This window comes from Acipenser ruthenus, chromosome 35 (genome assembly GCF_902713425.1).
Source record: "Acipenser ruthenus chromosome 35, fAciRut3.2 maternal haplotype, whole genome shotgun sequence".
NCBI lineage: Eukaryota > Metazoa > Chordata > Actinopteri > Acipenseriformes > Acipenseridae > Acipenser > Acipenser ruthenus.
In genome coordinates this window covers 9,996,493-10,051,185 of record NC_081223.1, presented here as the reverse complement: position 1 = coordinate 10,051,185, position 54,693 = coordinate 9,996,493, and the positions used below count along the sequence as shown (strand labels likewise).

At 39.8% G+C, this 54,693-nt stretch overlaps 2 protein-coding genes and 1 long non-coding RNA gene across 4 annotated transcripts; 1 reads left to right on the top strand and 2 right to left on the bottom strand.

Annotated features, from left to right (window-relative positions):
- Window positions 1-252: 252 nt before the first annotated feature.
- On the bottom strand, window positions 253-18,275 carry LOC117965146 (protein rapunzel-like). Its single transcript, XM_059007365.1, has 2 exons — window positions 18,141-18,275; window positions 253-4,858 (listed from the first exon to the last, which is right to left on the bottom strand). The coding sequence occupies exon 2, from the start codon at window positions 4,780-4,782 to the stop codon at window positions 3,604-3,606; it is 1,179 nt and encodes a 392-aa protein (XP_058863348.1). The 5' UTR covers window positions 4,783-4,858; window positions 18,141-18,275; the 3' UTR covers window positions 253-3,603.
- Window positions 18,276-18,553: 278 nt separating this feature from the next.
- LOC117395159 (uncharacterized) lies at window positions 18,554-40,541 on the top strand. Its single transcript, XR_009310203.1, has 3 exons — window positions 18,554-18,748; window positions 36,548-36,651; window positions 38,841-40,541. It is a non-coding gene; the product is annotated as an uncharacterized LOC117395159 (long non-coding RNA).
- Window positions 28,462-43,285, bottom strand: LOC117395158 (protein rapunzel-like). Of its 2 annotated transcripts, XM_059007366.1 has the most exons (3): window positions 43,244-43,285; window positions 36,531-36,628; window positions 28,462-32,626 (listed from the first exon to the last, which is right to left on the bottom strand). In XM_059007366.1, exon 3 carries the CDS (start codon window positions 32,564-32,566, stop codon window positions 31,889-31,891), a length of 678 nt encoding a protein of 225 aa, XP_058863349.1. In that variant the 5' UTR covers window positions 32,567-32,626; window positions 36,531-36,628; window positions 43,244-43,285; the 3' UTR covers window positions 28,462-31,888. The 2 variants fall into 2 exon arrangements, with proteins under 2 accessions (XP_058863349.1, XP_058863350.1); XM_059007367.1 differs by lacking the exons at window positions 36,531-36,628; window positions 43,244-43,285 and adding an exon at window positions 35,001-35,403.
- Between the last annotated feature and the right edge of the window lie 11,408 nt (window positions 43,286-54,693).

Below are 54,693 nucleotides of genomic sequence, written 5' to 3'. Positions count from 1 at the left end.
AGTAACTTTAAAACTGCTGCTTATGTATTGTGTATACTGTTATTTAAATCTGTTATTTAAACGGTCTGACTGTGGCAGTTGTATGTGTGACACGCTATACAAATGTATTGTGGTTTGTTCTTTTTTCTGCTATGTACTGTACAGTGCTTCGCAATAAATGTAGTAAATAAAAACAAATAAATTACAATGGTGTGCAGCAGCAATGCAACATACAAATGGGGATAAAATGAAATTAAAAGGACGCTTATCATCCAGGTTTTTATACTGGATTTATTTATGCACTGGTTTGAAGTACAACACATCTAGTTTCTTTAAGCAGTCATATATCTTCATATAATATAACATGTTTCAAACAACTTCTAGAAACGTACACCTGTAGTGCAAATAATGCAGGCTTAAGATTGATGCATTTCACAAGACACAGATACAACAGCTACATGCTACATCCCGTCACACTGATCACGCTAATCTCAGTGTTAAAATGAATATGAAAGTTCAATATTTGTCCCATACTAATACTGACTAGCAGAAGCTATTCATGGGATAAACCACAGCTGGATTGCATTTGTCTACAGCACTACAGAATTGAAGTGTTACAGAACTCTCTGCAGAAACAAGAGACGTATTATATCACGTCGCTCTGTCCCGTGCTGTCTGCACTGCAGCGCGATATTTTTTAAAGATATCAACGACTTATTTGAAACTTTTAATCACACATCATGCGTTATAAATCAGTCCATTTCGCAACATTTACTGGAGAGCGTTCGACAGGAGAAAGGGCCGCTGTGTATCCAGATCACACTCCCTCCTGCAACAAGGCTGGTTTTCTGTTCCCACAATACATCGCTCATTTCAACCACAAGCACTGCTGCTGGACTGAGGGATGAACTAGATACACTGCGATGTTTACAAAAAAAAAAAAATTCTCCTGGAAAAAGTTCAACAAAGGTTTTCCTTAGTTGATTTACCTAAGATGTGTTCATAAAAATATCAAAACAACCAGGAATATGCTGAAAAATACGGTCAATTGACGTTAAAACAAAGTCGTGTAAGACGAATTTCCTAATACCACAGTCCCGGCCAAATTCAGCAGTCACTTATAGTACATTTCTTGTCATAAAAATGTTCTTCTAGTGTGAATTAACTAGAGAAGAAACATTTCAATAAACAAAGCACCCTAATTTGAACAGCTGAGTGTAAAGGATATTTGGAAATGTATTAACTTGCTTCCACATTAGCGCCTCTGTACTGTGTTTTAGCTACTGATCCGATGAGGTGATTCAAGCGACTGACCTGCTTAGTATGTGGATTCTGTTGCTGTTTGTAGTTAGAATCAAAATAGCGATTGTAAGTACATTTGAATGCTTGTTTGCTGATGTAACTACATCAGCTGGTTGAAGTAATTCATTTTCTAAAGTGCTCAGAGCTGTGGTAGATTGAAGTGAATTTTGATAGCATGTAAACTGGACCAGCTCTAGACCTGCAGGACAGTATAAATTGGCAAACAGTGTCTTAGAAGGCCAGCCATTCTAAGCGCCAGCCAGTCAAAGGGCCACACGTCCAAGGGCAGTCTGAGCTGTGGCAGTCTAAGGGCCACACGTCCAAGGGCAGTCTGAGCTGTGGCAGCCTCCAATGGCTACTAGAGACCTCATTCCTAACGTCTGGATCCCCTGGACAAAGCATGCTCACTCTTTCTCCTCTCCTGGAATGAACACTGGTAAGTACCTGCTGCAGATACTGTTACTAACTCCTTCTCCCCCTACACTGCCTGCTTCAAATAAGAAAATCTCCTTTTTCAATGGTCATTCTCTGACCAACAAATCTCTGCTCCTCAATGAACTTATAACTGATGCCAATCTTGATCTTCTCTGTCTAGCTGAAACCTGGCATTCTGTAAACGACATGTCAACCATTCTGAAAAACCATGGATATGTGGTTGATGCAATCCAGGGTGATTCCACAGTGCTGTAAAAGTCAAGTTGTTGCTTATACCATTGGGATATCGGTTGGTAAAATTGACCATCAAGCAGCAATACAGAAACAGACATTACCCAATGCATTATTACATGACTGGGTGGGTTCTTGCTAATATTTAGTTATTTTCACTAAATCTGCCTTTACTTGAGCTTGTCTGTAGAATCCTAAGTGCCGAGACTAAACAGCCTTCCTCATTCAATTCAGATCATGTGACCTTGGGACTTTTCAACTCTGCCAGCCCCACCGACTCTACATATGATTAGAGTCATAGAAGACCATATGATTTGAAAAGAATAAGGATGGCTGTTCAGTCCCAGCATATAGGATCCTCCAGACGAGCTTAAAGCCAGATAAAGAATTAGAGAAAAGGACAGCAACTCAATATTGAAGCACAGAACCCAGTCATAAACGTCATAGAATAGTAAGAGGGATGAAAACAGCAATTACATTACATCAGCAATTATATTACATTGCATCTTTCACAAAATTTAATTCAATCACAAACACATTATTTTAACATATGGTGGTGGTCAATGATTATGAACATTGAAAGTTCAGACTACTGCCTACTACTTTCTGTCCATGTGATGGCCAAAGGAGGGTCCGGTCTGTAATTTGACCTCCCGACACTAGAGGGCGCTGAGCCAGATGGAGGTTTCCCTTACCAGGATCCGCTGGACCGCGATCTCTATCACACTTGGAGGCAGTCATCTTGGTGAGGGAAGACGACGCAAGTCCACAGGTCCCTCCCACTCTAGTCTTATCGGGATTGGTGTTTGGCTGACTACAGGGGCGGGGCTCTGGGTACGAAAGGGAAGCGCGCTGTCTCACAACAAAGGATTTTGGTGTTGCAAGACAGCGGGAGACAAATTAATGTTTAGTTGTGTGTGTGTGTTCTTATTTCTCTTCTGCGCCCCCTCAGACTAAGCACAGACAGGGGTGTCTGGGATGACAAGGAGACTAGAGGGACGGGACGATTGTAATGACAGAGGACGTAAACAGAGGTCATGGAATATAATTTACCATTTCATTTGGTTTTGGTGCGTTTGAGCACACCTGCCCTCCCTCAGCCCATTTGGGCTTAATTGAAAAAAGAAAAGAAGTAAAAAAACAACCCTGGTTGTTTTGTTTAAAACTGTTTGGACTTCAGCTTGTTTCTCTGCACCACACCATTCCACAGTCCCCTATAAAAGTTTTCCACTGTAAATTTGCTCAATAATTTTGCAAGTTTCCCATGTTTATACTATGCATTAGTTTACGATGGTTTGCCATGTTTTTTAATATTCCATATGTGGGCAGCAGTGTGGAGTAGTGGTTAGGGCTCTGGACTCTTGACCGGAGGGTCGTGGGTTCAATCCCAGGTGGGGGACACTGCTGCTGCTGTACTTTACCTAGATTGCTCTAGTAAAAACCCAATAATATGTAAAAAATAAATGTAATTGTATGTCAAATAATGTGATATCTTGTAACAATTGTAAGTCGCTCTGGATAAGGGCGTCTGCTAAGAAATAAATAATAATAAAATAATAATGTGCGTTTTACAATGCTTTTACAATGGAAAACTTGTATGAGGGGTATTATTACAGGAAGAATTGCTGTGAAGGCTGAGATCATAGAAGTGAGTAATTATTCTGAATGGACACACAGAGAGACATTTTTGTGTTTTTCCCAATAATGACACTCATCTGGAAAATTCCATGATGCCCATATCTCCTTATAGCGGCTAACAGCATGCACCACGCACCCAGGCACGTCATTAGAAAGATGTTCGGCTACATTCATGGCATCATCTTTCTTGTACTGTCCTTCCACTAACTGACGGATGTGATCTTTCTCAACAGGTAGAGGATTGCTACTGTAGGACACAACCACATTACTGTTGTTGACTTGCAACAAATCAAAGCAGTGTTTTCCAGTCACACAGTGATAGTTGTCGCCCGCTCTCCAGTTGCTGAAGCTGCTGCCTGAATGCTTGTAAACGCGGACCGACCATTTCACCCAGTCGTATTTCCTCTTTAAAAAACCGTGGATCTCTTTGGCGGTTTCTTGGTTGTCCATCATGTTCTTTTCCTTTATCAGTTTCTCAGTGTCGACTTGAGCCTGCTCCGCAAAACCGTCAATGCATTCGTCTATCAGTGATTTCATTTTGGTTTCCACTTCCAGCATTTTCCCATTCCATTCTTCGATCAGCGATTCATCGTCTCCGTCAGTTACGGCTGCGTGTCCGAGCAAAGCGATCAGGCCGATGCAGAAGAGCTCTTTGAGACGCATGAAAAGATCTTCTAGAACGCGGCGATTTTTCCCTTCGTAATTCAGGGCAATCTCCAGAACGGACTCACCAAAGACGTTGTGGCCCATCACAGCATCATAGAGCAGAAGGAGGTTCATCTCACCCCCCGTCCGGCTGAAGTGGTCAAGAAACAGCTTCTTCTTGACCTCCTTAAACTGCGGTTTAGCGTTTAGGATATCCATATACTTCCGGAACTGGTTTTGTAGATTTTCCTCCACTTCAAAGTATTTGCTATCCACTAAACTCTTTTTAATCTCTTGATTAATGACCTCTACCTCATCAGATATTACATCTAATTTATTGCGCACGACTTGAAACTGTTCTTTTACATAGTGGACCTCTTTACTTTCCACTTTATCCAAGGCCAGTCTTAGGACTGGTGCCGCCACCTCACAGATAGGAAATATCTCTCCCACGGCGCTGGCTACAACCTCGGCTCCTTTCTCAAACATTTCCATCGCCGTTTCGATCACTTCTTTTTTTTCTGCCACTATTCTTTCCAGTGGGTTTGGCATCTTTCCTTTGGAAGTGCTGGCGTCTTGTGTGTTAGATGTTAGGAGTGTGTGGAAGGCAAACAGCGTCTTGGATTTCCTGTAAAACAATAAACACACATTTAGGACTTGAAAACCGAGTGTAGTACCAGACAATAAGTTTGCTATAATGTTTCAAAACTGCACACGTGAGAGCTGTGTAGCTAATGGACATGGGATTATTTTGTAAGCTACAATTTAATGGGTTTGAAAAGATTGCAACCTGAATATCGATCTTTTTAAAAAAAATATCTTTACTGCTCTTCAGTCACTTAGTTTTTAGTTGCATGGCTCTAGGAAATCCGTGGTCGTCAATACAGCTCTTTTAATCCAAAGCATTGGGCCACTCTGGTCTTGCTGATTTAAAGAGTGGTGACTGGAATTCAATACTGCCTGGATAATGTACTGTGATAAAGTGGTGGAATGCCATTAAAATAACAGGCAGTCGAAATTAAAAATTAGAACAGCTAAATGGACAACAGATCCACTAATGATGCAGGATGTCATACAACATGGGAACTGACTGACCCACTTACTTCTATTGCAAGTCCAACGCCATATACTGTACCACTCATGTGACTAGTTATTCTTATGAAAATATAGTATCTGGATATTTTTCATTGCAACACAAATACGTTCTATTGCCAAGAGCACTGCATATCATTTAAATAAAACATTGCTATTCACAAAATACATTAAGATTGAAGTAAACCTTGATCTACATTTTCATGAGGATATTTTAAAATTTACAAAACATTGGGTCTGTCCTTATAAATGTTTCCCATAGTAAAAGTTTAATAAAGCACCGAAAAGTCCAGAAAGGATATTAAAAAAAATGGCAATCTATTTGATTAGCAATTCTCCATAAGTCTTCTAAATCTGATGTTCCTGCTATCCTGATATAATAATGTTAATACCACATTTCATACATGATAAGTGGAAAAGCGTTTCTCCAGAGACAATAGAATATAAGAACATAAGAAAGTTTACAAACGAGAGGAGGCCATTCAGCCCATCTTGCTCGTTTGGTTGTTAGTAGCTTATTGATTCCAGAATCTCATCAAGCAGCTTCTTGAAGGATCCCAGGGTGTCGGCTTCAACAACATTACTGGATTCAGCACACGGCTACTGTAGGAAACAGCGATTGTATCGATGAAATCATATGGACTAACGGTCCAGACAATTTCTTCACATTCTAAGACTGAAGCGATTTACCAATTTGACATAAAAGCCTCAGCATTTAAGCAGTCACTACTATTTTAATTAACATGCTGTTTCCTTCACATAGCAGCGAGCCTCATAAACAATGGCATTATTCAGGGTACAACTAATTACACACAAAGGCATCATTTACACATAACAATGTGAGCTTTATGAGAATCCTGTGGTCTCCACATGTTGATGGAATCACCACATACATAGTCATTTTCCAGCTTGTGGGCAGGACCAGTTCATAAGCTTTCATGGAAATTCAGTGCAGTTTGAATGCCTTGTTCCTAGTGCTTTGTGTGTTAATGCAGTGCTCTGGTTTCATATACAAGTCCAAGAAATTAAATGATAAATGCAAATTAAATAATAAGTGTGTAAGTATATGTCTATGCTCCCATGACTTTTTTCATTCAGTATTTAGCCTTTGAGGAAACTCCCCTGATTCTAAGATAATCATTGGAGGGGACTTCAATGTAGTTCTAGATCCTAATAATATCAATCCATCTAAATCCACAGAGACCATTACAGGTTATAGGAAAGCATATGGCATGAGAGATATATGGCATTTATATTATCCTAATGAGATTTTATTTTTCTCCATACCATATATCATATTCTTGCATTGATTTTTTTTTTTTTTTAGCTAATCACAATCTAGTTTCTAACATACCAAACTCTGTAATACATCCCATCTCCGATCATGCTCCTGTCAGTTTAATTTAATCACTGAATATGGATCAATACAAGATGGAGATCCAATACCTCCCTTCAGACTGACTCTGAATTCAAAGCTTTCTTTTTCAAAGCTCAGCCTTTCCGCTGTTTAATCACAGCCCTGATTGTTCATCTTCTCTGCTATGGGAGACTGCCTAAGTAATACTGAGGGGCAAGATTATCGCTTCCTCATCCACAAGGAACAAAAAAAGAAGACATAAAACTCAACATTTCAGAAAAATAATAAAGTATTCAGAAATCGCTGTTCCTCTTCTCCTACCAATGACATTCACAGGCGTTTACTACAGACCAAGACTGGACTTAACAACTGGATATCATCCAAAACGGTTTTATGCTCTAGTATTAGACAAAAACAATTTGAACTTGGAGAGAAATCAGGTTGTTTATTAGCTAATCGGCCTAAACATAAATGGGGAAAATCAGCAATGTCCGCTATTAAAGATCAATCTGACAACATTATTGCAATGAAACATTCAAGCCATTTCATTCTAATCGGTATGAACCTGAATCTGATCCTGACATAACCCAAATAAATATGTTTTCAGATAACTTAAAAATATAAATCTAGACAACCTACTTACAAGTAAAGCGTTGCAGAAATCTTGTTTGCCATGCCTTGTGGAAAACCCCCCTGGCCGGGACGGATACCCAATTAAAATTTATTAGCACTTCTCTTATCTCTCCTGTCTGTTTTTTTGAAATGGTTAATCATTTATAACATTCTAATTTACTGACAGTCTATGAACACAGCCTCATTCTCTCTTCTGTTGAAAATTAAAAAATACCCTTCACTTTGTGCCAATTACCATCCATCATTAATAAACACTGATATTAAAACAGAAAGTAAACTATCGCATCAAACTGGGTTCATGAAAAACCCCAGATAATACAAGATGACATTTTAATATCATATATCTGGCTAGTAAAAGTGAGAATCCTACTATGGTAGTCTCCTTAGATAGAGGAAATGCTTTTCATAGGGTAATTTGTCTTTTATATTTGTGGTCCTAAATGTGGATTTGGGAAATATGTTTTTGAATGGATTAAGGTTTTATAGTTCCCCCGAGCCTTGGTGATTACTAATGGAATAACTTGCCAGCCCAGCCCTTTAGCTGTTCTGAGTTACTACAACCCCTTCCCATTGCCATACGCCAGGATACCCTCATTTCAGGAGTGTCTTCTAGAAACACACACCATAAAAGAAGTATGCTGTAAGATTATTTTTAATCATTATTAAAGTGTATACTGCACAATAAAGGGTTTATATACAACCCATAAGAGTGGAGGGTTTTTCGATCAATGTCTGTCTTTTCTTATTCTTGTGTGTCAGGAGTGCAGTTTTGACTGTCGATTCCGGATTTACTGTCAGGGGCATATGATAAGCAGAGACAGAATCCCACAGCATCCCATAACATCATGAAAACTTATCGTGGAAGAACAAAAACAACTGGAGCCATACCGCCCTGTCTTCTATTCCCATGGCATCTGGTTTTATCTGCTTAATAATTACATATTTCTGAGATCCATGTATGTAGAAATTAATTAAACTGCTTAGTAATAGCCATATATAGAAATTGTTTGTATTTCAAATGCTGCTGCACATGTCTTGTGACGTGAGCTCTCTCCAGTATAAATGATCACACAACCCAGTGTCTGGGGCTCAGGTCTACTAGTCCATCAGATCATTTATATATTTTATTGGAAACATAAGAAACTCATGATTAAATTATCTACACCCCAAAATTCCAAGTCCAAAGGTGGTTTAGCAGCGCCTGACTTTTTAAAATATTGCTTTCCAGTTGCAAAATTTAGCAACATGGCTGGATGCTCAAGGTGGTGCTACCTGGTAGATCTGGGAGATTCAGAATGTTGTTCATTACATGTTAGTGACCTGCTTTATGTAAGTGAAGAGATTCAAAAACACCCTTGTTTCAGTCACCCATGTATCTCTGTTACAATTAAAGCATGGGTAAGAGCTTGTACAATTACTAAGCTCAGCCTGCACCCCTCTCAATGCTCTCCCATTTGGCACAATCCTGATTTTCTGATAGCAGGTAAACCGTTTGAGTTTATTTCCTGGAGGCAAAATGGCATTTCCCATTTAAACCACCTTTCTGAGGATGGGAAGTTTCTGCAGGAAAAATGTCATAAAAACACCTACTTTCAGTATCTTCAAACGAGACAGTCCTTAAAAAGTCAACTATGCATATTATTTTTTTAAAGAGGAGGCAATTATACCAATATATATATTGAGCATTTAGTGTGAGTGAGGTTATCAAGCAAGAAACTCCCTATCCCCAATTGTACTGCTTTCCTAGAAAAAGGAGAACATTGCAGGGTACCATTTTACAAGCTATTAATCACAAAACCACCACATAAACACACTGATGTGAAGCCCCGGACTGAGTGGTGTTCAGGTCATAAGGTGCCCTGCAGAGCTCTGAGAAGCTCGAATTACAGTACCAGTGACTAACTGAAGCTGGTGACGTCTCTGCTTTCCCTTACTAATCTATGTTTAAAATGACACTTCATTTGAATTAAGCCTAGTTGTATTGAGTGGCAGAAGCCACATAAAGTGATGCCATAAGTGTATCACCTGCTCATTCTTAATTGAATGGCAGACAGCCTGGCAATTTGTAATTCACAGCTCCATCGCCAATACATTCTTATATGCCTAGTGTGCTTAATTTGAGCTTTAGGGCATTTTGAAGGGGTTGTTGTACCTAGTGTTTTTTTTACACATCTATTAAGGGTTTTATGGTAATTATTTTCTCACAGGTCCCTATATTAACAGCTTTACTGTAATGGTGTAGGAGCCATTTTGAAGTTAGGCTGTCCTTTGTTTGTTTTGCCATCTCTGTATATATCTGTTTAAAAAATAAAGTATATTGTTAGCTAGAGATCTCTCTTCTGGATTCAGCCATGCCAACTTCTTTCGCTCGTCTTGCAACATTTTTGTTTTTCATTGTTGTGGTTGACCAAACTACAAAAAAACCCGGACATTCGTGTGACCGGAACGGACCGGGTGAGATTGAACTAATACACTTTTCTTTACTAACTGGGATTACAGTTTTTGAATGGCCATTCTTGTTTTTTATATCATTTTTTGGCTTTGGGGAATTTTTCTGTTTTGAGAACTGCTGCTTCATGTTTTTTTTTCTCTTTAGGGATTTGTTAAATGTGAGAGACTTTTCCAAGAGCTACGGTGGAGAAATGTACTGCAAACAGGGTTTCGAGACTGTGCTTGTTCAGTCAGTCGCCAACTTTATATGTTTGAATATTTCGTTATAATGCATTTTTGTTTGTGCAGACCTTATTTCTCTATTGTTGCCATCCATTTAACTTTTCATGTGTTGCCCCAACATTTCATTTTACAGTGTGGTGGATACCTAATACTACCCTTCCCTGCCTTTTTCTGGTTTTTGTTTTCCATTAAGTTTTGTTTATCTGTTCCATTTTCATACGTTTAGCCTAATACCTTAATTGTGTTTTCTGGCAACAAAATATATATTTGTTTTGTACAAACTCACTTTACTTGGTTATCTCTGTTTTGACCCTTTTAAATTTCTTACTTCGCTGTAGCTTAGATTTTTCTGTTTCAGTTGCACATTTTATTCTTTATTGCATTGGACAGATATACCCTATAAGTTTAGCTTTATGTTAAAAACTAAATCGCTACAGAATTGGTGGGATGTACGGGGACAAGAGAGAGGTTTACCAAGGAGTGTTTAGTTGTAAGCCAGGATTATTTTAGAGTGGACCATTGTTCTTCATTGTAATTTACGTTTTCACACATGTCTCTTGAACTGTCGACTTTCAGAGAGCAGTGCCTAGCGATGAAATATCAAATGTATCCCCTGGTGCATAAGTTACTAGCAGAAAGCCAAGAGAACCAGTTAGTGAATTACTTACACTGTTAAGTGTATGTTAGTGAGCCAGTCCCTGATAAGGCTGAGTCTGAAGAGGCAGGAGAGCAGTTACTGGCTAATCAGCAAGCATCAGAAGAGCCGTCTAGCACTTTGGCTCAGATTACAGAGAAGATTAAAACATTAGAGGAAGTGTTTAACTTGGCTCAGCGTAGTCGTATCAATAGAGAGCCAATATATTGATGACCGGCTCCAGGGGTTGAATCTGTTGTCACCCAGCTGGACAAAGAAGTGTTTGACCGTCTCCATCGATGGGGCAAATATTGGGAAAATGAAATGAAGAAGTTAGAGAGAAGAGCTAGCACACCCAAAGTGTCTATTAGACCCCCTCGACAGCAACAACATAGATCCATCTAACATATCGCTGCATATTCCGGAGGTCTCTCATAGAGGGGTGTGACAGAAATACAATGATTCTTGGTTGTAAATCTCCCTCCCGACCTGTGAGGGCGCTAAGCAGCGAGAACAGAGTTCCTTGGACGGGCTGGTCTGACAGTTCTTTCCCAGGGTTCAAGGGAAGTCGGCCAGCCAGGAAGGGGGCGAGACTCCGTTGCAATAACGCATTGACCCGAAAGGGAAACGACGTGGCAGCTGCAGACTGGAGAGGCGGTTGTACTCGTTTACCAAGGGGTCATGTGTGTTTGTTTTTGTTGTCTGTTAGTAATTGTCTTGTTTGTGAATCACCAGACGGCTAACACGTCTCTGGAGCTGTCGCCTTGGGCCAGCACAAAGCCGGAACAACACTTCACCGCTGTCATGAAATAAACTTGTATCACCCACCACGAGCACTACTGCACGCACCCAGGACTGGTGACCGTGTTTGTATTATTGTGGGGGTGGATATTATTGTTTATTATTTGGGACTGCAATCCTATTGTTACTTACCCCGTGCAGTACACATTGTTGTGTATTGCTGGGGGGTTATTGTGTGGTCGCCAGACCTGGATGCAATTAATAAAATCCTTTCCAAACCGGATTACAATCATCTCTGTCTGCTTCTTTCACGCACTGCATCACTCCTGCACCTGTTGCCACTCAGCCACTTTGTCACAAGGGGCCATTGCTCCTAAACTACCTAACAAAATAAATTTTCCTGAGTTTGGAGGTGACAATGAGGGTGCAAAATGTTCATAAATCCGTAATGGAAATCCCCAGTCAACCAGGACTTACTTTGCTGGTTGTGAAGATTGGGGTGAGAAATGTACATATCCCTCATTACTGGACAATGGCTGCACATTTACTTTAATAGGGAACCAGCTCTGGCAGTAAATTCGGAAGCCAAGGGACACGGTGAAGCCATGTGATGAGCAAGCACATCTCACATATGACTTTCATGGAGAAATTTGGGTTCTAGACACTTACATAATGTCAGGCCAGTACCTGGCCTTTCCTCTGATACTGGGCCTTGACTTTTTAGAAAAAAATACCCAGATTGATATGAAAGGAAAAAATACGGGGTCAATGAGAGAATGAACCTCCGTATGCAGCACACAACTGGGCATGACCCCTGTCTGTACACACTCCATCTACACCACAGGCGAGATGGCAGTGAGGTGGAGAGCTTACCGAGTGTCACCTCAAAAGAAGGCACTGATACAGGAACACCTTCATCAGATGGCTGAGGATGGGGTGATTGAACCATCTTTGTCGGATTGGTCTGCCCCTGTAGTACTCATTCAGAAACGAGACAGATCTACCGTTTCTGCGTGAACTACACAAACCCAGATTGATGCTTACCTAATGCCTTAAGTTCAGGATATCCTGGAGTCACTTAATGGAGCAGCTGTGTTTGCCACACCATTTTGACTATTCCAGTTCATGCTGTTCGGACTCAAAAACGCAGCTGCAACTTTCCAGCAGTTAATGGAGCAGGTGCTGGGTGACTTGAGAGGTCGATGCTGTTTTGTCTATATAGACGACATCATCATTTATTCTCCCAGTGAAGACCAGCATTTAGAGGACCTCAAGCTGGCGTTTCAAAAACTACATCAAGCCGAACTCACCTTAAACTTGACAAAGTGCCATTTTTTTTAAAAACAACTTTGATGTTGCTGGGACATGTAGTGGCTAAGAGAGGAGTGGCAGCAAATCCAGACACGTTACAAGCCATCCAGGACTATCCAACACCTACCAACCTTAAGAGGTTCAGCGCTTCCTTGGGCTGGCAGGGTGGTATCATAAATTCATAAAATCGTTTTTCATTTTTACCGTACTGTACAGGAAGGGCAGTGTTAATGTTGTCCCTGACGCTCTGTCTCGTGCTCTGGTCACATCTGATGCAGCTGCAGCAGTGTGTGTATGCAAGAGAAATAACTACAGCTCAGACTTTCCAACTTCACAGTCAAAAGATCCCACGGTAACCAGTATCCTCAATGATTTAAAGATAGTCTCCCGTTGGACCCAACAGAATCCTCTTTGTCCGTCTACAGGGGCTGGTCTATCGCAAGGTACCCATACGTGATGAGGGGTACAGGTTTCAGTTAGTGGTTCCAGCAGCACGTTTGCATTCTTTTTTGATTTGCTTCCATAACAATCCTTTTAGGTGGGCACCTAGGTCAGCTTAAGACTTTGCTCAGAATCTTGGCGGTCGCCTGGTGGCCAACCATCCGTAAAGCAAGTAAACAAATGTTGCATATGTCAGAAATACAAGCCATCTAACAGCAAACCAGCTGGATTACTGCAATCCACTTCAGTCCAGGAGCCAGGAGAGAAGTTGGGCATTGATTAGACGGGTCCTTTTCCCCCAAAGTAAAAAAGGCAACATCTACCTTTTTAGTGGTGATTGACTACTACTCCAAATGGGTTGAAATGTTCCTTCAGCATAGTGAAACACAGGGTATCTCCAAAATACTTATCCAGGAGATTTTTACTCGATGGGGTACTCCTTGATACCTAGTGTCTGACCGAGGTCCCCAGTTCACCAGCCGGCTGATTTGAGGAAGATTTATCTCCAGCTGAACTGGCAGTCGGACGCACCCTTAAGGGCCCTCTGGACTGGTACTCCCTGTTAGAACTACAGCAAAACTTCACCAAAGAAGTTAAATAACGTGTAAGCATAGCCCAGACCCGTCAGGCTAGAAATGGCAATTCTCACAGGAGAGACGTTCCGTTGCAAGAAGGTGAGTTAGTTTGGGTCCGAGCACACTCATTGTCGGATCCCACAGCAAGCTTCTCTGCTAAACTTCCACCAAAATGGTCAGGACCAGCTGTCATTATTAAAGTTGGGTGCTGTCAACTATAGAGTACAGTGTGCGGACTAGCAGCAAAAGATCGACACAGATCACATTGTGAATCTTAAGCCATATTTTGGAGCATAAAGTGATCCCAAAAGTGTATCACCTACTCATTCTTAGGCAGACAGCCTGGCCAGGCAATCGTTTCCTTTCTAGTTTTCACAGCTCCATCTCCAATACATTCTTATATGCCTAGTTTGCTTAATTAGAGCTTTAGGACATTTTGAAGGGGTTGTTGTACCTAGTGTTTTTTTTACGCATCTATTAAGGGTTTTATGGTAATTCTTTTCTCAAAGGTCCCTATATTAACAGCTTTACCATAAAAATAGGGGAGCCATTTTGAAGTTAGGCTGTCCTTTGTTTGTTTTGCCATCTCTGTATATATCTGTTCCTTTTTATTAAGATAGAGTTTAAAAAATAAAGTATATTGTTGGCTAGAGATCTCTCTTCTGGATTCAGCCGTGCCAACTTCTTCCGCTCGTCCTGCAAGATCTTTGTTTTTTCATTGTTGTGGTTGACCATTTTGTATTTTTTACAAACTACAAAGAAACCTGGACATTCGTGTGACCGGACCGGTCTGGGTGAGATTGAACTAATTCACTTTTCTTTACTAACTGCGATTACAGTTTTTGAAAGGTCATTTGTTAAATGTGAGAGACTATTGGTGGAGAAATTTGTTGCAAACAGGGTTTAGAGACTGTGCTTGGTCAGTCAGTCGCCAACTTTATATGTTTGAATATTTCGTTATAATGCATTTTTGTTTGTGCAGGCCTTGTTTCTCTATTGTTGCCATCCATTTAACTTTTCATGTGTTGCCCCAACATTTCATTTTACAGTTCGGTGGATACCTAATACTACCCTTCCATGCCCTTTTCTGGTTTGTTTTCCATTAGGTTTTATTTATCTGTTCCTTTTTCATCCATATTTGTTTTGAACAATGCAATAAACTCACTTGGTTATCACTGTTTTGACTTTAAATTTCTTATCTCGCTGCAGTTTAGGTTTTCAGTTTCAGTTGCACATTTTATTGGACAGTCATAACATAAGTTTAGCTTTATGGTAAAAACGAAATAGCTACAAAATGAACCAAGGACTGTCCTGAAAACATCAGAACCACAATTGTATTTTCTTTAAATAACCCATCCTTGCATACAGAGCCCTGGTGCAAGACGGTGAAGTAGACTAGCTCCCCTTCCCCCAAAAAAGACACAACCTAAATAAAAACCTTTTGAAAAAAGAAACATCAGCAGCAAAATCTGAATTGGTCGAAAACTTTTTTTTTAACAAAAACATATTCTAACGTTATTTTAAGATGTATATCCAAACATTTTAATAAATCAATTATGTAACAAGATTAATACATTTGAAAAAATGTGCATCTCAAAACCTCGCCCACAGTACAAATGCATTCATTGCAACTCATAAGCGAAAACATGATTCTATGAACACTTGACAAATTAATTAATTTTTTTTTTTTTTAAATACTGAATTTTGACCATCCGTTGGTTAAGGTGGAATTTCATGAGGCAGACAGACTCCGACACGTTCAGCTTGTTCGATGTGAAACAGGAAGAAGGTGTTAGCCTTTTCGTGAAATCATTTAGTTCCATTTCTGTTCAAGCATCAGGCTGATCGTGATTTAGGGATGCTGTTTGTGCATTGTGATGACATTTTTAGACAAAGTTTCAAGCAGTAGTTACATGATATGTAATAAACTATAACATTAAAATTATGTGTTAAGTAAATAAAAAAAGAATCTTGCTCTACAGTACAGACCATCGTAAATCGAGGCTACCTTCATTGTATTTTGCCAGTATTGCATGTACAGTTGTAATGTATCTATTAGAATGCAGTGAATTAGCAGTACATGGCTTGACTTTTGCAATATCATTCTGTAGTTTCTTTGATTACATGATAAATAAAACATCCAAATTATGTTAATCTATATATATATATATATATCTATATATATATCTATATATATATATATATATATATATATATATATAGATATATATATATATAGATATAAATTTTATTTATTGTCTCAATCAAAAAAAGAATGTAGGTGATGCAAAACTTTTGTCCATAGCTGTACCTGCAGGGCTCCACCATGTTTCACCGTGTGTAACTGCTCCTCGAGCAGACCGGGCTGTTGGACCGAACAAGCAGAACCCGCTCCAGACAGGAAGGTGGAACGGTTTCGCTAAATCAGGGTGTCTAGTTCTAGTCGGTCTATTTTGGGCTCACAAAATTATACCTTTAGTATCACATCTCGCATCGGAGCAATCACATGGCCTTAACACTGACGTATTGCCACAGCGCTCGCTCCACGTCCTGCCCCCAGATAGACAATCTGTCAGCTGTGATTTGCAAATTTGTGTTTTGATTGACAGCCCGCCAATACCACCTTGCTATGTGTTTTTTTTTTTTTGTAATCCCAGCAGTGTTGTCAGACATACGATAATTATCGTATTTATACGATAATTTGGACCATTGTACGACAGATAATTGTGAAAGTTTCCAAAATGTACGATAATTCAAGAAAATAAATTCATATTCGATATTTTTTTTTAATCTGTCATTGGGAGGAGACAGGAGACGACAATAATGAACCATTTTCATCGCCTCAGTGATTGGCTGTCGCTCCAGCAGGTTGTCAGTGATTCGTTGGTTGTCTTTGTGTGGTCGATTGTGGGCGGAGGCATGTTTAAACGTGAACGTGACTGTGCTTCTAAAGCTGTGTCTGACGGTTGGACATTATTTTCTCCATTATTTTAAGACATAATTTGACGTTTTAAAGGGTAATCATAATCAGTGAGGAGAACTCGGAGAGTGAGGTGGATTCTCCAGGCTGTATTTAGGCGCTAGTAATATTATTATAATATTGACACCCAGCTTGACTGGTGAATGCAACATAAATAAAGAGTTTACAGAGAGATATTCTGTCTGGGAGCAAGAAAGAGGGGCAGCACATTCTCTTTAGCTCCGATCTTTCTTGTATCGTCTCCCAAACGTATACTGCTGCTGCAAACATGTTGACGCCCATTTAGCAAACTTTTCTTTCCTAAAGATCTCAAAATACTTCATTTAGACCACTCCACAATCATTTGAGCTAACTACATTTAGGCACTATACAAATACTGTATGCTTATACATGCATTCCATTGCACAATATTACTTTATCATATATAAACTCAAGGTTAACATCTAATTACCGCAATATGATCACATATTAAGGATGAAAAAACATTCACGTGTTCTTTCATTTTTGGGATGTATGATAATTTTTTGTGAAATACAGTAATTTTGAAGCTCCAGTACGATATTTGCATTTTTCAGATCTGTCAACACTGAAACCCAGTGAAGTAGACGACTCCTATGTCAAGTCATTAAAGTGGGCTCAGAAAAAAATGAAATGGACTCAGGGCTGGCCCCCCCAAAGGCTGGACCGCCCCCCCCCTAACCGCCCCAGCCCCCCCACCCCCGATGCTGGCCCTGCTTGCATGAGTCCTATTGCCAACCGAATAGAAAAACGAAAATTGGGTCACCTTTTCTAAGCCCAGCAAAATTAAACAACTAACAACAACATAAACAGCAAAGAGAAAGGTTCCCACAAAAAACAGCTATTATTAATTCCGTGTATAACTCTATTTAAAAGGTTACGCCAGGTAAAAATGGCACTGTTTAGGTACTTCTGGTTGCCAGGGTTACAGGCCAATTTAACTGCGCAGTCACGGGAGCTGCCTTTCCCAACGACCTTGCCGAACAAGGGCGCGTACGTGCCTCTACTACGCAAATATTATTCAAAAACATATTTTAAAAAAGAGAAGACCTTATTTACAAATCTGTTCACGTTCACGACCCTACTGTAATAATGTAAGTAGGTTGTTATTAACGATATGATATGAAATATCTCGCATAAGTTTTCCATAACTATGGAATTGCGGATTTAGGAGTTAATAGACTCAACACAAGCCTAGTATAAATGGTCATACGTAGTTACATTTGCCCCTAACTCACTGTGAACTGTAAGGGGTAACCACACATAGGATGTTTTTAATACTTCAGTATCCTAATGGACATAGTGAGAATTATTCATTGTATAGCTATGACATTAATACAATACAAAAGGACCTCGGTATTTGGACTAAAACGAAAATAACCACCAAGTTTAACCAAACCCAGTGCAATCTAATTAAATGAATACATTAAAAAAGGAACAAAAAATCATCCTCACCTTAATTCAGTGGCAGGTGTAGCTTACTGAAATAGAAAATTCACCGCAGCAAAATCTGCAATACCCCCAAACCGTGCTGATGATGTGGTCAAAAGACACACCTTTAAACTAGTCACGTTTTTATGGCACCACCATAAAGTTACTGAATCTACCAGCTGACATGTAATTAGAAAAAAAAAAACAAGACAGCAGTCCGCCACTGCACCTTTCTAATGAAACCCGCAATCTTCCCCTGATGATGGTCTAATTTGGAAGCAGCTGGTGAAGTTGCGCATCTGCAACCTTACCAAACAGAGCCAGAGCGCTCTACAGTCAGGATCGTCGCAGGAGTCAATGCGGTCAGTGCGTAGGCACAGGACCGCTCCGAGAGTGAACAAGGCAGTCTACACACGCAGAAGCAGCTGTGGTCTATCATTCAACGCGAGGGGTAGGGGGAGAGACGGTCGATTTCTTTACTTCTTAAAGTTTCCCTCAGTGGTCCACGTTTAAAACGACAAAGAAAGACACAAGGGGAGTGATATATGGAGGTCTGTCCAGCAACCTTGCTCAAATTCAGATTGCAACGCGGAGAACTTCGCGTAAACACGATGGGGAGATTTCATTCTAAGGTAAGCAATGTTCGATGCGATTTATCATTTCAAGGTTAAAGTTTTATGGCGAATAAAGAATATTGTATTGTAATTTATTTCTATTTCTAGCTAAATGTTCGTGTTTAAACATTGATTTTTACAATGGTTTGACTGAACCACAAGATAAAGTGTGTAAAGATGGATTTTTTTTTAAAATAAATTTATTTCAAAAAATAGGAGGGAAAACCGAATTCCAACCGCCCCCCCCCGAAAAAAATTACAAATAAAATAAATAATGATGCCACACAGAGAACTCAACCCTGAACATGTTTAAGCCGATAAGACCTGAACACATTGTTCTGTTTTGAAAACAATTGAAGTCAACAGAAGCCTCTTTGTTTCAGTATAACTGTAGCGCCGTTCAGTGCTGCCACACTTGCAGTCCATCAAAAACAAACATATACTGACTCATGAAGCCCCAGGTTTCAGGAATCGATTGTCCTAATAATAATAATAATAATAATAATAATAATAATAATAATAATAATAATAATATTTAGTAGTAGTGTTTTGTTTTTTTATTAGCATCAGCTTTAACAGTCACATTTATACTTAGTCGTTGTAGTGGCTATTTAGTCGAATTCAGATAAAGATTCAGAGAAAGAAAATAATTTCAAAGGAGAATTATCAAATTGGTAAATGAATGTAATAATTTCAAAGGAGAATTATCAAATTGATAAATGAATGTAACTTGATAAATGAATGTAGGTGGCTGTGTGGTCCAGTGGTTAAAGAAAAGGGCTTGTAACCAGGAGGTCCCTGGTTCAAATCCCACCTCAGCCACTGTCTCATTGAGCAAGTCACTTAACCTCCTTGTGCTCCATCTTTCGGGTGGACGTAGTTGTAAGTGACTCTGCAGCTGATGCATAGTTCACACACCCTAGTCTCTGTAAGTCGCCTTGGATAAAGGCATCTGTTATATAAACAAATAATAATGCTAACCGCAGACAAAGTCTGATAACTGGCACGTGGCCGGTGTAATGTTATTTTCAGGTACTCGCTAAAAAGTGGTATGCATCGCACTGCGCTTGCGAAAGCAGAGAAGCACCCATTCAAATCTGGTACGTTATGCTGTTTTCTTTTATATCTTTTAAAATTGAATGTCGTTTATCATATTTTTCCACCATTAAGAAAATAGTATGCAAATATGTATCATATTAATACACTGGATCGTGTACATTTTTTTTTTACTTGTTCAATTTTGTGGTGGACTTCTCATTTTGTCTTGTTCGTCGTGATTTGTTTTTTCGTTTTAGAGAAATTGATTGTCTGTTTCCGGTTTAAGTATGCAAAAAAAAAAAAGTATAATTAATGGTAAATGTACCTCTCTTTGACAATAGGAAAACATCCATCAGATCGCAATTGATTGCACATGTACCAAAATCTGACAGCGTACCACTTTCAACATGACAGTGTATCACTTTTTGACATTGCATGAGTCAAGTTTTGGTACACGTACCACATTCTGACGATGTACCACTTTCTAACACTACACTGGTACTGCACTGCAAATTACAACCAAAGCTTATGCACCCCACAATTAAGTATTGGCAAATGCATATATGGGTGTCTTTATACAGTAACTTAAGCTCACTGCCCACCAGCGACCCCTGTAGTCTGGCCAGGCACCTGCGGTTTTGCCTGTAAGCTGCCCAGAGCTGTGTTGTCCTCCGACGCTGTAGCTCTGAGGTGGCTGCATGTTGAGTCTGCAGTGTGAAAAGAAGCGGTCGGCTGACGGCACACGCTTCGGAGGACAGCGTGTGTTTGTCTTCGCCCTCCCGAGTCAGCGTGGGGGTGGTAGTGGTGAGCTGAGCCTAAAAATAATTGGCGTCTACTAAATTAAAAAAAGAATTAGCAGTGCCACTTTTTAAAATGAAGAAATAAGATGTCGTTGTGGTTACACTACCAATATATTTATTGTGAAGGTCTTTTTTATTTTATTTGTTTTACTAAGTTGATACCATAGTGAAAACCTTTCGTTTTACAATATAATTGCTATGATCATTTTAAAATGGACCACAGTTCCTACCTGTATCCATTGGTCCTTGCCATTTTATAAGCACCAAATATACCTACAATAAAAACACCAGTATAATTTTCCCCCCACAATCTAAGCCTCCTTAACTGCTCCACAATCTAATTTAAATACATCCAACCACCTTCACGCTCCAGAGAAAAGCAAATTGAACTGGGCACAGGCCAATCACCAATGAATTCAGTGCAACTAAAGGAGAGTGCTCTGTCCAAAGGGATTGGTGTGTGATCTAACATGGGGTTCTGCCTGTAATGCGTTGTGGTTGGGGAATTAAACACTCGGTCAAGACTAGGAGATGGAACCAAAAAAAAAAAAGGAAGGAAAGGGGACCTTTTTGAGTGCCGAACACTGACACGTTTGGTGGGAAAGTAAATGAAAATTAAAAGTTAAACAACTCAAATAAAAACATAAATATATAGATCTTGGCTGTTGTTCAGGATTTTGCCTTTTTCTTTTTTTGATGGATCTGAGTTCAGGAGCTGCTCTTCAGTTCTCGTTGCCTGCCATAGACATATGTAACACAGGCTAGATCAGCCACCGTGTCTTTATAGAAGTAAGAGCCAGCGCCATCTAGTGGTCTGCCACTTTGGAACAAGTTTCCTTTTAAAAAAGGTACAGGAACAGTTAAAAAAAAACGAAGAGAATGTAATTACAAATACTTACATACTTATATACTTAAGTGCAGTTCAGAAACTGCATTAGTTTTGCTTCAGTGGATCAATGCATTTCTCGGTCAGGTCCATAAATCACAACTTCAGTAAAAACTCAATAAATCAATATGTGACCTGTGGTGAGAGAATAAACCACCTGCTACCTGACACATAATAGATTTTCTTTTTTCAATTAGGCTTTTCTTTGTCCTATTTCACAGTCTCTGAGTCAGTAGTCAGCTGTGAAATTGATTCTTGAGCTTACGGTTTGAAAGTTGCAAAGCTTTTGGAAAACTAAAAAAGGCTTTGAAATGAATCCTGGGGATGATTCAGAGCTTCCTGAATGCAGTGGGCTTTCTGTAAATCTAGACAAGCACTGTGATTGGATTTCTTTGCACTGTTATTGGTTTCAGAGTATGTATAACACATTTCATTCAAGAACCATTCAGTGAACTACAATGAGCTGTGCTGTGATCTTGTTATTATTATTTGTTTATTTAGCAGACGCCTTTATCCAAGGCGACTTACAGAGACTAGGGTGTGTGAACTATGCATCAGCTGCAGAGTCACTTACAACTACGTCTCACCCGAAAGACGGAGCACAAGGAGGTTCAGTGACTTGCTCAGGGTCACACAGTGAGTCAGTGGGTGAGGTGGGATTTGAACCGGGGACCTCCTGGTTACAAGCCTGTTTCTTTAACCACTGGACCACACAGCCTCCTGTATCACAATACAAATGACACATGTCTGTTACGACATATCAAGTAAAGAAAGTGTCCTGATTCATCGATACACTTAATCACCTGTAATCGGAAGGGCCTGTCTGTCTGTCTTGTGCACATGTCACACTTATCTATACATTTGTACATACATTCAGAGTACATTCTTTGGGTCTAGGTGTCTGTAATCTGATTGAGATGAAATTTGGTTCCTGGGAGTACGCTCTGATTGGCTGAAATACCCTCAACAGTCTCTAATTTGGTTTATATCTTCGTGGCTGTGGTATGTACATAAATGACATACCTTGTTTGCATGGAATATTTGTCAGATATCCAAAGACAAGTTGCAGATCTTTTGACTTAATCCAATCACAAGGGCATTTACAGCACTCAAACAATTAAAGTTTCTCCATCGCCCATAACTATTGCTAATCAAATCTTAAACTTGTTTTAAATGTATTAGTACTGCAATGTAACAATGGGACTTGACATTGATAATATTAACATGCTTTCAACCCTATCAGCAAGCAGAGCTCAGTCTGTGAATTACAGCATGTAAGGAACAGTGGGCTAGTGGCTGTAGTATTCAGTTTGGCTGCTAATTTGAAAGAGCTACTGGTCTGAAATATCTACTAATGTATTCACTTGTGTATCGGTTTTGGTAACCCCATCCTGGTGACTCTAATAGAGAATCATGTCTAACATCTAATTACAGCTGGTACACCAGAGTGTAATGATCCTGCTTGCAGGGGGAGTCTGTGTAACAGCACAGTGCTTTACTACCCATTCTCCACGCTGGCCCTGAATGAGCCTGCTTGCAGAGAGAGGGGAGGGCAAAGTTTGCAGAAATATGATTCTTAAATATATAGGTGAGCCCACTGATAAATGCTTATGTTCAGTGCAAAAAAAGCATGTTTTAAAATCAGCTGAATGCTGCCGTCTTAGAACTATGTGCGTGACTGATCAACAATCTGATCTAGAGGGGATAGGTCCAAACAAGTCTGGAGAGACTGGGGGAAGCACAGGACACACAGTGTGTAGATAAGGTCTCTTTGTGTCTATAGTCCCTGTTACTCATACTGTAGCTTGTTCCTTTTCAACGTTTATTTTTCAGGGGCTCATAAAATATTGTAATAAATAACTCACTTTTTAGAGGAACTTACTTGTTTGTGTTCCGTATTGAAATACCATGAAACCTGTTAATTGTGCAACCGGTTACAAGACTGAGGAGGTCTGTTCAGTGCTGGCACTTAGGATTCTCCAGACAAGCTTAAAGAGTAAGTAGCTGGGTTCTGAAAATATAGCGTTACACGTCCCCACGTGCTGCTACAACTGTTTAAATAACATACCTGTAATTTTTATTTCCATTGTTAACATCCTGACAACATTTTACACTTCTAACTTTAAAGTCTGTTGCAAAGCTCTTTATAACATGTCCGCTCTAGTGCACTAATAGTGCAAAGAAAAGCCAGAGCACTTGTTATGGTTTTTTTTTGTTAATTGCTCTTCCTGCAGTGATTTAGAGCAGGGTTTCTCAACCCTGGTCCTGGGGACCCCCTGTGTTTGCTGGTTTTCATTGCAACTGAGCTCTCAAATAACTAGACCCTTAATTGAAATGATTCTTTGCATAATTCGACCTTTTTAATTGTTTTCGGCTCTTAAACAGTTGCAAAGTTCAAGTTACTTATAAAATGTTAAAGCTAATATGTTATGCCACGTGTAAATTAAAAAATGGGAAAGTTAAAATGAAGTAAACTTGCATTTTTTTCTTCTAAAAAAGGTCAAATAAAAAATAATATGCAATTGTTGTAGGTCTAGCTATGGTGACTGTGTGGCACTCTGAAAGCATAGGTAAGGATTGTAAAGCACAGAGAGGTATGATAAAGCATATTAAAAAACAAACTATGGTAAATGCAGAGTATAGCTGTGGGAAAAGCATGGGAAAATGACCGTGGGAAACTTTTACAAGGACACAACATCTGTTGAGAGATTTGTTCAGGGATCACATTTCTGGCGTCTCTTCACACTGAAACAGTGCAGTTTGTTCATGCAGTTTTGTACTCACTATTACTTCAGTAATTTAGGGTTCGAAACTTGCTCAAGCCCTGCTGTACCCTCATTTAAGAATATTATTGACATTATATTGGGCAGCAGTGTGGAGTAGTGGTTAGGGCTCTGGACTCTTGACCGGAGGGTCATGGGTTCAATCCCCGGTCAGGGACACTGCTGTTGTACCCTTGAGCAAGGTACTTTACCTAGATTGCTCCAGTAAAAACCCAACTGTATAAATGGGTAATTGTATGTAAAAATAATGTGTTATCTTGTAACAATTGTAAGTCGCCCTGGATAAGGGCGTCTGCTAAGAAATAAATAATAATAATTATATTGTGATTAACCATTTAATTGCTACTTTCATTGTTCTACACTGTTACTGTAGTGGTTCATATTCATCATGGCCATCAACTTTCTCACCGCACAGATGGCTCTGATTTTGAATGTACAGCCATGGCAGGGGATGAATGGTACTGACAAACCTATTTTATTAGCTCACTTTAAACTTTTAAATTTCATATCCACAGATGTTATATAATGGTCTTCAACATTTTAAATCTCTGTTTGGAAAGGTCAGCTGGTCCTATTAGAAAACAAAAATAATACAATCTGTGTTATTAATGGAGGACAGCTTCAGCTCTCTAGATAGCCTCACCGAGTTTTAAATCCATTTCTCAAGAACGGTGCTGTAGGACATGCTGATGTTATGCAGGTTTCATTGCAGGGAAATGTTGATTATATTGTGTGGTAGTGACACCTTGTGGTAGGATGAAGAACAGCATGACACGATTCCTTTCTTTAATTTACAATGCAATACAACAGAACGATTAGAGGGGGACATTTATTGCCAGTTTTACCGAATTACCCTTAATAGCTTCAAAACCCATGCTCTTATTTCTTTAGTGCCCCTTACCTATTTTGGTGTTTGCCATCATTCTGAGTGGGTCTGCTTGCAATTACTCAAACACTGTGCTGTTTTTGTTAAAGTACTTATGGCTCACGAGCTACTCTTTAGTTCTAGTTGCCTGTCAGACATATGCATTGCAGGCTGGATCAGCCAGTGTGTTTATATTAGTAAGCCCTGGCACAGCAAAACAAAAGGAAACGATCCAAAGTGGCAGATCTAGCCTGTGAAAGCACCTTAACTCAGAAAAAAGCACAGTATTTTAATTAGAACCAGTGATTGCAAATACCATGAAAAGTTAGGGAGACAGTAAACAAACCTCCCTGTTATTTGAAGCTATAAAAGGTTTTTACCCAACATGGAAATAACTTGAGCATTATACTGTGCTTTAGCGACACCTCGTGGCAGCATAAGCAATAGCCTGACACTGTTCCTGCTTACTGTGATTAATATATCTTCTGTGTGATGATTAATGAAATCAGATTATACCATCGGTTGTCATTTTTTTTTTAAACTGTACCCCGTCTCAGGGTTTCAGCTCAAGTACCCCTTTATAATTTTCACTCTTCTGACTGGTACCACAGTTACCTTTTTTCCCCGTTTACATAATTTATGTCACAACAGTTTGGGACTGACAAACTGCTGGTTTAGGACAGAATACCAAACAGTAATTTGAGATGCATTTGGAAATCTTTTTGGAAACACGCGTATTCGTTTTCTGTTCGGCAAAGTTATTTAAATAATCCAGAATGATCTGTAATTATTATTTATTTCTTAACAGACGCCCTTATCCAGGGCGACTTACAATTGTTACAATATATCACATTATTTTTACACACAATTACCCATTTATACAGTTGGGTTTTTACTGGAGCAATCTAGGTAAAGTACCTTGCTCAAGGGTACAGCAGCAGTGTCCCCCCACCTGGGATTGAACCCACGACCCTCTGGTCAAGAGTCCAGAGCCCTAACCACTATTCCACACTGCAATAACCTCAAGGCAAAACAATAATGACTAACAATGATAAACTTTTTATTAAAGCCAGTGATTTAAAGAGACCTGTGTAACACTCTGTCGCTTTGCACTTGGACTCTGTAGACTCTTTTGTGTTTCTTCCTTTGTTTTTCTTTTGCAAGTGAGAAATGCATCAATGTTTGGCTCGAAATGATACACAGGATAATCTGGATGTGCTCTATCAAACACCAGAAACAATGCAACCGCCGCTAATGCTGTTAATAAAATGCAGCCGTACCTAATGAGCAGAGCTCTCCATAGGCAGAATCACCAGACGCCTGCTTCGCCCTCCCTAATATCAGAGTAGAAATTCACTCAATCTAATTCATGCATGCGTACAGGTGGATGATCCTTTTGAAACCATGCTAACCTTTGAGCTGCTAAACAAAAATGGAATATTTATGCACAGCGCTTTAGAGATAATATATAATACCGTTCAAAAAATAAATTCAAGATCATTATTTTACTTTCATTTTTATTTTGCCATTTCTGAGTCGTCCTGCGTCCCCCCCTATGACCCTTAGAAGTACCCCCTGGAGTGCGTGTACCCCCGGTTCAAAACCCCGGCTCTAGTGTACAGCAGTGTTTTGTCAGAAAAACAAAAGGTAACTTGCTGGAAGTGGCAGATCACTAGATGACAAAAAGACAATTACATTTGGGTACAATAAGCGAGATTGTGGGATACTGCAGCTTTACTTGGTGTCGTCTTTTTGGCACTTTTAATGCTCTCAACAAGACGATTAAAATTCTGCAGTAGCTTAATTGTACCACACGAGGGCGCAAGTTGCAGTTTTTTTCTTCAAAGTGCAGCTAGACTGAGAAATTGTAAGGGAGTTTAAGGTGATTTTAGTTTTTTTCCATATTTGTTTTAATTTTAAAGATGATGTAGCTTCAAATTAAATATGTGTGTGTGTATACATATATATGGGGCAGCAGTGTGAAGTAGTGGTTAGGGCTCTGGACTCTTGACCGGAGGGTCGTGGGTTCAATCCCAGGTGGTGGGACACTGCTGCTGTACCCTTGAGCAAGGTACTTTACCTAGATTGCTCCAGTAAAAACCCAACTGTATAAATGGGTAATTGTATGTAAAAATAATGTGATGTCTTGTAACAATGTAACAATATAAGTCGCCCTGGATAAGCGCGTCTGCTAAGAAATAAAATTATATATACATAAGTTTGAGTTTATGTATGATAAAGTAATATTGCGTAAAGTAATGCATGTATAAGCATATTTGTATAATGCCTAAATGTACTTATCTAAATTGATTGTGGAGTGGTCTAAGTGAAGTATTTTGAGATCTCTATGATATAGGCTATACATAATAGGAAAGAAAAGTTTGCTAAATGGGAGTCAACATGTTTGCAGCAGCAGTATACGTTTGGGAGACGATACAAGAAAGATCGGAGCTAAAGAGAATGTGCTGCCCCTCTTTCTTGCTCCCAGATAGAATATCTCTCTGTAAACTCTTTATTTATGTTGCATTCACCAGTCAAGCTGGGTGTCAATATTATAATAATATTACTAGCGCCTAAATACACCCTGGATAATCCACCTCACTCTCCGAGTTCTCCTCACTGATCAGGATTCCATTCATTAAACTTCCAAATATGTCATAAAATAATGGAGAAAATAATGTCCAACGGTCAGACGCAGCTTTAGAAGCACAGTCACACTCACGTTTAAACATGCCTCCGCCCATCAGCCCAGTTCAGCCCTGCAGAATTCAGAATTTTCTGTTGGGTTTTGATCCCATTTGTTATAATTGGGGTTCATAAGGGGGCCCCATGCTTCACTACCATACAGAAGAATTGGCTGAATGACAAAAAATGGTATCGATTGGTAAAGCCGAGTTTTTGGGTTTTTTTTATGGCCTAGATAGCCCTGCGTGCCTTGTCTTTTAATGCAGTTCTAGCCAGGTGAAAACTCCCCGACGCATTGATTTCCAGACCCAGGTAGTTGAAACTGCTGCTATGCTCTAAGGTGGTGTTGCACAGAGTGAAGTGGTACCTGTTTCCCTGAGATCTGGCTTTCTTCTGGAATACCATCTCTGGTCTTGTCCAGGTTTACTGTCAGTGCCCATTTCTGACAGTGCTGCTCAGTGGAGACTGAAGTTGATGAGAAGCAATTACCCTCTGCTTTACGAATTAAAACAGTGTGCTGCTTTTTAACTAGTTTTAAAAATGAAAAGTTACTGTAACAAGTTACATAAAGTAACTTGTAACTAACGGATTACTGTTTTAAGGTTACGTCTCCAACACTGCCTAGGACGTTTTTAAATATGCTGCCCAGGGAACAGCAAAAATCACAAAATAACTCAATGTTTTAAATGTTTTATTTACTGGTATTTTGACCATCCTTTATAGTAAGCCAAGAAAACCACGGTATACAATATAGTTTGATTGTTACATTATACAATACACTCATTCAACATGAAGAACACAAATAAAATGGAATATAAATCAAAATTATACCAAATATAAGGTTTTCAAAATCAGGATCCCAGGTGGTCTATTGCACAGGGCAGAGAGGAGTTAGATGTTACACGCGTTGAATTTTGCAGTTGTGAGAAACATGCAGACATAGGTTTAAACTTAGCGATTACATAGTCACATAATAGTAAGTGTACAGTGAAGGCCAATTCATGTCATAATCACTGTTTTTTCCATATGCAATTACATGCAGTACACACACACATACATTTCAATACAAACACATTGCAGTCAATTATAAAAAAAGTGATGGATGTTTTCTTATTAGGGGTAGAACGACCTCCAATTTACAGATAGCTGAATAAGCAGACTAGTCTCTACTTAAAAAAAAAAAAAAAAAAAAAGAAGAATTCCTGTATTTGATAACGTCTGGTCGCCTGTACTATTTAGTGATGCCTCTGCTATTCTGATGGCTTTTCCGATTGGAAACAAACATTCCTAATACGCTCAAACATTTAAACGCGTTTAATCCTGAAGTTTAGGAAATTAAATAGAAACTAAAAAAAAAATAAAACAGAGAGAGCCCTTTAAAGAATCAATTGGTTCAATAAGAAAGGGCTACATTTTACAATGAGTTTCTTTAAAATAATAACCAACAAACACTTTTACAAGTGCCAGGAATTTATTAGTGTTTATTAAACAAAAACGAAATCTAAAAAAAGTTGACAATTTTTTCGGGGAAACTTTGGGGACTGGACGGCTAAGCAGCTCCTGTGCTTCTTTGGGGCAGTTTGTCAGTCCCACTGCAGCCTTGTATTGCACTCAAAGTATTCACTGCATTATAGGATCTACCAGAGGTCCGCATTTCTTTGGTATGCATTATATTCACATGCTTGGTGTAAAAATGGTAAAACACAAAGCTGTTGTAGAAGTAGGACCAAAATTAAATCAAAGTTTACGACATATCTTATAACAGCTATGGCAGGGCCATCATTTTGATTTAATCCAGGCTTTAGGACAGAAGGTTACAGCCACCCAGGCCTAGATTAAATCACAAGACATGCAAACCGCGGAGTAGGACTGTGCCAGCGATGACCTCAAGAATTGGATAAATATCGAACCCAATAGCCTGGAATCAGCTCTACTGTTTATTTAGTAGAAAGCTGCTGTGATTACATGCTAGAAACCCCCTCCGGGTCTCGTAGATGAGCGGGCAGTTTGACGAAGAAAGTTTCACAGAAGGAGGCTCAAAAGAAAAAAATAATCAAAGTTTACATTCATTGCATTGAAGTGTGAAATCAATAACGTTTAAACCAATTATCACGGTGAGCTAGTGTTTTAGTTTTCAGATAGTGATCAAGCAACATGGGTGGTATAAATGTGTTTAATCAAATTGTTATATAGAAAGTATGTGAGCCTTGAATTGGAGGGTTGAGGCAAGTTTGTTATGTGTTTCTCATGCTACTATAGCATAGTCCTATTACTTAGATACCAGCATCTCCACCCAGTTTATCATAATACGTTGAAATGTGTTAAGTGACGTAACCTGTTGTACAACTAACTGAAAGGGGAGTGAAATATTATGGGATTGTGTGCACTTCTCATAAATAAGGTCAGGGAGATTCAATATAGTCCTGCCCATGAGAAAGTCATCTTCATCTTCAGAATATAATGTGTATATAGGATTATTAAGAATACAGAAAAGATAAATATGCAAAAGGATTTATACGATAGGAATGTTGCCTACAAGTGACGACCAAAAATGAAACATTGACCAAGTTGTCTAACGTTTAATGGAACTACCATAGGGGGTATATATGCAGCACGTGTCTAGTGTCTTATTTTCCATGTGTATCAGGATCCTATGTTGGCCTCCAATTTTCCTAATTTTAAGGTCTTCTTTTCCATCCATTTTTTTAATACAAGCGCCATTTTGGAAAGAATATTTACCATGTCTCTAAATACTAAACTACGTACAAAGTTGTTTATAGATGGTGCTCACAGTTAAACATAGGATTCAATAATTAAAAATCCAAAATGATCCACACGCTGCTATTTGAAGAGTGGCGATAAAAAAAACACTGCAAAATCGAAATTATGTGAAAGAACAAACAAACAGTCAAAACAGTTAATATAGTGCAAAAGGTGCTATACAAGTGCTGTGTAGGATTCGACACACATGGGAAAAATAAGACAGTTCTGCAAACGTACCCACTATGGCAGATCCATTAAAGGTGAAACAACTTCCACATGAAATATTGTATTTGTGGTCGTCACTTGTAAGCCTAATTACCACCTTATAGACCCTTGTCCTTCAGTAATACTCAACGAAACTTGTAAAATTAAATGACCATAAGACTCAGTGTTTCTTTTAGTATTACTTAATATACTGTTGAGTGTTTATGGTTGTGGATAAATGTGTAAAAAAAAACAGCATAGCTAAACTGGCCCTCTAGCTCTTGTCATCATATATAAGGAAGATTGGGACAGGCTTTCAGGATGGATAGTTCTCTTACCCACGTGTCTCGTTCATCATTGAGAATTATTTTTAAAAAAAAGCTCAGCAAGTTTCGTAGCCACAAGCCCAGCTGCTGAAGACCATGTCAAGTAAGTTCAGGGATTTTTGGCTCATCAATTCAGACTACAGGTGATAGAATGAGGCAAACACCCTTGTGGGATACTGAACAAAGGCTGGTTGGTCTTCATGTGCTGGGCTTGTAGCCAAGAACCTTGCTGACCTTTTTTAAAAATAAATCTCAATATAAAAACAGAAGAAAATTATGGAACGAGAGGAGGTCATTCGGCTCATCTATGCTCACCCGGTTCCTTGTAGCTGACTGATCTTCATTTCTTAAAGTAGCTCAATAATTCAGCATCAAAAACATTGCTCTGTCCAAAGTCCACTTTATTGCCAGCTGTGTCCTCTGGTCCTGGTTTCGACACTTAAAATATTGGTTAGGGCTTGTCAACCCCTTTTTAAGATTTTTTTTATTATTTTTTGTTCCAGGCTAAATAGATTCAGTTTGTTCATCTGTGAAGCTCCTTCCTTTAAGTCCTGGGATGAGTCTGGTTGCTGTTTGTTGGAATCTCTCCAGTGCCACAATGTCTTTTTGGTACTGCGGTGACCAGAATAGGACACAGTAACCAGACAAGAACTGGAATGACACGTGGGTAAAAAAAGAATGCGTTCTGAAATCCCTTTCCAGTCTACCTTTAAAAGCGTGAAGGTAAATCCTGAACCCTTCATACAAATACCAGGTAAAGCTGGGAAAGGCAGACAGGTAGCACATTTAGCAGTTTCTTCAAAGGACTTTAATGGCATTCGCTGAGAACTCGGGCCATTTCTTTCTGCACATTCTCCATATTCTTTCCCCATTCTTCACTCATGGTTTCTTCATCATCTTCGATAATGGCTGTATAGCCCATAAGAGCGATGAGGCCGATGCAGAAGAGATAGGTCAGGCGAGTGCATAAGGTTTCCATTACTTGGCGGTTTCCGTTGGAATTCTCCATGTAAACTTTCAGAATGGGCTTACTAAAAACCTTGCTCTTTCCAATCACCCCATCATACAAAGTATGCAAATTGGAATCTCCTCCGTAACTCTCAAAGTTTCCTTCAAACTTATCCTTCAGCCGTTCTTTGGAGCCCTGATCAGCCTCGACGACAGCTTTAAAATCCTGAAACTGCTTTTCGATTTTGAAAGCGATCTGGGAGTACTGGTTGTCCAGCGTTACTTTTTGGATCCCTTTCAGGGTTTTTTGGTTTTCTCGGGAGATTTTATCCAAACCCGCATGGATGCTTTTGAACTCCTTCTTCAAAGTCTGGATTTCCTCATCGTCGATATTGTGTAGGACAATGCGTACAATGGAACCGGCCAAGCCGAATATTGGATTGATCACTGTAGCGGCTGATGAAATGGTTTCCACACATTTCAGCGCCATTATCAAGCCGCTCTTGATTTTGTTTTTGTCTTCGGTAATGTCAGCCATGGTTTCTTCGAGGAAAATATCTTTGGAATGAGCTTGTCAAGGCAGCAACTCCAATGGACTCTGAAAATGAAACAAAAGGACAGATTGGTAACAGATAAGAAAGAAAAATATGTAGCCCTTTCTCCTTTTTAAACACTTTATTATCCCCTGCTGGGAATATAGTTGTACAGTTTATCACACTTCACATTTTTTCATATATCTGGAGAAGCGTTTATCCATGAAACCTGGTATAGCAGTGTGTTCTGGCAAGGTGGATAATCACACAGTGACTGAAGTTAAAAATATTTGTATATATAAAATAAAATAATTTATCAGATTATAGCCAAACTCAATCCAAGACGTCTATAGGAATCTCAGAGTACATGATAATAGTTTGATGAAGATTGGTGCAAAACCAAGGCAGTCATTGTGTGACAGACAGACAGACAGGCATAAGGGTCCTGCTTTTTTAACAGGGACCCTAACGAGCAAGTAAATATAGGACTGTTTTTAGATACAACATGCACAGCCATTTAGTTTACGTGCATTTTGGTTTCAAGAGTATGTATGTCACTCCACAATGACTTGTAATTCCTGTTTTAATCTGTGTTGGGATCACACTTTGGATCATGGTTTAGTAAACATGTGATCTCACTTGTGTCTGTCTGTCTGTACATCTGCATGTCACACATTGCATGAATGTGGTTAACTTCTTATCAAATTGTCATGTTATCAAATTAATCTTATTAATCTTTACTATTCTGTCCATACTATTAATATGCTTAAACTTTTTCATCATACTGATAGCTGCCATTGAATTCACAGCTGTGGTGCAGGATGGATGTTACAGGTACACTCAACGCCAGTGGAGTCAGTTCCAAGCACACCTAGAAAGACCCTGATCGTTTTAGTTCTCTTCTCAAAAACGTAGGTGAGGGATTGGCATCCCTTCATCACAGCATATAAACAATCAACAGCTGCATTGCTGAACCTGAACACATCCACCCCACCCAGAACACGGAGGAGCACAGCTTGAGTCTATTGTCTTTAACCTGAAGATCCTGCCTTGGGATACAAAACAGGTTGTCTAGATTGTATTCTCAGATTTGAGATCTTAAGTGTCTATGATCAGAGCGTTACTGGTACAATGTGTTAGTGGGGTGGGGATTCCTTGCACAACAGGATAAAGAAACAAAACACGCACATCTTTGGTTTTGAAATGTCTTACTAAAGCTTTACATTCAAATCAGAGCTATCTAAAGACCAGAGCAAAACGCAGAAACAAGTAAGCCTTTAAATATTTCTGTTCCCTTGATATTCTGTGAGGAATCATTCAAGGTGGTTCTTGAAATGACTCAAACGCTGTGTTTTTTTGTTTTTTTTGAGAAGTCTGAGTTCAGGAGCTGGTCTTGAGTTATAGTTGCCTTCCATAGAGAATCAGGGACGTTTATTGCCCCCTTTATCCCACTCAAATCCCTTACTTATGAAATCTCGGTATCCCTAAATAGAACATTTTAAATGCAAAGTATTTTTTATGAACTCACAAGTGCAATGGTACCCAAGTAAAGTACCTTGCTCAAGGGTACAGCAGCAGTGTCCCCCACCTGAGATTGAACCCACGACCCTCCGGTCAAGAGTCCAAAGCCCTAACCACTACTCCACACTGCTAGGTAAAATATCTGTGTCACTGACACAGCCAGTGTTTAAAACAATGCAAGCCAGCAGCCGCAAGCCTACATACGACTAGTATTCTGTTGACTTAAGAAGTGCAAACAGTAAGCTTTCGACATATCTGAATAGAGGGTTAAAATAACAGTTAGAAACCCAGCCCCCTTAGCAAAGATAATTCAAGGTAAACAGGAAACACCATGAACGTTCGTAGCACTGTAGTTATCCAACGAATGAGGATAGTGGATAACCCACGAGCATGGGAGGGTTGTTTATCCTCATGAGTGAAATAATCACAGCACTGTGAGCGTTCTGTATTCTGTTTATATAACAAGTACAATATATGGAAACGTATGCGTAGTTAAACCTGTATTTAACAGCGGAGTGACCTACTGCACAAAACCCAATACAGTTAAAGATGTTGTTTTTTCCTTCAACCAGGTTTTAAAAACTAGCCATCATGCAGTATGACGAGTTGCCACTGACTGTTTTCAGTGACAGGAACTAAAGCAAACTGAAAAAAAAGAATGAAAGCCACTTATTTTCTGAGCTGTAAAAGCTGGATTTCTTTTTAAATTTGTACAGTTAGGCCGTGGTAAATCAAATTTTAGGTTTTAATTTCATGCCCTTTGTTTTAAGTCTTGCTTAGTAATTTTCAACTCCCTTATTATCCAATATTGTTACAAAATGTCAAGTTGCAAGCCATGTGGTACAAAACCAATTCTTATCACATTACTATCATGGACCACAAAACAGTATTGTGAAATATCTAAACAAAGTCACTTACCTGTTGTGCACAGGGAGGGGAATGCTAGGCTGCCAGTCTCTGCAGCAGCATACTGAAACTGCCAAACCCTTCCCAAGGCTTTGGGGCCTATTATTTATCTATTTTTTAAAATCTATTTATAAGGCAGCAGCAAGCTTTTGTATTTCATGTTTTTTGTCAAAACACTGTTACTGACAAATAAACATGTCTGAGCACCCAAACATGCCTGCTGAAAGTGTTTATTTAGTATTTGTGTGTAAATAAAATGTTCATATCTGTGTCCAGGCCCAGAGGCCTACAGTGTATTCCAGCCTAAAAACATTCTGGTTTATAAAAAACCAAGTAATATTTGGCTTGCACGGTATTTTGTGAGAATTTCATAAAATTATGTTTCTCAGTGTTTTTGAATTATCATTATTTATTTCTTAGCAGATACCCTTAGCCAGGGCGACTTACAATTGTTACAAGATATCACATTCTTTTTTACATACAATTCCCCATTTATACAGTTGGGTTTTTTACTGGAGCAATCTAGGTAAAGTACCTTGCTCAAGGGTACAGCAGCAGCGTCCCCCACCTGGGATTGAACTCACGACCCTCCAGTCAAGAGTCCAGAGCCCTAACCACTACTCCACACTGCTGCCCTTTCAGCATCTCTGTGCAACTTATTTGTTTTTGTAGATCTGCCACCAATTCAGCTGGTCATTGTCTTGGTAAATTGATTTGGATTTGTTTTTTAGAGTAATGCAGTGTGAGAAAATATAAGCTTTTGAGAAATCCACATTCAAAATGGAAGGCAAATCTGAATTACTAGTAGTAAGGACTACCCTTACAAAAAATGAAAGCCTGACACAACATGCTGCTGGGATACATACATGCCAATAGTCCCTATATGATCGGGACAGTCCTGATTTCCTCGGAAATGTCCCGATGCATAGGAAGAAAGTCCCGATATTTATCCTTGGAAATTCTTCACAGCTCTAGGGCATTCGCTCTCGCGCCCGTCCTGTTTTATTTATTTTTTTTCTCTTTAGCGGCTGGGTACCCTCGTACTAGGGTTGCAAACTGTCCAGTTTTCGACCAACATCTGGTTTTAAGGGAGTTTGTACAGCGTCCAGTCAGAACCGCTGACCGGACACCAAAAGCCTGGTTCTTGCGAATCTTGCTTACTCGTTGTTCATTGCCGTTTGGGTATGTCCATTCTCGCTGAGCCAGTCCTTTCAAAGCTCCACTGTGCAAACGTGTTGTTTTTTTTTCACTATCGAGCCGTTAAGTTCGAGAACTACACTGAAATATATTCTGCATTATTTTGCCACTTACTGCTTAGCGGGATACGATTTGCTGAGCATCTATATTTAAAAAAAATTACGCACAGCCACCCTTAGATATTATTTTAATCCCAGTTTATAATCCAGAAAAAAAACAAGATTAATTATTAACAGTCCACAGCATTGCCAGCAATGCCAACACAATGACTTTACAGATTTGGGGTTTATACACTTTTATTTTGGTGGAATACCAATTGCTGGGTACATAATGACATCAGTTTACCTTATTTGTCTCTGCAGGGGTCCTCTTGAATGCAGAGAAAGAAGTCTCGGTCAAAGGCCTCTACAATGTTCTTCAGGAGATTGGAGACCAAACTTCACCTGGAAAAGGACGGTAAGACAAGGTACTGTCAATACAAATAACACTGGAGTGTGCTGTGTAAGCAGCCCTGTGAGGGGAGCTTGTATGACTTTACAGTAAGAAAGCATTTCAGCGGACCACTCCTCTGGCAATGACGCCCGTCACGTTGACCTGTGGCATAAAATAGCGGCCATATTGTGGTGACTTTTTGTTTTCTGGATGAAAAAGACCTGACTTCATATCTGCAGAGTGAATGTGTCCCCGGAGAGGGTCTGTGTGGGGTTTACTTTAACTCATTTCCAAAAGTTTCATCTCTCTCTCACTCTGTCACACCCACAGATTACACTACTCTCAATAATTTGTGCTAAAGAATGTCCGTGCCAAGTTTCATCACAGTCGAATAAGCAGCTCTCTAGATATTGTTTCTAGTCGAATCGTTTGTTATTGCATTTATTATGTTTCTTTATGTATTTCTTTACGTATAAAAGAAAGAAATCAAAGTGGAACTCAGTAGAATAAATTTTTAAAATAACAACATTTCAACAAGAATGACAAATTCATACTTGCCACAGTATACATGTATGGGACACATACTGTTGGGGTTTGGGGCAACTCGTTTATACTAGTCCCAATGAGTTACAAAACATGAAGCTATGAGTCATTTAAAAGGGTTGTAATGTTAGGTTTACCTGCCTGGGTATTGCATTAACTGACCACCGTTCACTGCCTGTGTTTACCTGCCTGGTTATTACAATGGAGAAACCCTTCTAAAAGTCTCCCATAGTAAAAGTATAGTATGTGTAATAAAAGAACAGCATTAAAGCCGACATTAAGCAATGGATGTCAAAAACTATTTATTGTTAAACTCTTGACAAAACAGAGGTAATGCTATTACAATTTTATATGGTAGGTAGAATGTGTCTTGTGGTATGTTTAGAGCTTTTAGTTTTTTTTTAGAAAACTAAAATGAATCTCCTTTCGTTTGGAGTGTAACCTGGCTTATACAGAACAGGGCAAGAGAGACTGCAGGAGACTCAGCAGGTAAGAACTGAGGAATAGCTATCTGTTGCTAGGCGACCTGAAAGGAAACTGAAAACAGGAAGTCAGTATGTCACCAAGAAGCAGATCAGGAAGAGACTCCTCAAGAATGATAAAACACAGGAAGGAATCCTGAGAAAAAACAAACTAATATAGTGGCTACTGTAATAGAACAGGATGTCCCTTTTGTTGTGTAGAGACCAGGCCTGTTTTCTGAAAACAATTTAAATAGTGCAGAACTAGCAAAATGCTCCTCAGAACAATAAACGCGGTGTAACGATAAATCGTGACACTTTGTTCATGATATATTGTATCTAGGGTTACCACCTGTCCAGGTTTGACCCGGACAGTCCGGGAACTGGCATCTGTGTCCGGGTGGCAGGAATTAACAAGCCCGGACGCCCTAATGTCCGGTTTTAAGTGAAACGCATGAGAAACACCAACCTTCCTTTAATATTTTCTTTGTCAGACATTAGTTGCTTAAACAATTTCCACTATCTTATTAGAAATGTACTGTTTAGGTCTAATCTGCACATTCTACTTTGTCTCCAGTATTTGAATAATGCTGGGGAGAGACAGCGAACATATCCACGTGATGTAAACAATCCAGTACAGTATTGAGCTGATGCGAGATTCAGGACTCGCGGGATCCTTCACACTGAACTTGAAAATCCAAGATTTTTAAGAATATTAAGAAATTACAATGATTTTGTAGTGGCATTAATGTGTTAAAATACAACAAATACATGCCCAGCTCGGACACTATAATATCCTTTATGTACATGTATAAGAACATGCTATCGTTAATGGCAGTAATGTATTATGATGTTTATACTGATGTATTTTAAAATGAAATTTATAAAATGCATATGGAATTGTTTAATAAAAGCACACAGGAGTCCTAGAATGAAGAATATAACTTGTATAACTATATAAATATAATATATTCTTGCATACATTTAATGCATTTTTCATAAATTATTTGTTATAGTAAAGATTAATCTAGGCAAATAAAAATATATAGTGTATTTCATTCAGGCTTTACAGTAAAGGCGTAGGCAGGAAAATCTCACACTTTCATAGTGAACTTTTTCTTATACATAAAAACAATTAATATTGTATTAGAGATAATAAAAACTATTTATTCTATGGCTTTGGGCAGTTGCAAAATGTCTTTGTTCTGTTTTATTGCAGAAGTGATGATGAGGATTCTTCACAAATACTGGCATTTCCAGCACAGCAGAGTGCAGCAGCACAGAGTCATTTGGATGATGCTTCTGAATTGCAACCTGCTGCGGCAACCAGTAATGATGATACTGCCTCTCGGCATCTCTTTTAAGCAATCTGCCTGACTGCAGGAATCAAAATCAGTACAGGTATTTTAAATCAGCGTATACGTTTCCAGTTGTTGCCAGAAAGAAACTGGGATGCGCACTATGCAAATACATAGTATCACTTGGTGTTCAGAGAAAGAGCGCCATGAAGTACACTCTTATCAAAGGAATGCAGGAATGTGAAATCACTGCGTATGGGGAAAGTAAAGAGAAACAACAAACTTGCTTAAGGAAAAAAAAATACATGATCACAAAGAATCCAGTGGTCACAAAGAGGCAGCTAAACTCCTTGAAAAGAAAGCTGAAGGTGCATTTGAGGCTGGTTTACTGAAGGCACAGGAACATTTCCTCAACCAAATGCGTGTTTCGCACAGCATACTATATTGCAAAAAACCCCAGGCCTTTCACAGGTCATCCAGATCTGCTGGGCTTGCAAAAATTAAATGGTGTAAATACAGGAAGAGTTCTGCAATCACATGTCAGTTGTTCAGACATTACTGATTTAATTGCAAAGGAAATGAAGGATGCTTTAATATGTAATATAATATCTACTCAACCTCCAATGCCCATACTTATTGATGGGGTACATCATTGAGCAAGAAATCTTCTCTCTGTTTATCTGAAGTGTTCAGTTGAAAATTCAGAACCTACCACATTTTTTCTAAGACCTACTTGAACTTAGTTCTACAATTTCCGATGTCATCACTTCTGCATGGCTTGACTGCTACATAAGCATGGCCTTGATGACAACCTGCTAAAGCAATGCTTATAGGATTTTGCTCAGATGGAGCATCACTGATGGTGTTTGGTGTTTTTGTGAAGCTGAAACACAATTGTCCTCGTTTAAATGGGTGGCATTGCCTTAACCACAGGCTGGAACTCTAGGGGATCATGGACAAACTTTATACTCTTTAGAGACAGTAGCTGGGTAGCTTCATCTTTTAGGACCGTAGAGGCAGTCTGGAACTTCACTTCAGCACTCCACTCTCATTTCTGCCGCGCTAGTCAAGATGATTCAAGAGAGTCATGAGAAAGAGCCGTGTTTGGTGGGCTTGCCAAAAAGCGCTTCATCAGAATTCCTCGTGAATTTGGGATTGAGGCTTGATGGATTAGAACAACGGTGGGCAACCTCAGAGGACGCCGCGGTCCGGCCCTCAAACCACTCCAAGGGCCGCAAGACCCCCTTTACCACAATTACAAGGCAAAATGAAACATTTTAATTTAAAGAGCTTTACATTATATAAACAATAAGAATGTAATAAAGGATTGAACATCAATACAAAAGAAAAAGCATTTAAAGTCATAAATATACTACTTAATGCGACTTCTGGGTGATCATATTTTGCACCAGCTTTTTGAAGTTAGGAGTAAGGCAGGTGCAGGCACATCACAACTCAGCAGCGAGGTTTCCACCTTTTGCGTTTGTTGTTTTTGATGTTTCCCATCACAGAGGATGTCTGTTCGCATGTGTAGGTTGAACGAAAAATTGATAACAGCTTTGCAGCTCAAAGGAGGTGAACAATATAATCGGTTTGAAAATTAAAAGAATGATAAATAAGAATCAGAAAATGTGTGCGACTGTCCAACACAAACATGGATCTCTTTCTAACAAAGTGGTTATTCTGAGTTTCCTAGACTGACCAGACTAGCACACAGAGAGATGCAGGTGTAGTGTAGGTGCTTCCTGCCCCTGTGCCACTCAGCGTACTGTCATTACAGGCTTCCTGTGCCACTCAGCACACTGTCATTACAGTGCCAGTGGTAAGCCACACTATTTTGAGCTGCTCTCTTATTCCACCTTCTTTCCTGCGCATTTAACCTCAAAACACTCGCACCCATGCTAACAAGAGCTGCAATCCTGACTGCCCTGCGGGGTGGAGAATGTTTGTAAAGAAACAGGTTTCCTTTGAGATTTCTTTTTTGACAGCCTCTACTTCAATCCATGAGTTTTTATACAAGTTATTTTATCTGACATCACAAATATAGCTATGACCAAAAGTTTTGCATCACCTACAATTTTAGGATTGAGACATAATTTTATATTATATATGAACATAATTTAGATTAGGAGGCTGTGTGGTCCAGTGGTTAAAGAAAAGGGCTTGTAACCAGAAGGTTCTCGGTTCAAATCCCACCTCAGCCACTGACTCATTGTGTGACCCTGAGCAAGTCACTTCACCTCCTTGTGCTCCGTCTTTCGGGTGAGACGTAGTTGTAAGTGACTCTGCAGCTGATGCATAGTTCACACACCCGAGTCTCTGTAAGTCGCCTTGGATAAAGGCATCTGCTAAATAAACAAATAGTAGATAATTTATTTACCGTCATGTATTGCAAAGTCTACAGGAAATGTTTTCAATTTTTGTCAGTTTTTTGCTAAGTATATAGAAATCTACAAAGCGGTATGTAATTCAGTATGTTAAGGTAACATTATTCAGCAAAATGTGTTAATCCTATAGGGTGATGCAAAACTTTTGGCCATAGCTGTACATTCTATTGCTAAGCATACCGTTATAAACGTTTCCCACAGTAAAAGCACAGCAAAATGTAATAAAGCACAGTGAAAGTATGGTAAAGCATAGGGAAGCATTGTAAAGCACAGAGAGGTATGGTAAAGCATAGGGGAGCATTGTAAAGCACAGAGAGGTCTGGTAAAGCATAGGGAAGCATTGTAAAGCACAGAGAGGTCTGGTAAAGCATAGGGAAGCATTGTAAAGCACAGAGAGGTATGGTAAAGCATAGGGGAGCATTGTAAAGCACAGAGAGGTCTGGTAAAGCATAGGGAAGCATTGTAAAGCACAGAGAGGTATGGTAAAGCATAGGGGAGCATTGTAAAGCACAGAGAGGTCTGGTAAAGCATAGGGAAGCATTGTAAAGCACAGAGAGGTCTGGTAAAGCATAGGGAAGCATTGTAAAGCACAGAGAGGTCTGGTAAAGCATAGGGAAGCATTGTAAAGCACAGAGAGGTATGGGAAAGTATATTATCAAGCATGGCCAACCAGGGTAAACTATGGCAAATCCATAGTAAAGCATAGTAAAGCATGGGGGTAAACTGCAAAAATACCATGGTAAACCTTTATAAGGGTACTGCGTATCATTTAAACAAAACAGTGATGCTCACAAAATATTTAAGATGGATGAACATTTTGACTTAGATATTTGACTTTTTCAGAAAGAGTAATTTAGTGCTAATTTTATTTTCTTACAAAACACTGTGTCTTAAGATTGCACTTCTCTACCCCAGCTTGTCTGAAGGGACAAGGTCCGCAATAGAACCAGATCATTGTGCATCCAAATTTCTTTCTCTTCCACTTGCCAGCATCTCATCAGTCTCTGCCAGTCTCTCCCTAATTTGAATACCCCAAACCCATGCAAATGTCACAGAGGTATACGCTTGTTTGTGTGTGTGTGTGTGTGTGAAAACACACCTTGTTATTCCTTATTAAGCATTCCCTACTAATATTCCACATGCTTCCACTTGATTTATACTTTTACCTTTGTGCTCGTTTTGGATAAAACCATTTGAGATACTGACTTCATATTTTCAATATTACGGAAAACCCTCGGATAAAATCTTACTCCTAACTTTGACCTGTGACCAACTATGGTTTTCCTAATCATGTGCTATTATAGTTTTCCAATTATACACATTTTAAAACTATTCAGAGTATTCTGTCGGGTGTTGGGTTCGTTCACAAGACTCCCCAATCTCTAGTTTTTACTTTTAAAAGTTGCTCACAGCTCCTATAGTTCCCATAATCACCAAACCACATACAAAAGAATTAAACACTTGGGCCCTGTAGGGCATTCATGCCAATAACAATGATTTCAGATCACAAAGTGACCGTTTATGATGTCTGACCATGATACTGAAAATGAATAACAAAAAATGTCAATATCATATTAAATAATTAAATAATAGAGAATACTGGCACTGATCCTTAATGGTATCCCTGTTGCAGTTTCAATATGACTTTCAATATGGCTTGTACAGTCAAAACCAACATTTATTGCAGGATAATATTAAAATAAATCATTAAAAAAAACTCTAAATATCCAATACTAAGCATCTAGACCAGTGTTCTTCCATTTTTCTCCAACTGACTTTTCCGTTGCCTCCTGAGTCCTTGTTTATAATTAGCCCCACTCCCTCCTTCCCTCTCTCCCTCTCTCCCTCTCTCTTTCAGTAGATACACCTCATTTCACCTGACACAACCTGTCTCAGATAACCTGTTCCCACCTCAGCACAGGCCCTATAGTACTCACCTTGTGTTTGGAAAGACAGTCTCCACTCTCTTTTATACTTCTCTCCTTCTCTCTGCCTCGCTCACTAAATATCCATCTCTTCTTCTTCCCAGCAACCCCTGCTTGGGACACTCCCATGTAGGGGGGTGGCCTTTATCGGACTGTACCATTGTTCAGTAGCCCCAGCTGTTCAAGTCCATACATGCACAAGCTGACACAGTCTATTCAGTATGTCCCCCCCCCAGGGAATTCCAGTCACTAAAGGAACACAGAAAGCCTCATTGATTAGTGGCAAAAGGAATGTAAAAATGATTTACTAGAACATTGGACAGGTGCAATCCTGCTGTTCATATAGCACATGTCATGTGATGTTCATTTTAGTTGTGGTTTAACCATTAGCTTGGTTGGATGGTTGGAGATGGTGTGGTATGGTGTGTCTAATCTCTCATTCAGGAAACTGAGGTGCTCATCCATAGTATTTAGGAGGCTGTGTGGTCCAGTGGTTAAAGTAAAGGGCCTTATAACCAGGAGGTCCCCAGTTCAAATCCCACTTCAGCCACTGACTCATTGTGTGACCCTAAGCAAGTCACTTAACCTCCTTGTGCTCTGTCTTTCGTGTGAGATGTAGTTGTAAGTGACTCTGCAGCTGATGCATAGTTCACACACCCTAGTCTCTGTAAGTCGCCTTGGATAAAGGCGTCTGCTAAATAAACAAATACTAATAATAATAATAACCCAGCTGAAATTCCAACAACAGACATTTTCATTAAAATATCTCTCAAATTTTGGCCACCAACAAGGTTGTTGTGATGAAGATATTTTAGTTGTTATTTTACATGTTTTTCCAAATGAACACAAATTTTTCTTGTATAAATATTTTTATTTTAAAAATGTTTCTTTGAATGTGTTACTGGAATGAACCTTGTTTCGGAGTTCCAGTCATCCGTGGGTTGAATTTATTTTGAGTGGATTATTCTAGAACGTATGAAAGGTATGGGAGCGAGACAAGCCCTTTGGAGCCATATTATTAGTACCATATTATTGTAAAAATATCCCTGGGGAGTAAACCCGACACTGCATCAACTATTAAAGAAAGGAGAGTCCAGCCCTGTTCTGTACAGTGCAATGGGTTAGGGTCAGGGTTAGGGTTAGGGGTTAGGGTTAGGGTTAGTGTTAGGGTCAGGGTTAGGGTTAGGGTTAGTGTTAGGGTCAGGGTTAGGGTTAGGGGTTAGGGTTAGGGTTAGGGGTTAGGGTCAGGGTTAGTGTTAGGGTTAGGGGTATACATTGTGTATTATGCTTGGACTTCCTGTGCATATTTTTGATACAGACATTTCTAAATTATTTTATATGAACAAATATGAACACGTGAAAATATGCTAAAGATTTTAATAAGCAATCTCTCTCAAGTGCTGTGGTACTTCAAATAAGGTCCGCTTGCTACCAATGTGCAATGACTGGGTGGAGCATTTGTTCTGTATTTTACCCAAAACAAGGGGTTTCCTAAATGACTGCCAGGACTGGTTCAATATTCAGTGTAGTGTTGTCCTTGACAGTCCTTAGCCAGAGTTCTGTACTGTCCAATATGGAAACCCATAGCTGGATCAATGGTTTTGACTATTTTGACTTCAAGCTCAATTGGAACAAAGTTCGTACCTACAGTAACTGTTAAATTCTCCAAACCGTATCCAAATCGGATCATTGGTTCTACTCCAGTCGTGAGAACAGAAGTTTTTAACAAAGTAGTCCATTAAATGATCTTCTTATTATTCCTTCATACAATCAGCCCATCAGGACCATCACATGCAGTGTCATACTGTACATATTGTGAGCTGTCCGTATCGTTACACCCCTACAATCATTGTATAATACGGTTACCTGTGTGAGCTCCTAACTTAGTCTGAGATGCTGAGTATACAGAGAGGACGGACAGAAAGCTTCGTTTTGTGGTTTACAGTGGCTGCAGATAATATTAAAATAACTCAGAATTAAAAACTTAGAAACTCATAAACTTTAAAAACTGAAAGCCAGTGAAGGGAGGTAATACTTGGCTTCTGGGAAGTCGGATTCTTGACAGTTACTTCTAATCTTCCAGTCAAATCCGTTTTGAAATGGAAAAAACGAAAAGTGTTTTGTCAGCTTGACATCTTTATAGTTTTACCTCAGTAATTCATGGTTTACAGTAACATAACACACAGAATACTGATACGACTGATTGAAAGTGGAGGAATGTGAGATCTTTAAAATATTTGATATGGTTTACTGTGAGTATTGTGAAGGTACTTTTTACAGTATTTTGTTCATATTTTGCTGAGGTATGCTATGCTGGAAAACATTAGCTTGTGATACAGTATAGGAGTAATGTGTGTTAGGGCAGCAGTGTGGAGTAGTGGTTAGGGGCTCTGGACTCTTGACCGGAGGGTCGTGGGTTCAATCCCAGGTGGGGGGACACTGCTGCTATACCCTTGAGCAAGGTACTTTACCTAGATTGCTCCAGTAAAAACCCAACTGTATAAATGGGTAATTGTATGTAAAAAGAATGTGATATCTTGTAACAATTGTAAGTCGCCCAGGATAAGGGCATCAGCTAAGAAATAAATAATAATAATACTGACGGTCTCAAATGTACACGTTTCATTTTGGACAGTTTACTTTCTGGAGAAACACGGGTTGAAATAAGAAATGCTCTTGCATGTTCACACACTGGTGTTCGGCACGCCTGGGTCTGCAGTTCAAGGTTCGATTCCTTGCAGTGTAAGCTTAAGCAAGACATTCTTTATTGAACCACGCCATTCCTGCCATCAGAACGAAGTGGTTACCTTCTGTGTCAGCCAAGTATGTTACAAGTCAAAAGTACAAGACCATTTGTGCACTTCACGTGGTTAATGGTTAACTATGAGCTGTTTAGTAGATCATTCACTGAACATTGTGTCACTTGTCATTTACATGCTATTGCTAAATAACTCTCACATTTGCAGTTTTTATAGAAATGCATGTTATGGCAAACCTTTGAAACATGATATCAGATACTACACTAGGTTAAAGAAAGTTTTCCAATCAGAAAGTCTGCTCCTGTTTCACTTCCTAGGTCATCTAAGTAGTGTCTTCAGGGTCAATCAACAGGGGAAGCTGCTGATTGGTTAATGACAGGAAAGAAGGCACTGAAGGGGTGGGGACAATTTCGCCCTCCAGATGACCAAGGAAGTGCAACACTACTTTAAAACGTGGCTTGCACAGACTAAGTTAACTCAGTGGAGTGGCAGATATCAGGTTTTAGAATAAAAAAAAAAAATGGATTTGTGTTTCTTTCCAAACTGCACATTTTGAACCTATTTAGCTTATGAAAATGCGCAACTGGAAAGATTTATGGAAGTGTTTTGCTATGTTGTGGCAAATTGGTTTGTAGTGCACAGCTCTAGAGGTGATGCAGTGCTCCAACAATAGCACACAGACAGAGTTCACGGTGCAAACAATTCATTTATTTTTATTTTTCCCGGTTTTGCACCATTCAATAATAGCGCTGGCAACTACACAGCAATGTACTGGGATTCAGTGGGTTTCAGTCCCAAAACAATAATAAACAAAGGCAATGTCCCAGCACGGCTCCGCGTCCTTTCACGGTGCTCCCGTGCTGGTGCTGAATACACAGTGATTAGTGGCTTGGTGCAGTAGTTGTAATCCGCGTCTAATAATTACAAATAAACAGTTGTAAACACAAACACAATACAGCAATCATGGTTATCTTATCTCTGTACTCCTTTTACAGATCTGTCCGTAACCCTAACAAAGGAACAGATCGCTCGGCCACACACCCTGATATACCTTCAGTCACGCCCCCTTTGGTAGCGAGTGCAATCACGTTTCCTCCAATCCATACCGCAGTAAAGCACTGATTTCTGGTATTGTGGCTTCGCCCCCTTTTTGGATGGCCAACTTCCGACTGACCCTGGAATGAACTCGTCGAAAGGTCTGAATGCGTGCATTTTGATTGTACTGCTGCTGTTGCCGGTGCTGAGCCGAATTTAGGTCCTGGGCCAAACGACCGACGAAATTCAGCCGATCTCAGAGTAGGAGCACATGCTGCATTACATTTTTGGATGAGCCTTTGTGCTCCTCCCACCCCTCTCTCAACAGATCGAGGATGCCACAAGAGCTCGAAGGGGGAGAACCCTGTCAAACTCTACGGCACCTCTCTCACTGCAAAAAGGAGGTAGGGAAGAAGCGTTGCCCAATGTTTTTGCTCTTGGTTCACAAACCGTCTGATTAAAACATTCCACCAAACCGTTTGTCTGTGGATGATAAATAGATGTCCGGATGGGACGTATTTTTTATATGTTATACACTTGCTGTAACGTTTGAGACAAAAAGTTAGTTCCATGATCAGTCAGTATCTCTTTGGGGATCCCAACATAATTTGCACTAGTTCTTTGCCTGTTGCAGCTGCACTCGTAGACCGCAATGGAACTACCTCCAGGTATCGCGTTGCATAATCTACCACTACTAATATAAGCGTATACCCAGAGTCAGAAGGTAGCAAAGGGCCTATGATGTCCATTGCAATGCATTCAAAGGGAGTGGAAATTATTGGCAGTGGAACCAAAGGGGCGGGGCGCACTCGACCCGGCGCTACTCGCTGGCAGTCTGGGCATGTGGCTACATATTTCGACACTTCATTATGAAGCCCTACCCAATAAAATCAAGCCAATATATGTTCCCTCATTTTATCAGCTCCGAGGTGCACCGCAAAAGGGATATCATGCCCCAGTGCCATGACCTCGGGCTGACAAGCCGGGGGTACCATCAATTGTGTTACAGGCTGTCCTGAGTTCACCCTATATAATAATTGCCCCTTGATAATAAAGTGTGGATATACTTGCGCCCCAGCGCCTTCAGCATCCTTACTTTCAATAGACTGGGCCTGTTCCAAAGCATGCATCAGTGTGGGGTCATTGCTTATTGATCCATCTCTCTTTCTTTGTTTTTCTAGGACAAAAAAATGGAAGAAAACAAGTCAGCTTGTAAGGGGAATATCTCACCAATCGTTTCCCCTGTTTGTCTGCCACATTCACGTGTTCGGTTGGGACTGCCTTTTTAAGTAACTGGTTATGTCTTTTTAAGTAACTGGTTATGTCTTTTTAAGTAATTGGTTATATGGCCAGTCCCGGCCCAGAATTACTGGGTGTAGTAGCCTTTCCACCACCCCCACTACGAGATGACGCTGCATCAGTCCTGTTTTTAGTGTGGGGTATGTCGCCGTATCTCCATGGATACAAGAGATCGCAGCCTGGCCTTGTGGCTGCCATGACACACCGCCCAAGAGAGCTGTCCGAATTAAGGTCTGCCCACACCCTCAGTCCACTAATGCATGGGTACTCACTTTACCAACAACCACATCAACGATACAAGGCTCCTCCTGACCATTTCCCTGTCTCTTACCCACTTCCGAGGCCCGATAACATGCAGCCACATTGCACTTTATTGCAGGGGAGCACAGCCGGGCGGTATGTCCTGTGGAACAAAGGAACAGATCGCTCGGCCACACACACTGATATACTGATATACACACTGATAATCACGTCTCCTCCAATCCATACCACAGTAAGGCGTTGACTTCTAGTATTGTGGCTTTGCCCTCTTTTTGGATGGCCGACTTCCGACTGACCCTGGAATGAACTGTCAAACCATCCAGTCCGGGGCACACTGTTCCTGTTATACCGTAACTTGGTTGCAGGCGTTGGGTGACACTGCGCTAACTATGCAGTTATCAGTAGGCCGCTACATCTTTATCCATGTCAGGACACCAGCTTACTTGTTTCAATTTAAGGGGTGTGTTGGGCTTGCCTGCTTGTCCCCTTGTAGGCATGCCATGTACCATGCATATGTACCTGGTAGAAACGCAGCCGCGTGGTGTGCAAGGTGAGTCACACAGCACAGGTTTGCATCCTGCCTGTGTGAAGTGTACAGTCTTCGCTTGGGATTCCGAAGGGAGCGTTGCATTGGCTCTGGTGCTTCCGTGGGTTAGGGAGGCCAATCCGGCAGAGACTGTTTCTCCTTTTCGCGCTACAGCGAACCCTGCTGGCTGGGTGTCCAGTGAGATCAAAGGCGGTCACCTGCAGGGCTGGCCTTTGTCCTCCAGAGGTCAGTAGTTTGCTAGTTTGGTCGTGAGATCAGAGGACGCCCACTGACCTTCTGGTCTGCTGAACAAATTGGGCATTCTAAATTGGGAGAAAATCGAGGGTAAAATAATAATTGGACACAATAAATAAAATTTAAAAAAACGCAGCGTGAAACTTCCGCAGCTGCAACCTTGAAATGAAAAGGAAGTTCTGTGTCAGGATTGAACCGAACAGCTGCAGTTAGCAGAGCTGTTTTAAGACTGTCGATGGCTTTGGTGTGTTGTGAACCCCATTCCCATTCTACCCGCCTTTTTCAATGATGTGCTAATGGTAGAGAAATCTTCAATGAAATCTCTGCAGTAACCTACTAAGCCTAGGATTGAGCGGAGTGCTGTAACCAAAGTGGAAGTACTGTTTTGACCTTTTGTTAACTCTAAAAAAGCCCAAATTCTTAAAACAGACTTTTTTAGGGGTAACAAAAGGACAAAACAGTACAACAACTGCCACTTCCCACTTCGGTTACAGCACTCTGCTCATTCCTAGCGGAAGTTCACGGAGTTCAGTGATTAAGCTCGAGAGATCATCCGGTTTCTTAATAGCAAAGACAGTATGCAATATCTCCTTTTGCTATACTTTTCCACAGCACTCTGTTAGCCAAATCAAATGATATACCCCTGGTTCTCTATGTAATCAGCGCCCATAATGGACACTTTATCAGGTAATGTACAGTACTGTGCAAAAGTTTTAGGCAGGTGTGAAAAAATGCTGTAAAGTAAGAATGCTTTCAAAAATAGACATGTTAATAGTTTATTTATCAATTAACAAAATGCAAAGTGAGTGAACAGAAGAAAAATCTACATCAAATCAATATTTGGTGTGACCACCCTTTGCCTTCAAAACAGCATCAATTCTTCTAGGTACACTTGCACACAGTTTTTGAAGGAACTCGGCAGGTAGGTTGGCCCATACATCTTGGAGAACTAACCACAGTTCTTCTGTGGATTTAGGCAGCCTCAGTTGCTTCTCTCTCTTCATGTAATCCCAGACAGACTCGATGATGTTGAGATCAGGGCTCTGTGGGGGCCATACCATCACTTCCAGGACTCTGTTCTTCTTTACGCTGAAGATAGTTCTTAATGACTTTGCTGTATGTTTGGGGTCGTTGTCACGCTGCAGAATAAATTTGGGGCCAATCAGATGCCTCCCTGATGGTATTGCATGATGGATAAGTATCTGCCTGTACTTCTCAGCATTGAGGAGACCATTAATTCTGACCAAATCCCCAACTCCATTTGCAGAAATGCAGCCCCAAACTAGCAAGGAACCTCCACCATGCTTCACTGTTGCCTGCAGACACTCATTCGTGTACCGCTCTCCAGCCCTTCGGCGAACAAACTGCCTTCTGCTACAGCCAAATATTTCAAATTTTGACTCATCAGTCCAGAGCACCTGCTGCCATTTTTCTGCACCCCAGTTCCTGTGTTTTCGTGCATAGTTGAGTCGCTTGGCCTTGTTTCCACGTCGGAGGTATGGCTTTTTGGCCGCAAGTCTTCCATGAAGGCCACTTCTGACCAGACTTCTCCGGACAGTAGATGGGTGTACTAGGGTCCCACTGTTTTCTGCCAATTCTGAGCTGATGGCACTGCTGGACATCTTCCGATTGCGAAGGGAAGTAAGCATGATGTGTCTTTCATCTGCTGCAGTAAGTTTCCTTGGCCGACCACTGCGTCTACGGTCCTCAACATTGCCCGTTTTTTTGTGCTTCTTCAAAAGAGCTTGGACAGCACATCTGGAAACCCCTGTCTGCCTTGAAATTTCTGCCTGGGAGAGACCTTGCTGATGCAGTATAAATACCTTGTGTCTTGTTGCTGTGCTCAGTCTTGCCATGGTGTATGACTTTTGACAGTAAACTGTCTTCAGCAACCTCACCTTGTTAGCTGAGTTTGGCTGTTCCTCACCCAGTTTTATTCCTCCTACACAGCTGTTTCTGTTTCAGTTAATGATTGTGTTTCAACCTACATATTGAATTGATGATCATTAGCACCTGTTTGGTATAATTGTTTAATCATACACCTGACTATATGCCTACAAAATCCCTGACTTTGTGCAAGTGTACCTAGAAGAATTGATGCTGTTATGAAGGCAAAGGGTGGCCACACCAAATAATGATTTGATTTAGATTTTTCTTCTGTTCACTCACTTTGCATTTAGTTAATTGATAAATATAATCTATTAACATGTCTATTTTCGAAAGCATTCTTACTTTACAGCATTTTTTCACACCTGCCTAAAACTTTTGCACAGTACTGTATATAACACACACTTCTGTTTCCCTTCATCGGTACCTGTTTGAGTTGTTATAGGTTTAGATAATCTTCCCTGTACACTAGAGCCTTCAAAGCTGCTCATCTCAATTGTTTTAGTTGATGTGAGAGGTAACTGATCGGGTTGCTTTGTATGAATAATAGTTAAGGACACACCTGAGTCCACTAGAGAAATGCACGACAGGCCTCCGATCCGTGCTGGGGCTGTCAGTCTGCCAAAACTATCAGTCCAAAAGGCAGCATCCTGCTCGGGGAAGTCGAAAAGCTTGATTGGTGTGGAGTGGACCCGGATTGGCCGGTGTCCATGTCGGAAGTGGCAGTTGTTGTACTGTTTTAACTTTTTGTTACCCCTTAAAAAAGTCTGTTGTAAGAATTTGGGTGTTTTTTAGGGTTAACCTTTAAGCTGTTTTTGTTAGAATAATTTGAGAAGTTCACGGAGTTCAGTGATTAAGCTCGAGAGATCATGCAGTTCCGGTTTCTTAATAGCAAAGACAGCATAATCGTCTCAATCGCAAAATCACATTTCCTCCTCTCTCACCCTTTTTATTCAGATAACTTTCTTGTACATTTTAACCCTTCACCAACTTACAAAATTCTAATGACATGGGTCACATCATGTGATCACATTCACCTTGCTCACCCAAAGAGCACACACAAGACAATCATTCATCATAAGAGACAGGGTCAACAGGACAGATTAATTTATAATAGATTGAAATCTTTCCAGATGAAGTTCGACCTCCAATATTCTCCAGAACACTTTAGAACATTTTATTCTCTGCGATTGAGAGACAAAAATCAGGTAATCAATGAATACCAATGTCATTATGTTAACCAGTTTCAGTAGCTTAAACTGACAGATAATCTTTTCAAGAACGCATGAAACTAAGTTTAAAGTAATTATAGCTAACATGGATTTTAATTTAAAGAAACGTCTGGTTCTAGGTTAAGGAAGGATGATTGGTACACAGTAAGGTAATGGTTTTTCAGTGCTTTACTTTGTTTTTATCAAAGTGCTAATAGCATTGCTATGTCAATGGCTTCCTGGTTTCCTGCCTCGTTGCCTGATTGCTTGTTCTTCACCTTTTCTGGCTGTTCTCTCATTGCGAGGATTGAGGACCCTCTGTATGTACCTCTACTGGTCATATATAGGCTTCTAAAAACAAACAGGAATTACACTAAACTAACATTTTCTTTTAAAACATGGTTTTATTTCAAAATATTATGGTTAAAAATGTCAATGGAAGGCGAGTGATTGTACTAGTGCCCTGCTGTAAATGACTTTCCATATGTAAAATGTTACATCACTACAGAAAGTGTGCAGACTTTATTGATCAACTTTCTGGAATGGCTTGAGTTTTCAGTCATGGGAGAGTTTTGCCAACATGATCCTTAGAATCCCCAGCTATCCTGAATCGTACTGACGATAGAGAAATCACACACTTGAAGACAGAGTATGGAGACATCAAACAGGAGGCTGTGCGGTCCAGTGGTTAAAGAAAAGGGCTTGTAACCAGGAGGTCCCCGGTTCAAATCCCACCTCAGCCACTCACTCATTGTGTGACCCTGAGCAAGTCACTTAACCTCCTTGTGCTCCGTCTTTCGGGTGAGACGTTATTGTAAGTGACTCTGCAGCTGATGCATAATTCACACACCCGAGTCTCTGTAAGTCGCCTTGGATAAAGGCGTCTGCTAAATAAACAAAAAAAAAAAACAACAAGAAGTGTGAAAAGCAACCAGATGGGAGACATAAGTACAGAGGTGAAAGTTCAAATGCTTGAAACCCAGTATTACTGAATCATTCATCGTCCTGAGATGTACACTTCATCCTGTGTTAGTGTCACACATAACCAAAGTTTCAATTGTTTTATTGTATACTGTTTTAGTTGCACTAATTACTGTATTTTTATACATCGTGTTTTAATCATTTATTATACCCAAAGGGAGGCCCCAGTAAGGGGTTAAATTATGTGTTTTATGTACCCAAAGGGAGACCCCAATAAGGAGTTTTATGTATGTGTTTTTATCCTTTTAATTATGTTACCACGGGCACGGTCACAAGAGATAGGGACCTTCATTTCAGTCTGGTGCAAGTCAACAGCACCCCTGGATTAGTTCTCCTATATAACTGGAACTAAAAGAACGGAGAAGGAGAACACAGGGGGAACACATTGGAACCGGACCGCTGCCATTCTGGGACACTGAAGGAAGAGAGGCAGCACTGGAGCCTAAACAACAAATACATTGAAGAGAAGCAGAAGGAAACAAAAGGAAAAATGTTCTGCTTAGATTTTTTAAAGTGATTGCAGCTAACACAATAATTCCATGTCTTTTCCATGCCATGCCAATTCACTAGTATTGGAATACATACAGAGAGTGCTGAGGGCATGGAATGGGTTACCTAGCTATGTGGTTGATGCTGAATCACTGGGATCCTTTAAGTGAAGTGAAGCCCAGTGTGCTGATGCTTATTATATTGCCACAGTTTGTTTGTTCCTGTGTTTTGTGTTTGTTAATAAATGTGTGCACCAGCTCTTCACTGCAGCTTCTGTTTCTGAGTCTCTATTTCCTTCCAGTAACATCTTGGGCCGAGACGGCTCCTGTCACAGTCCTTCAAATCCTTGAAATTCATTTGCAGCAGCACTAAATGACATATTTTTTAGTTTTGGATGATTATTTGTTTACAGGTAATGTCATTCAAATTTCAGATGGTTCACTACAGCTGGCATCTTTTTAATCATCTCCGGTATAGACATCATTCTGAGCACTTTGTATTGCAATTAATCAAATGCTGTTATTTTTTAAATGTCTGTGCTTTTCAGGAGCTGCCTGCTGTAGACATATAGTAACATGTAAAAGTATCTGTATAGAGCCAGAGCCATCTCGTGATTAGCTATATTGAATCAAATGCCACTTACTAATATAAAACCACTTCGTCTTTACCTAGAACTGAAGAGCAGCTCTTTAACCCAGAGAAATATTTGGTTGATAGAAATCTGTATTTTCGGGTAGTGAAAATGACTTTTTTCTTGCT

Coding starts and splice junctions, on each gene's coding strand:
- LOC117965146 (XM_059007365.1), bottom strand. CDS start 4,782: ATGCCAAACCCACTGGAAAGAATAGTGGCAGAAAAAAAAGAAGTGATC.
- LOC117395158 (XM_059007366.1), bottom strand. CDS start 32,566: ATGGCTGACATTACCGAAGACAAAAACAAAATCAAGAGCGGCTTGATA.